The sequence below is a fragment of the Hippoglossus stenolepis genome, chromosome 3, assembly GCF_022539355.2.
Source record: "Hippoglossus stenolepis isolate QCI-W04-F060 chromosome 3, HSTE1.2, whole genome shotgun sequence".
NCBI classification, from domain to species: Eukaryota; Metazoa; Chordata; class Actinopteri; order Pleuronectiformes; family Pleuronectidae; genus Hippoglossus; species Hippoglossus stenolepis.
This window is the reverse complement of record NC_061485.1, coordinates 23246896-23315804: the sequence shown is the minus strand read 5'-3', so window position 1 is coordinate 23315804 and position 68909 is coordinate 23246896. Positions and strand designations below refer to the sequence as shown.

At 43.1% G+C, this 68909-nt stretch overlaps 7 protein-coding genes across 9 annotated transcripts; 4 read left to right on the top strand and 3 right to left on the bottom strand.

The window, feature by feature from the left end:
• The first annotated feature begins 2030 nt into the window (after nt 1-2030).
• Nucleotides 2031-4535, top strand: LOC118105423 (protein LSM14 homolog B). Its single transcript, XM_035153167.2, has 8 exons — nt 2031-2244; nt 2354-2517; nt 2646-2775; nt 2880-3062; nt 3178-3255; nt 3449-3589; nt 3703-3826; nt 3917-4535. Exons 1-8 carry the CDS (start codon nt 2118-2120, stop codon nt 4071-4073), a joined length of 1104 nt encoding a protein of 367 aa, XP_035009058.1. The 5' UTR covers nt 2031-2117; the 3' UTR covers nt 4074-4535.
• A 128-nt stretch (nt 4536-4663) lies between these two features.
• On the bottom strand, nt 4664-12043 carry cdh27 (cadherin 27). Its single transcript, XM_047339329.1, has 17 exons — nt 11904-12043; nt 11254-11376; nt 10615-10764; nt 9881-10022; nt 9637-9800; nt 9069-9200; nt 7755-7937; nt 7234-7547; nt 7004-7146; nt 6677-6901; nt 5979-6200; nt 5762-5898; nt 5583-5681; nt 5332-5415; nt 5202-5249; nt 5042-5128; nt 4664-4923 (listed from the first exon to the last, which is right to left on the bottom strand). The coding sequence occupies exons 1-17, from the start codon at nt 11922-11924 to the stop codon at nt 4699-4701; spliced, it is 2499 nt and encodes an 832-aa protein (XP_047195285.1). The 5' UTR covers nt 11925-12043; the 3' UTR covers nt 4664-4698.
• A 140-nt stretch (nt 12044-12183) lies between these two features.
• si:ch211-253b8.5 (dysbindin) lies at nt 12184-25915 on the bottom strand. Its single transcript, XM_035153168.2, has 4 exons — nt 25630-25915; nt 13235-13387; nt 13019-13162; nt 12184-12932 (listed from the first exon to the last, which is right to left on the bottom strand). Exons 1-4 carry the CDS (start codon nt 25670-25672, stop codon nt 12697-12699), a joined length of 576 nt encoding a protein of 191 aa, XP_035009059.2. The 5' UTR covers nt 25673-25915; the 3' UTR covers nt 12184-12696.
• A 2127-nt stretch (nt 25916-28042) lies between these two features.
• Nucleotides 28043-34058, top strand: LOC118103457. The gene is made up of 4 exons (XM_035150437.1): nt 28043-28152; nt 28423-28599; nt 30301-31452; nt 32614-34058. The coding sequence occupies exons 3-4, from the start codon at nt 30433-30435 to the stop codon at nt 32980-32982; spliced, it is 1389 nt and encodes a 462-aa protein (XP_035006328.1). The 5' UTR covers nt 28043-28152; nt 28423-28599; nt 30301-30432; the 3' UTR covers nt 32983-34058.
• Nucleotides 34059-34819: 761 nt separating this feature from the next.
• On the bottom strand, nt 34820-48052 carry LOC118104485 (bone morphogenetic protein 7). 2 transcript variants are annotated; one of them, XM_047339249.1, is made up of 8 exons: nt 48039-48052; nt 44173-44558; nt 39800-39989; nt 36777-36935; nt 36289-36485; nt 36095-36168; nt 35878-35988; nt 34820-35797 (listed from the first exon to the last, which is right to left on the bottom strand). In XM_047339249.1, exons 1-8 carry the CDS (start codon nt 48050-48052, stop codon nt 35648-35650), a joined length of 1281 nt encoding a protein of 426 aa, XP_047195205.1. In that variant the 3' UTR covers nt 34820-35647. The 2 variants fall into 2 exon arrangements, with proteins under 2 accessions (XP_047195205.1, XP_047195204.1); XM_047339248.1 differs by lacking the exon at nt 48039-48052 and having other exon boundaries at nt 44173-44696.
• rae1 (ribonucleic acid export 1) lies at nt 47242-53207 on the top strand. 2 transcript variants are annotated; one of them, XM_035151392.2, is made up of 13 exons: nt 47243-47402; nt 48044-48150; nt 48270-48374; nt 48805-48897; nt 48989-49075; nt 49160-49246; nt 50467-50538; nt 50631-50738; nt 50905-51011; nt 51212-51287; nt 51743-51937; nt 52054-52139; nt 52589-53207. In XM_035151392.2, coding segments are annotated over exons 2-13 (1107 nt in total). In that variant the 5' UTR covers nt 47243-47402; nt 48044-48060; the 3' UTR covers nt 52590-53207. The 2 variants fall into 2 exon arrangements, with proteins under 2 accessions (XP_035007282.1, XP_035007283.1); XM_035151391.1 differs by lacking the exon at nt 52589-53207 and having other exon boundaries at nt 47242-47402; nt 52054-52143.
• Nucleotides 53208-54799: 1592 nt separating this feature from the next.
• LOC118104487 (RNA-binding protein 38) lies at nt 54800-66449 on the top strand. The gene is made up of 4 exons (XM_035151393.1): nt 54800-55300; nt 57914-58037; nt 58471-58525; nt 64662-66449. Exons 1-4 carry the CDS (start codon nt 55088-55090, stop codon nt 65002-65004), a joined length of 735 nt encoding a protein of 244 aa, XP_035007284.1. The 5' UTR covers nt 54800-55087; the 3' UTR covers nt 65005-66449.
• Nucleotides 66450-68909: the final 2460 nt, after the last annotated feature.

Genomic DNA, 68909 nt, shown 5'->3' with positions numbered 1-68909 from the left:
TAGCTGTCTGCTAGATATGTGCCTGATTTTTTTCTTTCATCAAAATGTCAATGAGCAGGCCATCTCACAATGTAAAAGAAAGTTATAAAAGAAATCCTTGATCCAACACTTTGTCCGGATCTAAGCCAAAATGAAATTGATTCTTTCTGGACCTATGTCCAATCCTTGCACCTAGTTTTCTTGAAATCCATTGAATAGATTTGTCGTAATCCTGCTAACAATGAAACTAGAATGGCACTCAATAAAGCACATACCTCCATCAAGGCCCAAGTCTGCTTAAATTCAATCAACCCGCACCAAATTACGCACCTTTGTAGATATCAGTTCCCTACATATGCCTGATTTTTTTGCATCAACGCCCATGAATTTTTCTCTGCACAACATAGATAATGTAAAAACCCCACCCTATCCCGTAATGTGATGAAAACACTCCTGGATCCACCACTTTGCCTGGAAGAGTTACAATTAATGTCTTTTAATTTATTCTCTTGAAATTTTCAGTTCCTCTTATACAATCCTGTTGCCAAACCCACCAAACAAGCCAACCAACAGGTATTAAATCATAGCTTTGCTTGGCAGAGGTACCAAAACAATATCGGCACCTTCCTAAAATAATGGCCTAAAGTCATCAAATGATTTTCTTTGCCTAATTCATCTCCTCATGATGCTGGCCACCTCTGGTAAAATCGCCTACATCCTCAGTTGAACAGATCATGCGATTCTGTAGTATAATGGCCTGTCAAGAGTGTGACTTAGGCAATTTTACAAGCTTTTCAAGATGGCAGCTGCATCAAGAAGAACAAAAATCTACCTAGCTGCTGAAGTTATTTCCATGATTCAGGGCTCTTTACTTTTGTGTTTTTATTTAATGAAAATCTCACTTGAACATAATATTAGTAATCATAACATCATTTGACTGGTATTATAGTATGCCTGTTGTGCAGTGTCTAGAGGCAGCTTGTGCTGCGTCTTCTGCCTCCATTTATCCGTTCGATACAATATGTTGGATTCATGTTAATGTGTATTTAAAGACATTTAAATTTGTGGAAAAAAAATTGGTTGTAAAAAATTGTTTTTATTCAAAATATATAAGAAATTGTCTAATCAACCAAAAATTTCGCGGACCCCCTGTTGGAGACCTCTGCCATATATTCAATATTTGGTAATTTTTTTTTGTGTTTTCTGAAAAACCTGAAAAAATGACTTGGGCCATTAGTTTAAGAGGGTGACGATATGTAACTGGCTCTCTGTCGGCTTTATTTTTCTTGGACACACAACTGCAACTCCAAGTACTGCAGCAAATAGAAAACTTTTTAACTGTTAATGCACTGGCACTTTTTATTTCATGTACTTCGACAATAAAGAAAATAGGCATAGCAGTAATAAACAGAGCACTTTTGTTGCAGCTAAGAGTCTTTCTGTTCTTGGGGTGAAGTGTTTAAGTCCACAAAACACTTTTGGAGTTTCAGGGGAAAACAGCGGTTTTTTTTACGTTTGAAGAATTGGTGGCCATTTACTTTAATTGTATTGGAGTTGGCTGCAAGGCTGTTTACCACTGCAACTCCAAAAGTGTTTTGTGGACTCAAACTGTTCACCTAGCCCTCCATCGGCATAGTGGTGAGTAGATAATGACCAATGATCATTTTTTGGGTGAACTATCCCTTTAACATACATTAACATTTTATTGTCCAATATCTCTTAATTTCACACAATTTATTTAAACTTTGTACACAGGTTAAATGGAAGAGGTAAAAGTGCTAAAATGCATGTCAACAAGAGCATAAAACAATACACGTTGTAACTATTTAAATCACTTGCTGTGGCTTCTGTCAGTAACCCAGTTTGATGCCACAGACTGAGAGTGTTTGTGTGCGTCGTCCAATATGCCCCAATCCACAGACTCCACAGACCCCTCTCCTGTCGGTGTGCGCCGGCGGACTGAAGAACCCCCCCTCCCCCCTCCGTTACGCACAGGTAACGGAGGGGCCGCGCACTGGAGCGTCACCAGCGCTCCTATAAAGCGCTGCAGCTGTCGGCTGATTGCGCACACTGCTGGAGAGCCGAGGTTTAATTCCTGCTGCGGTTTCTTCTCAGCCTGAGGACTTCTCTCTGCAAACATGAGCACCGGAGCAGGAACCCCGTACATCGGCAGCAAAATCAGTCTGATATCCAAGGCGCAGATCCGCTACGAAGGAATTCTGTCCTCCGTCGACACAGACCGGTCCACAGTCGCTTTGGCCAAAGGTAGGTTCAGAGTCTGATTAGTGCGATGTGGGACACACGTGTTTTCCCTTTCACTCTCTCTTTTACTGCTGAATATCAACCAAATTCCTCACTCTTGTCTTTATAACAGTGAAATCCTACGGGACAGAGGACAGACACACTAACCGACCAGTGCCACCAAAAGACGAAATTTATGAATACATCATTTTCAGGGGAAGTGATATCAAGGATATCACTGTGTCCGAGCCACCGAAATCACACCATGGACTGCCCCGTGACCCTGCCATTGTGCAGGTGCCTGGCTCAGAGATTGGTCTGACTTCTTGTGCACTTTTATGCAGATGTATTTGGCACAGATAAAAGTAATAATCGTCACAACTGATGAAAGCAGTTCCTTATGTCTTTAATTTCTGTGATTTCAGTCATCCATTGGCGGCTCCTCTGCAGCGTATCACCCGCGATGGAGTCCATACAGGGACATGATGCCCACCTACAACCAGCTGGCAGCTAGTTCTCTACTCAACCAGCAGTACAATGCAGCACTAGGCCTAGGTACTAATAATTTGTAGGACACTTCGGTGGCAGATGAGACATTTTGTTGTTTCTCACGTCTGCAGTTGATCAAGCCACAGCCATGTTTGTTCCTTTGCCCTCAGTACCAGGACTCCATGGCATCCCTGTCAGAAGAGCCCCCATGGTCGAGCAGGCCGTCCAGACCGTGCCACTGGTCAGTGCTGCCCAGAAAAGAGGAAAAGCTTCAACCCAGCCTCTGAGCAGACAGCCTGTTCGCCCAACCCAACTCTCCGGTTCCCAGCTTCAGAAGGAGAATGTACCCACCAGTAAGCAAACTTAATAGTGGAACTTTACATCCACCAAATTTAGTGTCTTGAATTCCTTTTTTTAATCCAACTAAAATAAGAATCTCCTTAAAGCATGTTATGTATTCTTGTTTAGAGCGGGCACCATCCCAGCCAACTGCAGCCAAGATTCAAAGCCAACCTACAGAGAACCAGAAGCCAAGGCAAAAACAAGGTATAGAAATGAGGAATGCACAAAACATTTAATTTCTCACTAGCTATTTTTATTGAAAGTTTTTTTTAAACCCAGATACTGACAGAAGTGCAGTAGATTACAGAAGTAAATATCCAAAACCTGATAAACTCTAGACTAACTGATTTTATACCAGATTTACAACGGTGTTTGTATGTGTCTGAACCTTTTTCAGGCAGTCGCAGGTCCAGGAATCGAAGCAGAGGCCAACTTATTGTTAAAAACTCCAAGGCTACAACTCTGCAGTTTGACTCTGACTTTGATTTTGAAACTGCAAACGCTCAGTTTAAAGATGATCTTACAAAGGAGATTGTAGGTATGTTGTTTGAGGTTACCAGTCACCTCACTTTCAGTGGGCACAGTATAAAACGCTTCTAGGTGTATACATTTATTAATTTTTTTTTTTTTCCTTTTGTGAAATTACTGCAGTTGAGAAGGTGGAGACTGAAGAGGCCCCAGAAACTCCGGCTATGGAGGCGGAAACTACTGCTGATAAATACTACGACAAAACCAAATGCTTCTTTGACAACATCTCCTCAGACCTGAAGCCCAGGTGATTATGTAACTTTGGACAGCTGTCTCCTACCTCAGGAGTTTACCATGCTCCTGCAGTACTTGCTTTTAAAATGTGGTGCATCCTCAGGAGAACAACATGGGCAGAGGAGAAGAAGTTGAACATGGAAACATTTGGAGTGCCCGGCCGCTTCCTGAGAGGCAGGGGATTTAGAGGCCGAGGGAACCGGGGCCAGAGTGCCACTGAGCAGCGACCCCTCCCAAAAGTTGGCAGTGGGAGAGTGTAAAGGCTTTTCTTTGTCTTTTTCTTCCAAATTTCTGTAAATAATATTGTAGTTTTCTACTAATCAAAAAGTACCTCCCTATTTTCCCCCTTTTTTGAAGCACTAGTAGCAATTTTTTTTTCTCGTTATCCCCAATGTACTTTGAACCCTTGTATGAAATGGAAGAGTAATTTATTTTTAATCCAGCAGCTGTGCACTAAAAGCAAATGTATTCATTGGTAGTTGGTTTGGAAGCATGCAACGTGCACTTTATTTGAACAGGCCAGCAGACATGCATTTAATTCCTTTTTTTTACTAAATGTATTGAATGTCTCTGACCTGACTCCAAATGTAACTCCAGACTGTTCTGAGGACTGAAAGCTGGATGGACAGACAGCTGTGCTTCATTTTTCTTCTTTTTTTTTTCTTGTAAAAATAAACTGTGGAGAAATTAACAGTTGCTATTAAATAACAAACTTAACAGACTGGCTTTTCATCTGATACTGCTAATTCTCAATCCGAAGAGAAACTACTGATCAAACTCAACCCAAAACCTTTATAACAAACATCCCTTCACCTCTAAACTGCATTATAGTTGATAAAATGTATGGTTGGTTCCCCTGTTCACCTAATGGAAGTAGCTAACTGATTAAAAAGCACATTCTCTGTTAAGTATATCTTGTGGTTTGCAAATGGAGGCAAGTTTGTTAAACTTGGGGTCTAAGTTTTGCAGCGTTTTCTCGAATGACTCATCGTCAGGAATGCTGATTTTGTCCAGCTCTTCCTGATCGTCGTCGTCATTGCCCTCTTCTGCGTACAGGTGAGACAGAGCGTCTGGCCGGTTGCCCTCTGTCTCCTGGAGAGTGGTGAGCTTCTGCAGTTGAGGGAAACATAAAAAATCTGAGTTCTTTACCACGACAGGCTCATACATGCATTCCAGCAGACAAGTCACAGCACTTGGGCTATAAAAATTGAGCATGTAGGTTACCAACCTGATGAAGCAGGTTGAGAATTGTCTCATCCAGGGGAAAGCTTGGTTTTCTTATGGAGAGGGAATTCATTGTGCCCATCTCCTTAGGCTGTACACAAGGTTAAATAAGTTCAACAGCTGCCTCAAAGTGATAAGCACACACCAACAAACAGTCACTCTACCTGGTGGGAGCTGCGGTGGCCTTTGGTTGTACCATAGTTCCCGATCATCTGATGATCGGAAGGAATGAAACAGAGGTGAGCAAAAAGTACATTTTGAAATGTTGACTTTTGATTTGTATCCTTTACTTACTTGGTTACCGTCCATGTGGGGGTGGGACTGGTATACTCTTGTGTAATCCACTTTTGGAATCTGTCCATTCACGTAGCTTTGTTTCTTTGACGGGAGCAAATGTGATTAACAGCTGAGTTACAGAACAATAAATCCATGATAACTAAATAGTTTCATTGTTGTATGTAACAATTTATGTTTTGGGATATTTTTTGATATCAAACCTATTTCCCAGTGAAAAAAAATTCTCCAAATAAACTCTTAGCACCCACTTCTGGTGCAACATTCGTACGATGCATCCCATCATTCAGCGTTTGCCAGTTAGATTGAGCTTGGTGTTTCTTGAACACTGCCAGGACGTTGTCATAAACCTTAAAAAGAAGAAAGTGTTGCTAATATATTTTAAATGAAAACGTCACTGGTTTGTTTCTAAAAGTTTTCAAGCAGTGACCTTGCAATCTGTGCCGGGCTTCTCAGTGTTTGATTTGAGGAGGGTATTTCCAGCTGATTCCATCTCAAGAACGGTGAACTCTTTCTTGTGAGAGCAGATGATTGCCATCAGCATCACAACTGTCAGTGGGATGGAGACTTCCAGTTAGAAGAATCATAACGATAAGAAACAGTAGATGTTACAGTGTGTACGGATACTTATAAAAGGCACTTCTTACAGAGAAGTGCAAGCAGAGAGGCAAACACTATGCCTATAGCACCAAAGGCGGCTTTTGCCGCAGTTTTTCGCTGGGTTCGGCAGTTGGCCGACAGAGAGCAGTCGCACACGGTCACGCTGAGGTTGTAGACGCCAAATTCGCCCTGCATGTCAGTGATCTTCAGATCGATCGTGTGTTGTCCGGCATACAAACCAGGCTCCTTCACCAGACCAGCAGTGTAACCTGTACAAAATAAACACAAAACGTGATGGCTCTATCATCTAGCCCAGTGGTTCTCAACCTTTTTTCAGTGATGTTCCCCCTGTGAAATATTTTTTCAGTCAAGTACCCCCTAACCAGCGCAAAGCATTTTTGGTTGAAAAAAGATGTAATACACAGTGCTGTGCCATCAGTGTCTGATTTATTAAACACTTATATTTTATTGAATATTTATTAAATAACAATTTTTAAAGGATTTTTGAATGGATGCTCACGTACCCCCTGGAGTACCTTCACGTACCCCCAGGGGTACACGTACCCCCATTTGAGAACCACTGATCTAGCCATTCATTCCCTATCCCACTCATCCTTTGAGGGTCACAGGGGGAGCTGGAGCCAATCCCAGCTGACATTGGGCTAGATGCACGGTACATCCTGGACAGGCTGGTTTTTTAAAAATGTTTTCTGTGATATTTAACTACAAGGAAATGTTTCTCTACCATATGAGGGCCTGAGTTTCCATTTCCCTTTGACATCCCCCAGCAGTTCAAATGTGAAAGGCCCCCCGAAGGGATCTCCATCCAGGTCAGAGGCTGTGATGTTGGCGGTGGTGGACATGTTAGACATACACACATCGAAGTGTTGCACTTCTGGCTGTGGCGCGTTGTCGTTCTGGTCAATCACATAGATTTGCAGTGTACATGTGCCTGTAAGAGGTGGCTCTCCTGTTCAAGAGTGAAAAACAGATGGTGAATAAAACAATTCCTCAGTAAAAATATGAAATACTTGCTTTGTGTATCTGCAGGCTGCTACACATTGAGTCTTACCGTTATCCACTGCATGCAGTATGACAGTGTAGACACCATTAACAACAAAAGGAGATTCTCTGTCCGGACGTTTGACTGTTGTGATGTTGCCTGTGTGGGGATCCACTGTCACCCAGTCAGCAGGATCATGTCCCACCTTGTACCTGCGGACAGATACATATGATGAAGTGGTCACTGAGGAAGAGGTCCAGCATAAAAGCTCAAATATCTCAAAATAAAATCCCACTTACACAAATGTATTTGTGTGACTGGAGTCCTTATCAACAGCAGTGACGTTCCCTAACCAGGTCCCGGTGGGGGCGTTCTCCTTCACCACAGTCTTTTTCACACTCTCCCTGAACTTTGGGGGGTCATTGACATCCTCCACTTCGATGGTGACGTTTACTGTGTGAGGTTGAGCTGCACTAGCATGGTCCCCTTTACTGGATTCAACTGTCCAGGGACCGGAGGACGTCCTCTCCTTCACTTTGCAGAAGAAATACGGTATCTCGTTTTCCACAGAGATGGACAGTTCCCTCTGAGCTCCCTTCTCGAAGTCTAAAGGCTGAAACCAACAGCAGGTATGGTAAATAATTCATTATATATGCGCCATGCAGCAAATATTTTCTCATCCAATTAAATCATAGAATTAAAAAAACATTAACTTCAAATGGAGCCGATGTATCATGACAAACATGAAGGTAGTAATTGCATGTCAGATGTAGGGATGGGTGTCATTATAATGTCAAACATGCAACCTAACAACACGCACTTTGACAACAGTCAGGATTCCATCATTGGTGACTGGATCTGTTTCAATCTTGAAGTGCCCTCCCTCATCACCATGTATGGTAAACCTGGCTCTCCATGCTGGGCTGTTCCGAGTGTCCTGGTCTGTCACATGCAGCCGCAGAGGAGAAGACCCCTTTGTCTCCTCCTTCACTTTATCTGGGCCCTGTAGTTTGAATCCGAGAGAATAAAATGTCAAACGAAGAAATCTGTCAGTTCCTTAATGTTTTGCATGTTCTGCATGCAAGATGTACATGAGTTGATAATACCGCTGTTTAGTGGCTCAAAGAGCTCGCTGAATAAATGTGTAAAATGACCTGGATAAACATTTAGAAAGTCTATGTTAAATCTATTGCATGTTGTATCATAATATATTTCCCTGCAAATGAGTCTCAGGATGTGAACATTTTAATCCTTCAGAACATGAATTTTTGTTGCTGGATATTCATTTGGTTTAAACAAGAAACAATTTTTTGGGAGATGCACTTTTAGAGTGATGGAAAAAAACATTCTCCAATATTATTTATTACAATTTGATTTACCATTAGCATAGTAGTATTTTCACCATATGTTTATTTTTTTAAACCACTACAGACAAATATAAAATAGAATCCCTTACAAGCCTACATTTTACATTGATTATAAAAAATGGGCCCCTTATGCCCATTCAGAGAATTTGAAATTGTAAAGTGCTTGTTAGTGTGTCTAAGGCCTTATTTGTTTTAGTTTAGATTGTGCTCAGTGGTTGTAACGTTGTGTAACAACAAATCATTTTCTGTGTGTCAAGTATTTAAAGTGGCATTTGACAACGGAATTTGATTCAACTTGTCATCATGCAGTAATCACTGATTGCACAAGTAATAACACCATCTGTTTCAGGCTCACTTTCATTGGGCTATTCTGTTTTTTATCTCCTTGGGAAAAGTTATACTGTTGTTGAGCAACTAAGTCAGGGGGAGGATAGTAACTTTGGGTTTTGTTTTTTCCTCGATAGGTAACTTTACCCAGGTAGTAGAAATTACAGATAGTAGAACAACTCTGGGAACTACCCGACAAACGTCAAATAATATATTGATGTAATGTGTTGAGAAAACTACAGCAAATATTCACATTTGAGAACCTTTGGACTTTTTCCCAAAATGTGATTATATATAAGTAAATAATCAACATTGTTGCCAATAGGTTTTATCAGCGGATCATTCCAGCTCTTGAAGCACTGGTTGGTTTGTACATCAGGGGCCAAAACAAACGTTTTTTTCCCAGCAGCCTCCTCTGAGGTTGATGTGCCTACGCTTACCGTTTGTCCGCTGATGGTTGGGAGGTGGTCGTTGCTGTCCTGGACATGAATGACAACAGTGGCTGAACTGGACAAGCTGACGACTTCACCGTGATCTTTGACCTCAATCACTATACTGATCTTTTTAGAGGCCTTAATATAGAAAGAAAGAAATAATAAAGAGACAGATTAGATCAATAGTGTCATTGACAGATCTGGTCACTGTACCTTCCCTGCAAGGTTACTTGATCATCTGGCACAAAATGCACTGCTGTAAATTAGTTTTAACTTATTACAGGAATAAATATATAAAATATGGAGTAATTCTTTGCTAAAAAGCCATTGTTGGGGAATAAACCTAGTTTTTAAACAAAATGGCTTTTAAAATAATCTTCAGCTGATTTTAGTTTTCGTAGGCTAAATTCAGAAAGTTTGTTTCAAAATACTCAGATACTTGGACAGAGCTCAACGCAAGTATGTTGTACATATTAGCATTGAAACATGTCATACAATGTATGCAACTGTCACTTGATTTTCAGTATATTTTTTACATGTCATATGAGTGACATGTTTAAAAAGAGACTCTTGCCTCATGGTCCAGACATCCTTTGAATGTAATGCTTCCAGTTTTCTCAATGAAGAATTCAGAGTCCGCAGGTTTTGGAGACACAGATTTGATTTCATAGTGGAAGGTGGAGTTAGGTGTTCCACTCTTGTCTTTGTCAGAGGCCACCATAGTCATGCCAAGGTAGCCTGAGGGAAATAACAAAGAAATGAATAAAGTACTTCACATAGTAAAATAGAAAAAGAGCCATATTTACTTGATTATTTACCTTGTGCTAGATCCTCAGGAACACTGATATCAAACTGATCTTTGTCAAACCTTGGTGGGTTGTCATTGATGTCCAGTATGGAAATCTCAACTCCTAATCTAGTGTCAATTGTTGAATCTGCCCTTCTGGCCTGAAATTTCAACTGTGGATTGAAAGACATGACTCAAAGTTCGTCACAGTGTAAAGAAATAAATACGATTCACTTGTTGAGTGTTGTGGTGATATGAAATGCGGTAAAACAAAGATGTTTCACAAATGATGGTGCTTTCGATAGAAAAAACAGAAGAATTATTAAACTTTTTGAAAGTTTGGAACAGCAACAATAGTGTACACATATAATATGCACTGGAGCAATCCTGTCAAACATGAACATTTTTAACTTGTGTTATAATTTGATTATTTGTTTTTACTGTTTTTCATTGTTGTCCTACCTGCTGCTAACATGTCTTCTGTCTCTTCTTGTTTGTTCGGTATTCATTGTGCTTGTATCATTCTGGTTTTGTACTTATGGTGTTATTTAGATTTTATCATCCAAATGATTCAAAAACATGTTGCAGAGGGACTGCAGTTTAAAATGAGCCAGCTGTTACAGAAATGTTGATTTATGTGTGTCCTTACAAATATATATATTCGAGACGTTTATTGTGCAATCTCATAAAGTCGACGCCAGTACCTGAGGTGAAGTTGTTAGCTGGAAAACCTACAAGCTGTTGTTAGTATATGTTAAGTCTGACCTCAAGTTGGGGACGGGCCTCGTAGTCCACGGCTTTGTGGACCCATATGGTGCCGGACGTTGAATTAATGGAGAGGACTCCCTTTGGCTCCTTATCCACTCCATGTCCATTCAGATTAAAGTAGATTACATAGTCCCGGTCGATATCTATCTATAACACAACACAACTCAGCTTCAAAGAATCGAAGACTTGGATTCATCAGTGAGAAAGTTTGATGTATATAACTCATGATCTACTTTTGGATATAATTCAATCAAGCAATCAATCAAATTCTATTTGCATACACCTTATTTACAAATTACAATCTTTACAAGGTGTGAAATCCTCTGTCCTTAACCCTCGAATAGGGAGAGGAAATACTTATGTTAACAGAAACCACAGGGAAAGTCACAAGTGAGGGGTCCCTCTCCCAGTACAGACAGAAGTGCAATGCATGTCAGAATAGAAGCCATAAAGTGTGATTGCAGAAGTCAAAATAGAGCTAATTATCGATCATCTATATTTATGGTAATCAATAGGTTAATCAAATCATGAGATCTGGTGTTTGAGTTTAAAAATGAATACACATCCTTTTCCAGTAAAACAGTTTGTGTGTTGAAACGTATGCATCAAGTCTGAGCAAACTTGTGATTTTGTCACCTTGCCCAGCTCGTACGGGAAAGGTCCTTTATGCTCCTCCTCAATACTGTAGGAGTCAATTATCCAATTCCTCCTGTGACGTCTCAGCAGCTCTGAACATGTTGAACTTGACAAATAATAAACCTGAAAGCCAAACAGCCAAACAACACCTGAAACGTCTCGTCCTAACATGGGAAGTATGTATAATTGATTAAGGCAATAGGCAGGGGCTCATAATTTATGACATTTATTCGCTGCGGAATGAAATTGACTTATTGTCCTCATAGTAGGTGAACCAGTTACCATGAAGTGTATACACAGGCATTATCGAGGTGTACTTTGTACACTACATACATAATATTTCTAAACAGTTGTTTGTGCACTAAAGAGGTAATTTTGACACCAATTAGTTTACGAACTCATTTAAAACTGTGTGGAGAAAAGTCTATGGCCTGCACAGAAATATCAACAGCACAAAAATACATGTCAGTAAACTTTTATACTGGTTGTGCTGGAAAATTAGGCACAAATTTGACAGATTCTAGATAATGAATGAATAATAATACATTGTAACCTTTGAGGTATATATACTGTATAATGACATATAAAAAGCTAAAGTGATTAAATCTATGTTAATTACAAAAAGACTGAAAGTCAAGGTTGCTACATACCAGGAGGAGGAAGCAGAGCATGATGCTTGTTCAGTACATCCAGCTCCAGAGTGTGAAGACTGACTCCGACACCCGAGTTAAGAAGGATGAGTCCCTGCCCCGTGTGCGTGTGCGTGTGCGTGTGCGTGTGCGTGTGCGTGTGTCTGTGTGTGGGCGTGTGTATTATTTATGTAATACATTTTATTCGGGCAGCTTCACCTAAAACAACATTTGCTTTATGACGAGAGCACTTCTTTAGAATTTAACTGCAGCTTGAAATTACCTGGAACAGTTTAGTCAGTTTGTGGGAACACAGAAGTAAGATTCCTTTATTGTTAAAACAAAGACACCATGTTAGAGATTTTTCTTAGACGACAGCTAGAAAACTGAAAAACTGCTACAATATTAAAGCACTTTTTTTCCACCTCATTTTTCATCCAATGATAATATTATTATTCTGTGTTAATTCTGTACAAAATTCAAATCCTGTGATGTAAGTAACAGAGGAGCAGGTCTTGTCCTTCAAACATGCCATTACAGGAATAGAAACCGGTCAGAATAATAGGAAATCTCCATATTTACAGTTCATGGTCTCCACCTCCAAATCACACACAGCACCCAACCAACAACTCATCAATCAAAAGAAAGGTTGTGAGCAGAGATAAGCGACAGTTTGTGGAAGACAGTCGTAACTGAGAGGCTTCTTTGAATGTCTTGCACCACAGTAAACTCTTTACCCGGACCAGAGGTGACAGCTGCCATCCTGCAGGAGGAGATCCATTGCCGAAGGGAGGGGTGCGTAGGATGACGAACTTTACATCCTTTCTTTCTCTGGAGGTGGGAACCTCCTTCTCACTGTGCTGGTGTGTATTTCTTCATCTTCGGACCCGACCACAGGGGTATCTGCACCATTGGCATTGGTGGTCTGGCTTTCGGAGGAGGAGTTTGAAGATGTGGAGGACATGCGGGACTTGGCGTCAAGGCCCTCAAGGACGTGTCGGAAGAGTCCATTACTGTTGACTTCCTCGTTGTTGTTGTTGTTTCGTTGGACTGTGAGTGAGATGACAAACATTGTCAAGCATACAGATTTGCTGTTACATTGCTTATCATCTCTGTTCTACTTCTGGTGTCCATACCTGGCAGTGGGGACGTCAGCCCTTCGTCTTCTCCTCCAGAACTGAAGAAGACATCCAAAGCCTCCTGGTCAGAGTTGTCAATCAGCTCCATCTGGTCCAGCAAGTCCACATTCACCTCCATAGACGAGATGCTGCCAATGGGAGCTGTCAGAAGAGCGGGAGATAAGAAATAATTCTCATCTGAATTCTCACAGAAACTGCACCAGTCCAACTCACGTCTCTTGTAGTCTCTGATGCACAGGTGTGCCGAGGACAGGTAGACGTCCACATCATGCTGGAAGACCTCCTCAAAGAAACGCTGCCTCTCTTTCAGCTTGAGCTGCTGCGCCGCATCCACATCTGGGAGCCTCTGGCCTCTCTCGGTCTCCGCTAGAAAAGCACGACAGAAAGACAGGACGTCAGAAAGCTGCTCAGATTAAGGTTTACATTCGAGACATGAGTCTGGAAGCCCGAGATCAAGTCCAGCAAACACAACATGAGAAGTCTTCATAGATGTGTTTTTCCACGGTGTAAATTATTGGGTGATGTTACACATTCTATACTTTGAGACCTTTGTTGACACTCAACTGTTATTAACCAGAAGGGGGGGACATTGAGCCACAAGTGACGGTGGATTTTCTCTGTTGAGATTGACTATTCAAATAAAACAAAAAAAAACGCTTGCTGACTTCAATGCTGCTTTCCCTCTAACTTTATAATATTGTATTTTAAAATTAAATGTAGATAGCCTGTAATATATTTGAGGACTAATGTCGTCTGTATGAATATGAGAATGAAAGAACAAGGAAATGTTTTGGACAATCTGAAGTGGTAAATAGCTGTTAATATTGAGGTGATATAATAAATAGTCATTGTTGATTTTCAATCATGAATACTGACATCTGTAAATACACTTAAATATATTTCCCATATTATAACACTCATTCTTGCCAGAAGTGCCTTTTGAGTACTTCAAGCTTTATGTACTCATTTCTAGAGCATAGAGCAATGAGACATAATGAAAAGTGAATTACACATCGCACAGTTACTTTTGTTGTTTTGTCGATATGTTGTATAATAATATATGTTATTATAAAACAATGGAATTATAAAACAAAGGAATTGCTGTCACCATTTTACACTGAACTTTAGTCCTATATTATACATTACGAATTCATTTCTTTCAGACTCGTATGAGGTCACCGTGACCTTTGACCAGAGACCACTGAAATCGAATCAATTAATGTTTGCGTCTTAGTGATAACTGATCAAGATTTGAAGAAACTCCCGGAAGGCAGACTTGCGATATCCTGTTCCAGAGTCCCCCCCAGAAATGTTTGAGGCCACTATGATCCTGTCCTTTGATGTTTGACCACCCAAATCGAATCACTTAATCCATGAGTCCAAGTGAATGTTTGTACCACATTTTGAAGAAATTCCCTCTTGGCGTTCTTTAGATATCATGTTCACAAGAGTCGGACGGACAGACAACCCAAATACATACAAAGGAAGCAACTGAGTTATGATTTTTAGTGATTTTAGGAAATATACTAATATGCTTGTTTTATAGGTTGGATGAGATTGATGGCCGTCTAATGTATGCCATTAGAGCAGTGTCAGAGTTTTGAGGAGCTATTACAACCAGCAGACAGTGACTGGACTAATAGGATGAGGCTTTCAAGCCATGACTGAACTGGGAATAGAATGAAGATTATCTGGCCTGTGTTGAGACCAGCAGTCACAGTGGCTCTATCCCACAGGGTGATGGAGAACAGAGCGACGTTCAGCTCAGGATGATTACAGTACGAGGGATGGAAAGGAGGACAAAAGAGAAGAGATTCCCTTCGGCACAACCTCACTTAATGAACTGAACCTACAACTGCTGCAGTCAGAAAATCTCTGCAGTCACTGTAAATGCAAAAAATGATGTAGATGTTGGCCTAAAATGCCTCTACAGGTTGCCTCGTTCAGAGTGCTGCATCAGCACAGTCCCATCACTGAGTCGGGCACATGAGGACAGGTCGCTGCAGCTCTGCTCAGCCCTGTGCGACAGCCTGCCTCCTGGGCACAGGGATCTCACTGGCTCCAACGCTGAAGCCGACATGAAGGAGGACGCAGGGGAAGTTACGAGTTTGGTTCAAATGTTGGAGGTTGTGATTGATCTGAAAGTCACTGATTTTTACCGAAGACAGAAAGCAGGTGTCACTATGAGCCCCCTGCAGGAGGTGTGATATGGTGACGTGTGGTACCTGCTCTAAACATTTCTGTTCAAATTTTAGTAATATTGAACAAATCATGCGTCCAAATTGCACCCAATGCAACACTGCACTTCCCTGGGCCATTCAGGACACACATACCAAGTATGAAGCTGATAAGATGAATGGATCTTGAGATATGCTCTCCACATACAGACAGACAGCCGTGTGTGGTTTTGGTAGTAGGTCACAGTGATGGAGATTGAAGGTGCAGTCACAGTTCAGTCCCACTTGCAGTCTTAAAAAGCAATAGTGGTTGTCTTTCTAGTGTAGTCGTCTTCGTGGCGTTGTGTCTCTGTGGAAGAGAAGGTTGTGGGTCCATGATGAACACACAATCAGAAACACAGTCTTGGTGAAGCGAAGGGAACAGTGCTGATAAAGCAGGATGTCAGTCACAAGCAGGAGCTGCCTGTCAGACGTGTGCTTGTCTGAAAAGAGCCCCCCCCCCCCTTTAATGTGACCACTGGAGGACTTCATGTCAGACTAAACACTGGATGTGTATTGGACGAGGGAGCAGACAGCTGTTTAATAGTGTTTTTCCACTGCAACCATCTCAAGAAAAATGATGCTTTTCATTACAGGCTACAGGTTTAAACAAATTGCCGATGCTGGGTTTCTTCCCCACTCGGTTAAACACTGATTGATCGCACAATTGATTGTTTCTACTTAAAGGCTGAGGCCCGCTGAGATCTAAAGGTTAGCTACAGATGCATAACCCCACATTGATTTTGCTTCCCTATCCAGTTCCTTTTTTTCCCATAGAATCACCTTGATCGATGCGTCTTCCCTGGCTGCACGCGGACGACCCCGCTGACCTCTGCCTAGCGCAACCACTCACACGAGAAAATCCTCCGTCACAAGAAAAGCCACGACCGCAGTCTGCACTGCCGATGAGATCACATGTCCACGCTGCTGCAGTCCGACCACAACCCAGAGTCTTTAGTATCATGTCACAAGACGTCTGGAGGGTGTGAGGCCGCTCCAGGGCGAATGTGGAGAGATAACCTGCTGGCATAAACTTCACCTCATATCATTCCTTTCATTCTATCCCTATGGCTTTGCCTTGTCTCTTTCTGTCTCTCTTTCTTTTTATTCTGTCTTAAATTCAACGATGTGTGTCTGTCAAAGCTATTCACAGCCAGACATCTCCTTTTCAAATAAGAGTATTTTTACTGTTTTATTGTTTGTGTTCTGGGCGTTGTTTGCAGACCTTTTTATAAACAGTCTACGGTGCAGATGTAAGTTAGAAAGCTTTGTGTTCATCCTACCTGGGTTATAGTCAATGTTTTTCATAAAATGAAACTGAATTTGCTTTACTACAGTTCATTTGTGTGGTTTATATGTAAGTTTGAATGATTTCCCTAACTGCTGCTATTTTTGTAATCGAGATGTCTGTTAAGCATTGAAACAATCTTCAGACCCAAATTCACAACTTTTCAAAATAAAAGCTCTCTAATTCATCTCGATATAAACCAATACTAAGATGGCTATTTTGACCCCTGGTTTGACCCAGTTGCCGACCACTGCTTTTATTTATCTGAGGATGTAGAAGGAGACATGTTCAGATCAGTTTACAGACTGAAGATACACTGCCCTGCCTCCAATGTTGAATGCATGGCATGTGTCCAAATTGCACCAAATTTGGCACTGCACTTTCCTAGTACCTTTCCTAATACCTGTGGTTACACACGAATCCCATAATTGCTTATGAAAAACGTCATTCTCAAAACCTGTATAATTTCATGTGGGTATAATTAAGCTTTTTTGTTCCTGCTCGTACTTTTATATTCATTTGAAATAACTTGAACCTGATCCATAAGACTGGGTTGTTTGGTTGGTTCTTTTCAATTGATATTTTTCTCAGATCTTTCATGTTTGACCAAACTATTTGTCAAAGTTTTGCCTGTTATCTGGCATCCTTTCTTGTTTCAGAAGGTCAATTAAATATGTTTTTGAATTTGTATTGAATGCAGGTCTAACCGTCCTTTTTTCTCAAAAGGAGAGCAGACTGCTATTCAATAGGGCATTTATTCTGTGAAGTTCTTCAGGAAATTCATGTTTTTCATTACAGGCTACAGGTCCATGCAACATCTTAATAATATATACGTTAAATAGCTGCCTTATGAAATAACATATTGACATATTCAGTGGCCTTGTATACACTATCTGAGGTTGGGATATGTTTATATTGATCATATGTTGATATGTCACTTGTCAGATCACTTGAGTTTATAGTCATGATGACATTTTTCTCCACTATCTGAAGCCCATCTTGTAAGTAGGATTTTTTTCATACATCTCACTGCGCCCCTGATTATCACTCATATAACCTGAATGTTTGAAGAACACAACATTTAGCTGGGCTCTGATAGGGGATTGTTGTACTGTGAGTGGAGGGTCCATGTCAGTGATTGCACAGCTAAGATTCAAGAGCTGAGGATTAGCCTCCACTAATGACCTTAAAGAGTCCCCTCTGAACCTGCCATTAACTATGTTTAGGCCTGACGCTCGACACAGATGCACCACCTCCCTGCCATTTAGATTTATTTCAGAGTCAAGGTTGTTTGAGCGGGTGATGGTTAGTGTGGGAATGGTTAGTGTGCGAAACCAATCACATGGTTGTTGCCAAGTGGATCAGTGACATCATCTTCACGTTCTGTTCTTCAGCTAGATGAAGGTTACCCTGAGGCTGAAGAGAGGCGAGTTTCAAAGATGTGCTCAACAAAAGGAGAGTTATACATAACACAGAGCTTATTTGGCCCCTAGTTATAGCTCTTTGTTCCTTTTTGTCTTTTTTTCTGTCTCTCTCTTTCTCTTCTCTTTGTTCTGTAACCTTTGTCTTGTAATGTAAAATGTCTGCCTCTTTTCTTTTTCTGTCATTCTTTTCTTACTGTTTTTCCCATCTACTCATTTGTCTATCTCCTGTATATCTCTCTCTGGCTTGATCTGGCTTCAGTTGTTTAATTATTTTATGTCCTTTTCTTTCTTTCTTTCTTTCTTTCTTTCTTTCTTTCTTCCTTCCATCCTTTCTTCTTTTCTTTCTTCCTTCTTTCTTTCCCCCCTCCTTCCATCCATCCTTCCTCAATTCCTTCATCCCTTCCGTCCTCCTGTCTATCCGTCCCTTTATTATTCCTTCCTTCCTTCCTTCCTTCCTTCCTTCCTTCCTTCCTTCCTTCCTTCCTTCCTTCCTCCCTCCCTCCCGTCCATCTGTCCCTCCTTCCTTGCTTTCTTTCTATTTTACTATCTGTCTCCCTCCTCTCTTCCCTCCTCTGTGCTTGGGGGACTTAAGGAGGCAGAGGTCAGAGGTCAGGGCTGGGGAACAGACAGGAGATACAGACAGCGGAGCGGACAGGGCCCAATGTGTGTGTGTGTGCCACTCTGCCTCCCCACATAAAGACAAACCCAGATCCTCCTCCTGCTCAGGGGGCAGAGAGAGAAAGGGTCCATTCAGAGCTGGACAAAGGCAGAGATGTAAGAGAACAGGATTGGCCTGCACTCCTCAGACATGAAGCCGGTTACTGGAAATCTTTTTTGGGGATATAGCAGAGGGGGATATGCCGAAACTCAACCTCATTTGTTACACGTTGTTTTATAAGCCAATAGAAAACAGTAATCAAATTACCAAATAAAAAAAATGTGTGTGTACTGTGGGGAACAGCCCTCATTTCTGTAGGCATTTCATAAATTACTGTAGAAAAGGATGACGGCAGATTGATCACATCATCAACTCATGATGATGCACAGATCATTCAATGCTCGTTTTCTGGTGTAAACACCATGAGCCACCGCCTGTCATGTGCCTCCCCCCGATCATGTTTTCAAGGACGGGACCCCGACACGCTGGTTTAGAAGCAGCAACTTCACAGAGGGAGCACATTGATCTGGAGGCTAAATGTCAATGCAGTCAATGTCACCCACCGGCTGCAGTTAGCCCTTCACTGTGCTAAATGAACATGTGAGATCACAAGCACAAAGTCCCCTGTGACCGTGAGGAGGGAAGGTCAAGCTGAGAGCTGAGAAAATTGCCAGTGCAGATGATCCAGTTGTTTGTGGTTGTCGGGGCAGCACGGACCAGAGCCCCCCAGTGAACAGTAGTTAAACAGAAACCCCCGGTGGGAGCCAGCGTTTCCTCCTCTGTGTTTATAATAGAGCAGTTTGCCAGACTCTCTGGTTTGATTCCTTTGAGCCAAGCTGAGCATTTTTTTCTCAGAAGTGGTTTCCTTATACAAATGAATGAGGTCATCCCTTTTAAAGTGGTGGTAGATACGTCCATGTGTTGCCTCAATTTAGATTTATATTGAAAACAGTGGTTTAAGTAATGCAAAAAAGTTAATGCTTTTCACTGTTTTCCTACGGTCTAGTATAGAGGGTTAGGGTTACTAAATAAATATATGATACAAAACAAATTATAAAAACATAAAATGATATGACAATGAATAAATATAAGGATATACAGGCTTTATATATGAATGCAAAAATATCACAGAAATTATTTATTTACATGAATTAATGGAAATATATATATATGTGATATAAAAGTAATTATGGCTATGTAAATAAAAGAAGCAATATATACAAAAATCAAACAAAGGCTTCAATTATTTTATTTAACTAATAATTAAATGTTTAAATAAATGAATAAAAGAGGAAAAGTAAACTAACTTACTTAAATATTATTAATTACTAACTGCACATATAAATAGATTTTTTAATTAATCAAGACAAAAACAATAACAATGTGTCCAATACATTTTTACATTATTTTGCATCATTCTATCATTTATTTATCTAGGAAAAAATACATGTAGATTCATAGGAAAAGAGAAAAATTTAATATAAGATACTTGCTACATATATTCCCAATCAATTAAAAGCATTTATTTATTTAAAATGCAGTTAATTATTGTTCTATTTAATGTATCTTTAATTGTAAAATAAAAAAATATATTTCTGTATTTAAGTATTGACTGGTTGATAAATAAGTCCTTTTTGTCCCCCGTACTTCAGTACAAGTAACTTCTTGCCATCTCTTGCAAACAGTTTTGTGGTTATATTAAACAGTGGACTCAGGATCACTTTGACTATGTGACTCCTAAACGCCTGTGACAGATGTGAACCTCTGACGTAGCACTTGTTTGGGCTGAGGCCTTTCCAGCCACACACTTTGAGACAGGACAGAGAGAGAGAGAGAGAGAGAGAGAGAGAGAGAGAGAGAGAGAGAGAGAGAGAGAGGGGTTCGCTGAGAGTCAACACGAAGAGGACACACCCGCACACCTTCTTTACTTACAAATGAGGATACTGGGAGTCTCCTCCGCACCGTCCAGCACAACACTGACCTCAGCAGCAGCTGCAGCAGGCTGTTGACAATCTACAGCTGCAGGGATCAGTCCCTTTGCTAAGACTGTTGCTGTAATTAATAGTGTCTCTGGGGTCTTAAAGCGTGGTGCAGTGACAGGGTGGGCACTGATGGAGGAGTTATCCTGCTCTAACAGCATGAACACGCAACCACAGATTTAGAAAGATGATGTTTAAACCATCTATTGCACCCTGAGGATCTTGATGTAGAATTACTCCTGTTTTCCAGTGACTGCTTTTTAAAAACCAATACTTGTACCCATTTCTCATCCCTCTAAACAGAAAGAAAACATTGAAGTAAAGTGAAGCAGGCAGGTGGCCACATTTGTCTAAAGGACAAAAACATTGTTGGAGACTGTGCAGCTGCTCCGTCTCACACTTTTATTTTGGGTTTCTCTCTCTCTCTCACTGTTCTCTTTTCAAATGCTGCCATTTACTGGGCTCTAGTTGCAAGGACGGTGAATTATTAATGGCAGCTATTGATGTGTGTTTGTGTGCCTATCTGGTCTATGTTTAAGTGCCTATGTGTGTGTGTGTGTGTGTGTGTGTGTGTGTGTGTGTGTGTGTGTGTGTGTGTGTGTGTGTGTGTGTGTGTGTGTGTGTGTGTGTGTGTGTGTGTGTGTGCATGTGTGTGTGTGTGTGTGTGTTTGTGTGTTATTTGCATATTAGATCTGTCTTTTTTCTCTTCACTGGGACAAAGCAGTGTCCAGCACCACTAGCCCAGTTAGTCAGATAAACAGTGACATCAGTGTTAACCCTCTCTCTCCCTCCTTCCCTCCTGCCTGGATAACATCCCCACTAACAATGGGAGAGTTTGTAGGCGACTGTCCTGTCCCACTGGCCTCCATAAGCCCACAAGCAGACTGTCATGAGTTGTGATCAACACAATAAGCTTCAGCAGCTGACACATCCATTTACAAATCCTCTTATCTGCAGTGACTGTTAATTAATACTAGAATAAGGTTATTTACGTCAGCGGCCGATGATCTGTCAGTAAAGTAATAGGACCTTATATTAAAGTTAACAGCATTAACGAGTTTGTGGGTGGTAACAGACCAATTAGAGGACAGACCAACATTGTTAAACTCAGAAATTCCACTCATTTAAAAAAAAAAACTCATAATAATAACTGAATCATCCAGGGAAGGCGTCATGGCCGAGTCTGTCGTCCGTGACTCAGGGTCAGAGTGAGGTCTCTCTCTCAGAAGGTTTCTTTCTGCCTTAAATCCTCACATGAGCTGACTTCTCTCCTCATTGTAATCACCTCAGCATTCACACTGCTCCCAGTTCTTCCTGGAAAAGCTGCACTGTCTCTGCCAGTTTATGTGAGGAAGGTTTAAAGCTATTCTCCCGTCAGCTGGGAGAACTAAGAGTGTTTGGTTAAAGTCAACACAGTCACTCAGACACAACTCTGTTTGTGGAGACGGAGACAGGGTGGGCTGAAGATAACAGTGTTTAAAGTATTTTACAGCTTTATTTAGTCTTTCCTTTTTGCTGTAACCTCTCCAAATACTTATGGATTGGGTTTCAATATGCTTTTAAATGTCATCATATGATTAGTTTTCTCTGCTCCACTGGAGCTGAAGTAAAGTGAATGTCTTGTCTTTTTAATCTACACACTAATTCCACAAATCCTCACTTATAATCAGACAAATAAAGAGAAAGTACCAGTGTTACATTTTCTCTGTGACTGAAGGATGATGTACAAATTCACTTATCTCACCTTTATATTATATATCCCCTCCTAAAGCCTTAAACTTGCATTATCTTCATCTACATTTGCATTTTGTCCTTTTGAAGGCTGCAGTCATGTTGTAAATGTTTCTATACAGTCTATGCTCCAACCCTGCAACATTAGCATTTATTTGGAGTTGAGATTTTTGCAGCCTGCCTTTAAGTAGGGTCATGTTAACTGTATTCAGAAGAAGAGTTCAAGAACACCATCAGAAAAGTAAAGGGCATACAAGTTCATTTTGTGTTGGATGATAAGTTAATATATTGTAATTTTATACTATGTATGAGGAAAATGTAGCTATTCCCAAAGGCCTCTTTTGCCTCTGTCATTATGTCTTTGCATCTCCTGATCTATGTTTAGGTTTTTTGCCTTTTGGATGCTGACACTAATAATAACATTACCACCGTGCTGTTGTTGCCTGGTGTTCTCATGACTAACCACTTGATGATAACGATGTTCGCCATCTAGTCTGTAACTTTGTCTGAGAGGTATCATACAGTTCATTTTTTGAGTTTGATGTATTGAGTTTTCACTTATTGGTTCACAAAATGTCGGAGGTAATAGTTGCAGGTTAGTTTTTAGGTTTATATCCTCTATCTGCCTGTTCGAGAGGCTGGAACCAGCAAATGTTTGACTTTAAAAAGTGATGTAACCAGTTAATCAATTAGTAAATAGCTCAAATGTAGGGGAGCGTAGTGAGAGTGAAAATCGCAAAAGTAAAGTATGTGGCCATGAAACAAAATAATGATATGAAAGTTGATGTGACAGTCTGAGCGTCCAATTATTTATTGAAAGATTTTCCGGCTCTATTCGTCTTTGATCATCAGGTGATCCTGATCCTCCAGCTTCCAGCTCCAAATTATTAAAAGACTAAACAGGTGAATTTGTGTTTTTGTGGTCTACAGGTTTGAGTGTTTACATGATGCTAACTGTAGTGGTGCTGTCTTCCTCTGCTCAGTGTTTGCCTAGAGGCGCCAACACTTTCTATACACAGAGGATTCAGCTCAACAGTGAGGAGATGAATTTGTTAGAGAACTAATGAGAGGAGCTGGTCTGTGTTCCCAGGGGCTGCTCTGCTTTTCAGCCATCCAGGCAGCGCTGCTTAGTATAATCACACACAGACCCATAGGTATAATTAACTTAAAGTGCTCACATGCAACAAGATATTGTTTGGAAGAGAATAATCTATGTATTTGCACCACATGCGTTTCCTTCACATTTAGAATGATTCTGTCAATATTCCTCTTATTTCTTGACAGAGAAACACAGTATTAACATATCATGTCCTTTAACAACGAAACTGCTGGAAATGAGCATGATGTTAATAGCCAATGTTAGAGAACGGAGAGCCGCCATCAGTACTTAAACCCCACTAAACCCTACTAAATGTGTTTTTCTGGTAGTGTATTTGTAATTTTGTTGTAATTTTGTCCTCTTGTTTATTGTTCCTATACTGTTTGATTTGTAATTACTGCTTTTACACGATGCAGTCTTCTTATTGCTTTTATTCATTAATTGTTTTTATTAGTACATTTTTGGAAATAACACAGAGTATCCTGTCTCTGCTTTGTCTGTCCAAGCACTTTGTAAACCCTGTTTTTAAATGTACTATTGAAATAATATGATGTAAAAAATGTATTATTGTCAAGTGAAACCATATTGAAACTGAATTTCAACTTTAAAAAAATTCATTATTCAATCTGACAGAGTTCATATTCTCTGACTTTAGTTTGGGACAGGTGGATTTTGCTTAGCTTGCTCAGGCCAATCAGAAGCGTGGGATGTTTTACGCACTAAGTGGTTTCTAGGACCAGAGTACAAGGCTGCATGTACAGAAAATATGTCAGAACATAATGTCTAAATTAAATGATGTTTACCTGCGTCTTCAGAGAAGCATAATTCCACGTGAAGTACACTTACAGCAAACTGCACAGTTGTGAAGGCCTCCTCCTATACCTTCTTGACATCACCATACACCAAATTAGCATGCTGATGTTGCCATTTAGTTCAAGGCACTGCTGTGGCTTCCTACAGCTTTCATCAGACTCTTGAATTATTTTCCCACGAGAAGGTCTATATGCTCTCGAAGCATTTAGACCGCAGTAAAATTCTAATGAGTATGATCCATCAATGATCCAGTGACCTGACAGCAGATACATACTGTGTATCCCTCAGACTCATGGTGTGATTAATCAAAGATACAGCGCAGACAGTTCATGAGTAACATGCTTTCTGCAGCTGGCCAGTCCCTCACGCCACAGCACACGCATGTGCACTCTGGCGGGCACATTCCCACAATGATAATAAAACAGGAGAGCATGGTCTGCGAGGGACTGGAGGCCGGGTGGGCCAAGCAACAGGTGGGAGGCGCCTTCCCTGGGGGTTGTTTTTAGCCTCGTGAGATCACGAACTGATCTCATCGCAGCTAATTCAATTCCAGGTCCTATCTGGGTTGGTGTGTCTGCATGGGGCAAGCTGCAGACCCTGCTGCAGTCAGACCCCTGGTGAGCTCTGCAGCCACAATCCTATTAGAACTAGAGATCCTCAGTGTGCGTGTGTGTGTGCGCGTGTGTGTGTGTGTGCGCATGTCTTTCTATAGTTATGAGGGCCAATTTTGGTTCAATACCATCATTGTGAGGACATTTTGGCTGGTCAACACACATTTAAAGGGCTGTTTGATGGTTTAGACTTGGTTAGAGTAATGGTTAGGGTAAGGCTTAGGGTTGGGTTTGGGTTAGGGTCAGGGTTAGGCATTTAGTTGTGATGGTTAAGGTTAGGGTAAGGGGCTGGGGAATGCATTATGTCAATGAGTGTCCTCACAACTATAGACACAAGTGCGTGTGTGTGTGTGTGTGTGTGTGTGTGTGTGTGTGTGTGTGTGTGTGTGTGTGTGTGTGTGTGTGTGTGTGTGTGTGTGTGTGTGTGTGTGTGTGTGTGCCTGTGTTTGTGAGTGTGTGACCTACTCACTTGGAATTAGTGAACATTACTCAGGGTGATGATTCAACATTCCTGTCTGAATTTTGGCTGGCACTGCACTGGGACCGGTCACTTCCACATTTATACAACGGCAGCAATTTTAAAGCTCTAGCTCCATGTATGTCTGTGTGTGTGTGTGTTCTACTTCTGACAGCCGAATATGGAGTTCCCCTCTAATGTCATGCCCCACATCTGAAAATGGAAACTCTGTAAATGGAGCAAACTTGTGGTCACGTCTCAAAACATCCGCCCCGAAGTGAAACATGCATGTCTGCCTAAGATTCAGAAGTTTGAAGGAATGGATTACTCACATGGCAGGCGTTTTTTGTGCAGGTTGGAGGATGTGGAGCTCATGTTGCTGGAGAATCGTGGGAATGAAACCAATCAGTTTGTGGTGTCCAGTCAGTCAGCCCTGTGAGAGTTCAGCTGCAGCTCACCTCCCACCTCCTCTGCTCACTCTGAGTCTGAGCGGCTCCAAAGTGACTGATGCTGCCCTGTTTCTCTGCTGCTCTCCTTTCCCAGCTTTGCCTCTTTCCCCCTCAGTGGACTCTCTGAGCCACTTGGATGAGGCAAGAACAAGTTCGTGGCTCTGTGGAGCCGACCGGCTGACCAATGACAGGGAGGAGGGGAGGAGCTGGACAAGAGCGAGGAAGGGATTGAGGAGAGGGAAGGAGGGATTTTGTGTAACAGAATGGAAAATACCGAGGAGAGACAGACACATGCCTTTGTTATTTTTGTCTTCTTATTCCCCCCCCCCCACACACACACACCCTCCCACTCCTCACCTCCTCCTCCTCAGTCTCCTCTTTCCTGTCTCCACTCTTTTATTTTCAGATTCAAACCCTCTCTCTTCAGTTTCACCTTCAGGCTCAAGGACGTCAGGGATAAACATTGTATTATCACGATGTCAAAGGGATTCTGGTTCATTATTGATTATTAGCACTGATGTTTCTGAACAATGTAAAAGCTTTTTTCCAGTTTTCTTTTCTTAAAGAACAGATTGTTCCCTTCAGAATTTTTTCATATTTTCAAGTTGCATGCAAATTCCTTGAACCTGCCTCCAACAACATGACAATACCAAATGCAGTGTTGACTCAGATTCAATGACATATATACGACACATATCCAACTTAGCAATTGTCCAAATCTTGAACATTTTCCTGCTGCCCAGAAAATTGGTAATTGTTTTTAGCTTAAAAAATAAATTTTTAATTAATAATTTAAACAGCACAGTATGATCATAGGAGTGGATTTAAAGATGTTTTTTAACTGTTGCATGTAATTACATATATATTTAAGGAATCATATTCATCAGAGGCCTTTCTAAGTGACGAGACAAAGTGGATGATTGAATTTTAGTGCCAGGAAATTGTGAGACCACAAATCAGAGGGTCTGTGTTTCCTGGACTCCATCTAGTGGAGAGGAACTGTCAGTTCCACTTCCTCTCAGCTGAAATTGGTGGTTACACAATATTTGCATGCAAAAGCTTCACAAAACACCATTACATCATTGCCTTTTTGCCTTTCTGCAAAACACTGCATCAGCACTTGAGGGAGGCTTTTAAAGAGTGTCGTGCTTCAGGCGCAGGCAGGATCAGGTGCTGTTGTGAGTATGCACAAACAGCAATAAATTGTGCATCACACACAATAGTTTTGATCAACAGAAAATGCGGTTTGAAAAAGAAAATTCTGTTTGAGAAAACACATTAACAACGGACATTTGCTTATGTCTACTGACGAGCATGGAAACCTTCACTGGTGAAACTCACACTTGGTATCTGTGCCAAACTGGTGAAACTGCAGAAACAGGCTGTGAGACAGCAGTTAGGAAGTGGTGGGTGTGATTGGCGATTTCTAAATAAAAAAACGCACTCTTTGTAAATGTCAGCGGTTGTGGTGGTTCAGCCTAAAAGTGCGAACGAGGCAAACACTGTGATGCAGAGTCTTACAACACTGTTAACTCTCTCCAGTGTGTGTATGTGTGCGTGCATGCTGGTGTGTGCATGTGTGTGTTCAGAAAGTGTAGAGAGAAAACAGAGTGGGCAGCGGAAGCATGATGTGACTCAAAGTGAGAAATCCTCTTCACCTCAAACGAAATTATGCGTGGGATTTCTCATGACAGGGGAGGGGAGGGGAGGGGGGCTCACCTGCTGAGGCCCTGCAGGATGAGTAGCTGGGACCAGGGCTGCTGTGCCAGAGCCAACGTTCTCGTTCTTTCTTGTGAGATGAAAGAGACAGACGAGCAGGAAGTAAGTGAGGAAAAACATGTAGAAAGCAAGCACGGACATGACTGATGGAATATTGTTTGTGTTATCTGCAGAGCTATGAAAGGCCTCCTCTCTTTGGTGCTTAATGTTGACCTTTGAGCTCTTTGGTCTGGAGCAATTACCGACTGTGCGAAAGCAATCATTGTGGTGGGTGTTGCACTCATTCAGGATGAGACATCGCCGACATCTGCCCCTGAGGTGAGAATAAGCCGGAGGTATTAACAAAGTGAGGGATCGTGCACGGCCCGGAGGTGTCAGATGTGGCCACAAGATTTCCTTCTCTGCCAATCCCTTTCTTTTATTTTTACGTGAGTGTGTCCAGGCTCTAGTCGAAAGCAGCAAACGGCTTCCCGCCCTCACTCCACCAGGCAGAACGCCAGAGCCATCAGGCAGTCATACGCCTACCATCAGCTGAGGAGTTGCACAGCAGTCTCATTTCTAATTATACACACAACAACAGAGAGCTGCACGGAGGGGAAAGGGAGAGAGTGTTTGGAATATGGAAAGAGACGAGGGTGATTACGAATGGAAGAGAGGCTGAGAGTGCTACTCAGCAGCAAATGCAGGGTGAGCAAGTTCAGATGTGAGGGATGGAGAGAGAGGGAGAGAGAGAGAAAGAAAGAGAGGGAGGGACATGAAATCTGTCTGAGAAAGGTTAACAGGACTGACTGAGCGGAGTGGGAGTGTGAAATGTAAAAGTGAGTAGGAGGTAAGAGAGAGAGAGAGAGAGAGGGGAGGATAAGAGACAAGAAGAGAAAAGGTGTCTGATAGACTGTTGAGCTTGTCTGGATGGTTCCTTTCATTCTGCTGTGCTTTTTTTTGCCTTTTCACCTGCAGCCCAGGAGGACGACACAAGGCAAACAGACAGGTGTGTGTGTGTGTGTGTGTGTGTGTGTGCGTGCATGCGTGTGTGTGTCTGAGAACCGCCTGTGTTCATTTCGTGGACATGGCTGGATGTGCAGTGTGAAGATGGACGTGCAGAGAAAAAGGATGGATGGATGGAGGAGCATGTAGGTAAGTCTCCTATACATAGAGATACTCTGAACATGTTTCTCTCCTTCACTCCACGTAAAGAGCATGTTATGACATATATGCGTTGTTGGAACTCTGGATGCATGTTTGATGAACTCTTCGCTCTCTGCAGGATTCAACAGCAGAAGGTTAAACGCGGCTGTGTTGCACATCAGGCTGACTATAACGCAATGTTGTCACTATTGATATGCAAAAACAGAGCTAATTATTATCCCAGTGGCTTTAAGCACAGTGAACACCACTGTGCGCGCATTTCATTTCCATAGATTAACAACCTGTTGTGAACTCAAGACCTCATGAGGTTAACATGACAGTGCATGGGCCTGTGTGGGTCCCCATCTGATCGTGACCTAACCTCGTCGTTGTGAGTAAGTACAGCCGACACCTCGATGCCATTTGAATGAATTTACATTACCGCTGTGGGAATTTATCTGACAAACACTAATCTATTTATGTTTCATTGTATAATGCTGAGTGCTCACACGGGGATATCAGTGTGAGGGTGGTGTCTGATCTCTCTCTCTCTCTCTATCTCTCACACACACACACACACACACACACACACACACACACACACACACACACACACACACACACACACACACACACACACATGTTTGTACTTCTGTCTTAGTGAGGACCCTCATTGACATAATACATTCCTTAGCCCCTTACCCTAACCTTAGCCATCCGAGCTAAATTCCTAACCCTAACCCTAACCCTAACCTAACCCTAATCCTAACCTAAACCTAATCCCTTAGCCTAAAACCAAGTCTTAACCCTCAAACAGCCCATTGAAAAAGTGAGGACTCACTTTCCAAAAATGTCCTCACTCTGTAGGGTCTATGCTTAAAATGGTCCTCGCAAAAAGATAAGTCCAGGAACACACACACACAGTCTATAATAGAGAAACGGCTCATATCAGAGACATGCCTTTCAGAGTCACAGAGCTCCATTCAGCGGCTCTCGGCTATGACGATGACATAATTCAGGGCATTGAGATGAGCTTTGCATTGTCAGGCTGTAAAAGTCCCACTCTGTTCTTTACCTCCCTGCAGCCTTTTGCGTATATATGCCTGCAGGGCCATGAGTAGGTAAGGAACTGTGTGTGTGCTTATATTTAGGTCGCCTGAGTGAACTGACTCACTGTGTACTCGTGTAAGGAGGATGATGGTGTTTCAGTAGCTCTAGGTGCTGGAGATCACTTCAGTACCACAAGAAAGATGTCTTTTTATCCTCCTGCAACTTCGAGTGGAACATTTCACATGAAAACTTGATTGGAATATTAACCTCAAAAGAAGTGACCTAATACTGACATGATCTAACCTCTATAACTTCACACCCACCCTCACCCTTTTTACTGCCTGGTCCTCACTTAGATGCAAATTCCTTCACTTTGTTACCATAGTAACTTGTTTTTTTTCTACAAAGGCGTTCAGAGATGTCCATCAATCTGAACCCCATCATATGGCAATTGGTGGTTGGACAGCCTGAATTTGAAGCTGAAGGCAAAGTTGTTGTTGAGATGTTGAGGGGATATTTACAGGCAGCGTTTCACCAGGTGGCACTTCCAGATGGGAGGTGGGGGGAGAAAGCCAGAGGCTAAATAGAGGGGTCTTTGGCTTGACACTTTGCAAAGATATAAAGTTGTTTGTAAAAATGTTTGTTTCTTCCGCTTTTCAGATCGTGACGACCTTGGGCCGAACTTTCTGCCACGCTTGCCAAGAGACTGATGGTGTCACGTGATCACCACACCTCCTCAACATCTGCAGGAGGTCATGCAGCACCAGTGTGAGTGACGGGCAGCGTGAGCCAATGAGCTTCACACCAAACCCAGACAGGGACAGCCTCCCGCTGAAGAAGAGGGACCAAAGACTGAGCTCACTGTCACATCAGCAGCAGGAGTGTGAGGCAGCAACATTCAAGGCCCCTTATCCTTACAAGAGCCGCAATGAGTGTAAGACAAAACACACGAGCCCCTTCCAGCCGTTGCCGAGACGGGTCCCTGCTCTCTACCAGCCCTGGATGCAGATCCACACATCATCCACCACCAGGTCCAAGCCTCAGGTGCTGTCTGCCTTCAAGGAGCACCATGGCTGGGCAGAGTGGAGAGAGTTCAACCCCCTGCACCCTGGATGGGACTTTCCCTACCACCATCAGCACCAATTACCTGGCACACCTGCAGTCCATCCACACCACCCCTCTAGATTCAGCCCCATCTCCCTGGTGTCTGAGGGTTTCCGACACCGCGAAGGGTACAACTGGGAGCAGCTCAAGACATTAAGGGACAAGAGTTTCAATGCAGAGAGGCAAAGCAATAGCAGGAATAAAGGACCATATGTGAGGAGAAGAGACAGGAAAGTGGAGTATTTTTCCAGGTTTGAAAGAGCAAGTCCTCCATCGTTGAGCACCTGCCGACCTCACCCTGCTCACGAGGACCAACATGATTTGTTGTACACACCAACAAACATTGTCCCACAACTGGTTTCTGAACATTCCCTCAGAAGAGTTTCCTGCAGCGATAACTCAAACAGCACATATACCTCCATGAAAGAGGACACATCCACTCTGCCCTCTTCCGAACACGCGTCTCCTTCTCCTGACCGTTTCCCCTGGCTGCTCCCTCACTTTGTGGCCGGCTCTCTGATCGAGCTCAGAGACGGGCGGCTGAGACGGGTGGAGCACCTGCAGACGGAGGACTTCCTGCTGGGATCGCTGGCCTGCCCGGACCTGCGCCTGAGCTGCTGCACGGTGCAGAGCATCTCTCCTTCAGCCTACAACTCCTCCTCCTCCCTGTCGCGCCTCCTCATCCTGCTTCACGACCAACAGACGCAGGTGAAGGAAAATCACAGTGTAGAATTCAACATTCATAACAGAACCTTCACATAGTCGTAGTTAATATTTCTCCTGAAGCTGTGTATCTACCAAATGTTGCATTCAGGTGAGAATAAATGTAAACTCAAATGTCGATATATAGTCACACTCCACAAGAATGCACTGATAACTTGCTGACAGTATGAGGTGTTTCTATGATTTCCTGTATTTGGTTGGAAAACATGAGAAATCAGTGTGTACAGCTGCTTAATGAGAACAAAAAAACATATGTTGCATGGAATGAGTCTGTACTCACAGTACAGACAGTACACATGAATCCACTCTATGTGCTCAAGGACTCTGGTGACAGATGAATAAATTTACGTCACAGAATGTTTCGGACGTGCTAACATGGAAACCATGAATTGGCCGTTAAGCTGTAATCCTAAACCAGTTTTTTTATGTTGTAATATTTCAAAAAATCTGCCACCAACACTTATTTTTCCCTGAGGTTGTTTTTTAAACAAATATAAATAATATATATGATATTTCAATTACATAACATTGACACAAATGTGCTTTCATTTGTTAAAACTAATCCATTCATCTATCTATCCATCCATCCATCCATTCGTCTATCTATCCATCCATCCATCCATTCATCTATCTATCCATCATTCGTCTATCTATCCATCCATCCATCCATTCATCTATCTATCCATCCATCCATCCATTAAATCTATCCTCATCCATCATCCATTGATTCATTCATCATCTCCATCATCCATCACATTCATCCAGAGTCAAGTCAGCTGTCATTCATCCACATAGACAGTATGGTTGAAAGAAATGGTATTTCATCTATCCATCTATTTATCCATCCATCCATTAATCCATCCATTTATCCATCCCATTTTATACTAACCTCTCTAATAGTCAAGGAGCTGGAGTGTGCACCTGACAGGAACGAATTGGTCAGTCTAGCACAGGCCAGTTAATAAAAATGTGTCATAAGGTTTTCAAACAGTCAGAATCAAATACTTCCATGTTTCTTGCTCTGTAGTTGCTTTTTGAATTCAACACAGGTAGATTCTACAATCTGGAACACCACCAACCTCCAGGGAACAAGTATGTGCGCTGCATTTCTCTGTCTCATACTGGATATGTCTTTCCCTTTATCAGGAGCTGGTGGATGTCTATGTGGAGTACCCGTTCTTTGTGCGTGGGCAGGGCTGGTCCTCCTGCAGCCCTCAGAGAACTGCCTGTCTCTGTGGCCTCCAGTGCCGCCAGCTGAGCGTGGGGGACGTCTGCCTGGCCCTCACTCCCGTCTCAGCTCCGTCTCAGCCATCACTGTCAGCCACACTGGAGCCAAAAACCTCACGCCTGAAGTCAGAGAGAGGGTGTGAGCCCCCCAAGGTGTCCCACCCACATGTTGTACCAGGGCCACAGTGGCCATCAGGGGAGAAGAAGAAGGAGGAGGTAAAGACAGTGCGGAGGAGACGTTATTCGGCCCCCGAGCTGAGAGGTCCAGGGACTAATTGCATGAAGTGAAAGGGCCACTGGTTTATGAGCAGGGATTAAGTCAGTCTCTGTTAAGCTCTGCTATCTTTAGCTGTATTTGCTGTCTTTCTACCTCCTGAATCATATTTCTGTGCATGACTGTCATCTTAAAAATGTGTATATCTATAAGGAGTAAATCTAAAGAAGATCGTTATCGCTCAGGATCCCCTAGAGGTTATATTAGCACATATTTGTGGAGGTCACACTGATTATGTGAGTTGAATCAAGGTTAAATATTCCACTGTCTGTGAGCCTAATCAAACGCTCATTCATGTGAGAAAGCACTTTTTGAGAGGACATGTGAAATATGTGTCGCCGCAGGGAGCTGCTGCAGTGACAGTGAGGTTGAGAAGGATCTATCTAAGAAGATAGTTTCAGTTTTCATTCTGAGTGTTCATGTTCTCCCCAGCAATCCAGACAGAATCAGCCCGCGTTCCTTGAAAGGCACATAAAAAACACTCCCTCAGGTCGTTCTCTGCTGGTGATATATTCTGAAGCTATCTCCTGCCTAATGTTATGTAAGACTTCTTCATTTCTCACAAATGATCGAGTTTGGGGAAGTTGAGCATCGACAATCAACACCTTTGTGATTGAATCAGTACGATTTTCATTCTTACGCTTCTACCTCTATTTTCTATTCACAGTGACAGATGTAATTGTGTGTTTTTAACAGTGTGGGCTGTGATGTAATGTGCTCTGCTGGAAGCGTTCAGCTTCTCAGTGAATGTCACTGTGGATGCCTTTGTTTGCCAAGTTGTTGCACACATTATGTAAAGTATGTGCTTTGCTTTTTGTACTGACGCCTATTTTACGAGTGGAGACGCTTGTGCTATTCTGAGTATATTAAAGCCCACAATCAGTGTACAGCACCATGTGTGGGCGCTGTGATGTCACTTCCCTGTGAGTACTCACGGGTCCCAGTGAATGAGGAGGAACTGAAATGTGGACCATGTAGACTCAACTATTACTTCAGTTATGGCAGGCAGGTTGCTGTAAACATGACCACAGATCAGGTCTTTAACTTGTGGAGCAGTTTTCTCACTGTTAAATAAATATGTTGTGTAAAATTTGGTGTACATTTTTTTATTAGTAGTACGATAAGAGATGAAACGCTAAATCACAAGGTGACAATACACCACAAGGTCCATTAAGGAGCTGATCTGCTGCTTTCAACCATATCACATGATCTTCTTCAGCGTGGAGCAAATCCATCCATCCATCCATCATCTATAAGGTTTATCATTTGAGGCAGTGGTGTCAATGTGGTTATATTACAGGAAGTGTAGTAATTAAGGTCCAAAAAGTGATACCATTCTGTCAGTGAGTTACTTACGGATGAAATTATAGCAACAATAATGATTCCACTTTTCCTGGGGAGCCCTCTGGTTCCATGGGGGTCCCCACTTTGGTAACCCCTGATTTAAGGGTTGTGGGGGAGCTGGAGCTAATCCCGGCTAACACTGGGTGAAAGGTGGGGTACATCCTGTACTCACATTCACACCCATGGTCAATTTAGAGTCTCCAATTGACCGAACCCCTCTGCATGTCTTTGGACTGTAAGAGTTTCTGGAGAAAACCCACACAGACCCAGGGAGAACCTACAAACTCCCCACAGAAAGACCCCGGCCGTACCATGCCACATTATGGAATTATAGATTTTAAAATTTCTCCCATCTGCAGAGGATGATTGTGTAACGAGATATGAGACAAGCTTCAGTGTAGAAAATATACCTCAGTGAGTTTAATGCAACAGTCAAAGGGGCTTTGAATTCCACTGCAAAGAGCATTATTGATCCAAATAAGGTAAAAAGCACACATCTGATTCTTGTTCCAATTTATTCAACTACTTTAATCTGACAAAGTAAAATTACAGCCTCTTGTTCGATCACCTGCAGTTTGCATCTGTTGGCCTCCAGAAGGCAGCTGTGGTCGGGGGTGATGGTGCACACCCTGGTGTCCGCCTCATGAAGATGAATCACAGACATCTTGCAGACAGTACGCCCTTCACAGGCCTGCGGTGAAATATGTCTACACCAGAAAACTATGGGCCCAACAGTCAGGGCCTTTCAATCATCAGCACACTGTTATTAACAGTCTCAGCTGTCATTCTTCACAGAGCTCCTGCACATCAGCAGCACACACACAGGCGGCCAGATGTCTTACACCTGACCGGTACAACTGGTTGAAGTTTTTTTTTCTGATCAGGAAAAAAGCTCATTTGACTGCTCCAAAAGACAAGGAGCAGTGGGTTGTATGAGCGGCATAATGCACATTTTTACCCAGGCAATATTTAATATTCCCATGTCTAATATCCAGATAATTTAAAAGCAGACATGTATGGTGTATTGTGTTTCTCTCCAAACAGGAAAAACTGGTTGAAAGGATTTTAGTAATCAGTGATTTTGTGCTTCTAGAGTGACTCCACATGGCTCAGTTCAGTTTTTGTAGTCACACTAAAAGGAAATCCTTTGTTCAGCCATTCTCTGTTGGGATGTGGTAGTGGTTAATACTGAATGGGCGAAATTTACCCAGAATAAAGTTCATTCTGTGGCAAGGATTCCCGAGTCAATCTTCTTCCGTCTGCTTTCTCCACCTCTGTCTTTTTTATAAGTATCCCTCCAGGTTTATAAAACTCATAGGGAGGGTCGGCAAGTGGTCAGTGGCAGCCACACGCTCTGACCACCATGTTGCGGTACTTTTTCAGGATGACGTTGGAGCTGTCGTCAAAGTAGAGCACTGAGATGCCATGGAGCTGCGTTGGGGCGCAGCAGGGCTTAGGCACCGTCTCCGGGTTGATAAAGTGCACCTGAGGTTAGTAGAAGAAGCATAAATCACACTGCACAGACAGCTGAGGTTTATATGACTGTCACCACTTTCGGGACTTACCAGAGTTTGCACGATAGCGTGATTGGTGGCATTCATGTAGGAGTTGAGAGGGAAAGCACATTCCCCTTCACAGTAGTATGCTGCATAGCCCTCTGGTGCTATGATCCAGTCCTGAACAGAGAAAAACAACAGGGTCAGGGTTTTCCGTAATGTGTTCACTTTTGATATAAATAAAATAAAATAATTTGAAATAAAATAAAATAAAAATAAATTATACCTGCCATCCCAGATCTCTGAAACTAACATAGAGCTCATGTTTTTTACATCCTTCTTTAGAAAAGCCAAGATTATCTGAAAGGGAAAAGGGCAAATATGAGTCAACACAAGTGTATTCAAAGAATGTGAAAAGGATTTTATACCTATGGGTCGTTACATGTCATTATGACGGGGAGAATTTAAGGGTCCACCCACCTGTTGCAGCTTCAACTGCCTTCAGCGCGTCCTGAACTGTCCTCTGAGGTTTGGAGCGGTTAGACTGGCGACCCTTATGGCCGTGGGTGGAGCGGATGCTGCGGAAGCGCACCTCACTAGCTTTAAAGAAGGCAACCATGAAGGGCTGCTTGTCCTGGGGCCCGGTGCCCGTCACCAGCCCTGCCAGCCGGGGGTTCCTCCTGTGGCCTACAGGGGGAGACAACACTTGCTTAGAGTCGGCCTCAACCAGCCACTGGCAACAACACACGTCTGACATTCTACTAAACAATCATTTGTTCATCCTAATATCACCACAGCGACCACAGTCGTAATTCAAATTCGAAATAGATTCAGTCAATATGTGGTGTCTCTTTTTAACCACAGGATTCGAAGAGCATTCATCATAACCATTAGTCATTTCTTGAGACAAAAACTACAGTCTTAAGTCTGTTGTTGGCTCTATGGATCTTATCCCATCATTGTATGGCAGCGACTGACCATGGCTGTCCTCCAAGACCAGGTGCAGGCCCAGGTTCTGCTCAGGTTTGACCAGCCAAAGGTTACTGGTGGGGGTCAGGTCAAACACCAGCCAGCCCTCCTCTGCAGCCCAGACGTCTCGCTGGTCCAGCAGCAACAGCTCCACTTCACTGAGGAGAGTAACATACATCTGTGGTCAAAGCAGATCTATACATTTCAAGATCTTTGATGGAATGTTTCCATATACAGGTACATTTACGCCCTCATATTTATTATCAGCATTGCTATTATCATATTTAGTAGTATTAACTGGTGCTGACTTGACTATTAGTAACAGTATCACCTCTATAATTATCATTATTGCTACAACAACATATCTGACGTGGTGTTAAAATGCAACTGTGTCTAATCTCTCTCTTCTTTCTTCCCTGTCGTCTCCCTCCCTGTTTCCCTTATCCGTCTCCATTTTTGTCCTCTCACCCCAACAGGGTGAGGAAGATGGCCGCCCACTCTGACTGTGGTGTCTTTTTTTTTCTCCCCTGTTGCCAAATGTTTGCTCATAGTGGTGAACTATATGAAGTGTACTGAGATTATGTATTTTTGATTTGGTGCTATATTAATATCATTGATTCATACTGAATTCTTGGCATAAACTCAAAACTCATTGAATCATTCATTAAGATTCAATTCAGTTTCCTTAGAAGTGGGACTTCACCAGCCCTATGTGCAAGCAAGAAGAGTGATGAGGTTTGTATGTTATAGCTAAAAATCTTTTACATTACTAATAATTGTTATGGTGTAATTTTTTTTATTCTATTATTCTGTCATTACTCTATATTATTGTTATTGTTGTTATTACAGTTATTGATTGTTGACTTCAGACAGCCAGTGCAAATGAATCAATCTCATATTAAACAGGATCGCATTAAGTTTACAGTAACTGGTCTACTTCATCTAAAACTGTTCAGCTGTATTTAGTGTGTGAGGGGTTACAGTTCCTTTATTGTTCATCGCATGTGGGTATAAACAAAAAAAGTAAACAAATATAAACAAAAATGTGTAAAAGAAAAATAATGGAAAAACCCTCGGAAACACAAGAGAAAACGTCCTTGTTTCTACTTTGTTTTCTTTCTTTCACATTAACTGGGACAAATACAGGAAGACGATTCAAAAACAGGAACAAACCTCTTTAAAATTTAATCAGATTGAATTTTGAGTCAGCCTCAAAAATATATAGTGATCTGCACAGAGCTAACAGTCTGAATCATGTACTCCCCCCCGCGGCAATCAGCCATTATCAAAGGAGCGTTTTCTTAACTTCCAAGAGGAGAGATCCTCCACTGATGTGTCGTCTTAAGGGCAGAGATTTCACAGACAATTGCTTTGTTTACAGATGGAGTCTGAGACCCGCAGGCAGACGTCTGTCTTTAAGTCCTGCTGCCTGCTCGTCTATACGTGTGGCCTTTGTGTCTATGAATGACAATGGTGTTGCCCTTTACACCATCATCACCCCACTGTCACAGATGGAATCTACTGCTTGCACATGACTCACCCCTCCCCGACAGGCCGAGGCAGGCGGAATAATGGGGTTCAGAGATTCTATCATGTGGGTGGATGGTAGTGCTTTGATTTATGAGAAAGATCTGTCATGTTTTTATCCAATTTCACATTTGGGTTTGAAACAAGCAGAGTAAGGAGAGTAAAGCTGACAGACAGAAAGACAGGCAGGCAGGCAGGCAGGCAGACAGCGATGGAAAACAAGGAGGAATAACCACCTGTGTGACAGAGTAAAGAGTAAAATGACGTCCTGAGGCGCGAGTGTGTTATTTGTGGTGGGAGCAGCGTGTTATAAACGCAGGTCTCCTGGGGACTGTCCTGTTCTGACTGTGTGAGAGTGAACTTGCTCCGGAGAGAACCACTGTGTTTCTGTAATTGAAAGTAATGTCTGTGTAAACAGCTCCAGTGCTGACACTAACATCAGCAGAAATAACCTGTGGGAGGAAATATATGCAGGCACAACTGATAAAGACGGAGCTGTGTGCACGTACTACACCAAACTACCAGCTTCACAGAATAACACACAGGCATAATGTGTTTTTAAAACTCAACCACTCACACTCTCATAAAAAAAAAAAAAAAGTTTTATTAAACATTTAAATTACAGACCTTTTATTACATTTTACGTTGGTTTTAAAGCTCAGGAATCTGCCACCACCTTAATATAATTAGGATGAAAAGATTCTCTTGGTTTACAAAGACCGGATATTACATTTAAATACATGTATGAGGCCACAGCTTTGCGAGCAGCACTTTCAGGCTGTACATAGGCACAGACCATGCTCCAAGCAAAATGCTAACATCAGCATGCTGCCGTGAGTAGTAGGTATATCATGTTCTGCCTTTGAATTTAGCATGTTAGCATGTCTCTTTTTTAACTACTTCCTACTAAAGGCCAAGTCCTAAGACAGTGTGTTTTGGCCAGAAGAAATATGGACGCTGTTCCTGGAATGGCATGTCGGTGGTCATTTTTCGAATGTAAGTTTGTGAGGTTTTGAGCAACACAAACACCATTTTATTCATATTTTGTGAAACAAAAACTAACCAAATAGAAACAAACGTTGTAAAGGTGCTCGGACAGAGAATACCTCCACCAGTGTAGGATTTCTCGCTATAATAAAGACTGTGAAAAATAATTCCTGGATCCACTCATATATCCATATCCACTCCAAACTTTAATGGGTTCTTTCTTCAGTCATGACCCATCCCTTCACAAAACCTTTGAAATAGGATCAATGGTTTTAAAGTAACTCCTTTGAAAGACAGAAAGACAGACATACATACATACGACAATGAAAACATACTATACACATTGTTAGATACCGACAGAGATAAATTATAAAAAGATGGTCATTGGACACTTAATGTAAAAAATTACAAAAATGAGGTGACACATGATACAAAATCAGCAAATTGAGAGTTCATATCAGCATCGAAATAGTCAGATGACTGGAAGCTGAAAATAAAGCACCCATACCTTTTTGAAGGCTCCTGCAGGACCTGGTAGATGCTGACTATGAACGTGTCATTCTCATAGCGTTCCTGGACGAAATCCTTGTGAATCCTGAACTCTGCTGCTGTGACAGCCTCCCCCTCTGGAATACGGGAGAGGTCAAAACGAAATTCCCTCCGGTGCTGCTGGTAGTGAAGATCCTGATCCTGGTCAACTGCCGGGGGGAAGAAAGAGGAGAGCATATACAGTGTGTTCAGCAGGTCTGGAGAACAGGTGGTTTCCTGGCAGGGAGACAGAGCTCAGTGGCTGTGAATCAACATTTGATTGCAGCTTATGTTTGATCAAACTCTGCCACCAGCCTCCACACAACTGTGATACCACTGTGATTAATGGGTGATTGTTTTCTCCCCAGCTTACACACACACAGTGAAACAATATTTCTGAGGCTCACGGGGGAAAGTTTGTACATGTGGAAAAACCAAACCGCTGAGTACAATCAGATGGTAAACCAGTCAGCCTCTGCAATATCCGTCAAATCTGTCGCTCATTCAAAGGATCCTCTGATGTGTGTCGCTCTGCCCACATCTCGGAAGCACCGAGATAGGAAAAATCCGGCTTCCACGGGTGAGGCCATTGATCTAAACATCACTTAAGTTCGACTCTGCCATACATGCCAATGTGGGGGAGAAAAAAAACACACTCAGGGCTCAGTTTGGCTCCCTGTTTAAACTGCACACATGTGCTGACCACAAGAAAAGGCCTGTTAAGGAACTGCCCGGAAAACCACAGCAGCCAGCGTGCTTTTACAAACACACTCACGTAAAGTATAGAGCGCCACACAAATTCACGTGTGACTTAACTACCAGCGTCTGTACCACCCACACCTCCCTGATCATTTTGCCATGTATTACCGTAGAGTGATTTCATTCTGATTGCAGAGGGTGAAGTGAAGCTGCAGTGGCGGGTGGCACGGTGGTGTTTCCGCCCCGCCCTGAGCCAGCTGAAGCTCTCTCTCTCTCTCTCTCTATATACCACTCAGAGTTTCCAGAAGAACGGTGGTCAGGGAGAGACCCCAAAGCTCCCTGAAGCTTTCCAGTGTTGTGTTTTTACAGCGTTAGTCAATGTGTTTGTCCTTGGAAAGAGCAGTGGAGGTCTCGGGTGAAGGTGTGCAGAGCAGAGCAGCGATTAGCCACTTTAAACACATCCTGCCCAGTGGCATACACCATGACATCATCATGACATCACCCCGTGTTACTGCCGATGTACCACTATTGTTTCAGTGTACAGAGACCCACAGTACCCCAACGCTAGGAACATAGCATTTTTTCACCAAATGGCCCTCACACACACGCACACACACACTCAAGAGTCTTCTAAAAACACTTCTAATGACACACACACACACACACACACACACACACACACACACACACACACACACACACACACACACACACACACACACACACACACACACACACACACACACACACACACACACACACACACACACACACAGGCCGTTCATCGTTATGAGCAGCGCATTCTGAACCCTGCGAGTCATTTGTTTGACCGCAATTAAATGCTGCAGGGGAACGAGGGGTGTTTTTATGAAAGCAATAATTGCTTGTAAGGACTTGGTGTGTTTACGTTAGAGACCATTAGCTGCCGAGATCAGACCTCAGATATGCAAACTTCCTTCTGGGAGGCATTTCAACACTTCAGATTTCTTCTGACACTGCTGGGCCACACAGCCACGGAGATATCGTTAACCTATACTGCAATTTTATAGTAAGTGGGAGGTTGTTTTTTTCTTTTACAAATCAGCGTGGGTGGTTTTTAAGAAGCATCACAATCACTACACTGAGACCAAACTTTAAAACATGAGGGTAATTTGATCTTCTTGAACAGTAATTGGTTTAAGTGTTATGAATGGCATTCTTGTCACTTATTAGTATAGTGAGAGTATAATTATTTTCTGCTCTTTCATATTCATGACTTTCTGCATGTGTTGGCAAGTTTTTAAACATACCTTAAAACCTGAAGCTGGTTTGTTACAGACTAGAAGAAAAACCCAAAATATATCACCTATTCATTAATCTGCTGCAGAATGTCAGAAGGCTAAAAGTGTCACATGAAGGGTGGCCGTGCAATTACAACCGGAGCTTAAGATTACAAAGTAAGTGATTATTTCTGCACATGGATGTACAAATAATGAGAAAGTTAATGAGATTGTTCTGGTGGGGGCAATAGAAATTCTTCATATGATCTCCTTGTGCTACCTACAGATCAGCTTAGCAGGACAAACACGTTTCTTCCTACACGTTCTCAAAAAAACACAATAGCTCCTCTGTTCTTCAAAGAAGGTTATTCCTCCAACATTTTGAGAGCATTGTGAACTCGCTCTTTTTTTCTCTTTTTAATGAAAGCCAGCGACTTTTCTGGCCATTAAGCCGTTTTCCCATGCTCTGCAGGTGTGCTGCGATCAAGTCAAAAGGAGCCCATAGTCGACGCACGTGTACTCGTCTCCGGGCAAAGACTTTCAGCAGCTGCAAACAAGGAGTGAGCAGAGCAGAGAGCTGCAGAGGACTCGCAGCAAAGTCAGGCCTCAGTAGTGCGTTCAATATGTTTCATAAACACATGGGGAATAGCAGCTGCCTTGTGTAATGCTGCTTGATGACAATGAGACCAATTCTACTGTGATTCTGGAGGTACAACCTGTGGTTTGGCACTCAAACACAAGTAAACATACGCAGCCGTGCACTTGTATGAGTAGTCACATTACAATGTCTCAAATACTGTTTAACAAATGATAGAAGGGCTGAGTTCCTTTTTTTTAAATTTTACTTTCCCTCTATGATGTAATTTACTGATAATTGAATGACCAATGTGTAACTGTGTACACTGGCCGAAGAGATCGGACGGCTCTACAGCAGCTCCTCTCACTCACACTGGAAGCTGTGGTCTTTTGAAAGGAAATAAACCAGTTCAGTCTTGAAGTGATCACCCAGGGACCACCAGGATAGAGCCACTCACAGCACAATGTGGGAGCCGTGCTAACAACCTCTGCCGATCATCAGGAGGCCGTGGTGGCGGTGGTGGGCTTTAGAGAGACAAATAATATAAAGTCATTGTGTCCTTTTCCCCCTCCTTCCTCTTCATAATCAAAGTCTACAGATGTGCAACCACATGAATCTGTTATTGGTTTTCAGGAACAATGTTTCCAGATCTCATTAGCCAAAGACTGTAAGTTAGAAGTTCATGACTGAGGACATAAAATTTATGTTTTGCATTTCAAATTTGAGAGTTTCCAAATGTTCGGCATTAAGCACACTGTTGTGGCCCGATTGAAGAAATAAATCTAAATGGCTCCTCATCTAAGGTTTAACCTCAATCAAAATGGCAAACAAACAGATGGTTAATGGTTTTTCTGAACAAACTTCATCTCCTCACTTTGCGGCCCTCATCCAAGCCCTGAGGCCAGAGAGGGCCGCAAAGAAGGACCGGTTGGGTTTGGACGTAACCACAACTGGATAAGAGCCACGGCACCATGTCATCTGCCTGTTTCACCATAGTGATATCAGAGCTGCTGTTGGATCTCCAGGGCAAACAAAGGCAGGAGTTGCCTTTTTATTAATTCAATAACGTCTGAGTGTGCGTAAATCTCCCACCTGTGACCCCCATCGTAATTTACACCCTGCAAACAAACATGCAAACTGACGCAGATCCGGGAATGCATGCACACCTGCAATAACACTATTACTGCAGCAATAACATATGTTTAGATGCAGCTTGTATCTTGATCTCGCTCAACTTGTCTCTGGCTCCCCGGGGGTTCAGAAATGCCTGTTCAATTCCTAGTCATGCGAAACAAAGCCAGGCTAAAGCCTCTCCCTAGAGCTTTGAAGGGATTCTGGGGGAATCGGATACAGGCATGTTGTCATAACATTTACAGCTCGGAATGCATAATGCTCCATTTCAAGTGAGGAAAGTGACCTAAAAGCCACAGAAGTCGGTGACACAGAGACTTTCACAATGACACACACACTTAATCAATGCATTCTGTTGTAGGTCAGTGGTTACGGGAAGGGACAAGTTCTTTAGAAACCTGTAAACTCCTATATTAAGAACATAACGCACCAATGCTATTTTTTGCCATCATATAACTTTAGTAACTAAAGTTTACATATTGTTATGAACCACTCCCCTACGTATTATAGTATGGCCACTGTGATGTAAGAGGAGCAGATATTGATTTTGACACATAATACAGGGCAAGACTGGTAAATTGGTCATTTGGGCTATTGATTGAAACATAAATATTATATTGCTACTAAACCACAACCCACTTGTGCGCTAGTTATCTCATGCAAGTTAGACAATTTGAAAGAACTCACCCAGGTTGACAAAGCTCATCACCATATCTGCGTCATCCAGGAAGCGGCTGTCCTGTGGGGTCACCACGGGGGAGGCCTGGGTCGGCACAACGGGCTTATAGTAAGAATACCCGTGCGGCCCCGCGTCTGTGGAGATGGTGTTGTAGAGGTCCAGCATGAACATGGGCGCAGCGTTGTGTTTGGTGTGGATGTGCGGTCGCGGGCGGTGCGGCAGCCCCAGGATGGAGAGGATCTCCCGCTGCATCTCCCTGCGCTCCTGGCTCCGCAGCCGCCGCTGGATGAAGCTGGAGTGCACATCGCTGTCCATGGAGAAGTTGGAGAAGGCGACCTGCGTGGCCATCACGCAGTAACCCCAAGACAGAATGGTAGTCACCGTCGCCAAGGCGCTTGTCAACATTTTGGACCCAAAGTTTTACGCACGGCTCTAACAAAGTCGAAAGCTGAGTGTGGAGAAGCGGTTCTATCGGAAAATAGTCCTCCTTCATGTGAGGAAATCAAACGCACTATCCTCTATGAACTCCTGGTATCACTCCCTCGTCATCTGCTGTTACGCACGGTCTGATTTTGCTCTGCGCTCCTCTGGGTGGCAATTTGGGAATGGATTTTATTGAGGCTGTGTCAGGGGAGGGGCAGGAGGGGTTCAAAGTGGGATAAACCAAAGAGTGGGACAGGGAGTGAGGCAATGGGCGAGAAGGGATCAGTGTCCTTTCATGAAGTGCGCTTCTTGGTAATACGATGGGTGTGGACCCTTCAAACCCAAAGTGTCCCATCAGTGCGTCCTTTGTTTGGACATGATCGTTTGGCCATTGATGAAAGTGGGCTCCAATTAATATCTGATTAGCACATTTATTCCCTGGGACCCTTTCTTTTTCTTTGCAGGTCTGGCAGCATCTCTTTGTTGTGACCAAACCCTCGTTCTCTAATACTAGCTTTGAATGCCATTTGTACTTATTTTCAAACCCCATGATATTTTAATTATCATATATTTGGACAGTTTAGGACCTTTAAATATTGGATTTGTGCCTCAACACAAGGAGACACTTCAGCACTAAATGAGAAGTAAAGAGGGGAAATCCCATAATCCCTTCTTCAGCGCAGACACCTTTGAACTCAAACAATAAACCCAGGCCCACCCTAATTGTGGAGGGGTCTGCAGTGATCTGCAGCAGCAGTAGCCCAGGTACATGATGGGACATGCCAATGGCCCCTATGAATTACTACAACAATGTGTAAAGCACTCCACTGGGACTGCTTTAATAGAGAGTTAATGGGGTGGAGGGCGGGTGATGAATGACAAAGGAATAAAGGGCAGATTATACATGTGCTTGACTTGTGGTTGTAGGGCAGCGGTGACTGGATCAGCCGTTAAAACCTTAAAGGAGGAGGTTTATGTGTCATAGCCACTGACCAAACTATGAGAAATGGCCTTTTCCTAACGTGCTCCTCTTTATCGCAAACCTCTATTTTCAACTTCTCTCTTTGCACAAAGGGGATCACTGATGCAATCCATAAACAAATCCATTCAAACTAAAATTAGCCAATAAAAACCATAAGCACCACAAAAAACTTGTTTCCCCCAGCAAAGGTCACTTAACATGAGTCATTCCTTCGAACCTTTAAACGCAAGATTCCTCTACAAACATTTGTAGACCTTAGTACTTCTTAAGTGGTAACAATTGAAGATTGTTAAAGTCTGATTCATACAAGGACTTTTCAGCAGGGTTGATGCCAGCTAATATTTCTCCATGTTCTATTAATGTGCCAAATGTATACTGACTCTAGTCCAATACAGATCCTTCATTAACAGTCATACTATTATTATACACACAACAGATGAATGGGATGTAATGGGGATGGTTTGTTTAGTCCACATAGCATAGTATATAATCTGTTATAGAAAACTTTTAAAGGGTTGAGATTGCTCCTCCAGTCACAACCACAGATCTTAACACTCCTTATACTCAACTGGTCTAATATACCTTGGAGATTCTCAGTTGTCCATGTCAAGGTATTTCTGGAGTTGTACAAGTCCACATAGGCAGCTGGACTTGCCTGTGTTTCTTGAAGACGTTTCAACTCTAAGTCAAGAGGCTTCTTCCGCTCTGACATACTAGTGAGATGATTCATGTATTAAACCTCTGTGAGTCTACAGTTAGAAGATGTCTCAACCTGATTCTTTTATTTTGTATTTAATATCCCCTTCATTCAGATTATGTGTCCATACATGCAAACTCTACATTTAAATAGACAATAAAATGACTGCAGGCATGGTTACAGTTGGAAAGTAAATAAAAACATTGCCCTTTACTCTTCAACATTTATACGAGGAATGTTAATACTTATAGGCCACAAAGTAGTAGCTTATCGTGTAGTTCGATAATATCCACCAACTGCAACTCCATGTTCTATCTTTAACTACCATAATAATATTAATACAATTTATTTATATGGCACCTTTTAAAACACATTTACAAGGAACTTTATATGTTAAAACTGAATAGCTGAGGGCAAGCAATAGGAACAAATTAAAAAACAACTACAGAATTTGACACAAATATAAGAATAAAAATGCTACAGATGAGAAATGAGCACGATCTAAATAAAGAGGATCCTGGGCCAATGATATGAGTTAACTAATCAGTCATTAAATGGTGAACCGTTCAATACGGTGAATTTAGTGATACATTATGTAGAATAATTCGAAAATTGGATGAGTGATGTGTCTTTAAATGAGATTTAAACGAGGACACATTGTTTGTCAGAGAGATCCCCCCTGGGAGATTGTTCCAAAGAGTGTTGTGGGATAATAATAACAAATCTAACCCTCTAAATGTTATGTGCACTCCACTTTAAGGGGCTAGCAGGAGACTAATTCGTCTGCACATGAAGGGGATGGGGGTTTTGTTCAGATGGAATCATGACCACCTTCATTTCTCTCTCTCTGTGTAGACCAGCTGGGATTATCTGTCCATAAATGACAAAGTATCCACACAGGACCGTGGATAGAGCAGCTTCACGCCGCGGAGCGTCTCTCCTCTGGGCAGTGAAGACACTTCTGGTCTAACACTGCCTCCATGCGTCCACCTCACATGGACCCTCTCACCGGGGCCGCTGCTACGTCATCAACCTGCGACACACAGGGAGAACCAGCGCCACATTTTTTGGTTGCGCCAATTTATTTTGGCATTTGCAGCATTACCGCTTGAGCCACAATCAAAACAAGTCTGGTGGTATGTATGCTCGTGTAGTCGTGAGGCTGTGTTTCAGGTGTGTCTAAGTGTGCTGTTAGCAGGGAAGTTACCGGCTACGGTTGATGTTATTAGACACTGACGAAGCTAATGTTAGCTAGCGGCAATTCATCCCCATTATCTGACCCACATAAATGTCTAAATCAGTAGCACATGAGCTAAGAGGTACTTTTAATATCTTCCCATCTTAACCGTCCTCATGTACCTAGCACGCTAGCTAACCACTGGTGTTTACGAGCTAGCCGCGCTAACTGGTGGAGCTAGCGGTAACGTTAGCTGCTGCGCTGCATCTTGTCAAGTGTCAGGTTGTTTGGTTCGCGTTACACGAGTTTACTTGACCTGATATCTAACGTGCCCCTTTTGGGTGAGGTTTATTAACGAGGAGCCATGATTAAAGATCTAGTCGCAAATATCATATAGTCTAGATTATTGGTAAAACATCATCTACTACCAGCTACACTCACCGTTTGTTTCATGTTTCATTCTGAGTTTTTATCAGCTGCTGTAAATTACCTGTGAACTCGGCTGTCAATCATGTCGATGCATCTGAAAACGACAGCGGATGTGATCTGCTGTTATTGACCCACGCTGTTCCTCTCCGCCTTTTCTCTGCTCCACATCAGGGACAACATCAAGCACGATGAGTTTATTTGGGACGAGCTCCGGGTTTGGAACAGCAGTGACAGGTGTCTTTGGGAACGCAACAACAGAAAGCCATAATCCCATGAAGGTGAGACAGAGGAGCAGGAGACAAGTATTTCACATGGGTTAGGTTTGTCTTAATAAATAGCTTGCAGATCTGACGTGATGCTACTCTTCTGTTGTGTGTGTCCCTGTCTGGTCCTACAGGATGTAGAAGTGACTTCACCCCCAGATGACAGTATCAGTTGTCTGGCTTTCAGTCCGCCCACCATGCCAGGGAATTTCCTCATTGGAGGATCCTGGGCCAATGATGTAAGTTAATTATGCAGTCATAAAAGTGGTTGAATATGAAAAACAGTTGAATACAGTGTATTTACTCAAATGCATGTGTAACTAGGGGGGGGCACCCAGACCTATGTCAAGGCTAATGCCCTATCTTGCCATGTAAAGAAATATATTCCTAGATCCGACCATTCTTATGAATCCACTCTAAAATTGAATGGGTTCTTAACCTTGTTCCCTCCACAAAATTTTAAGGAACTTTGTTCAGTGGTTAACAAACAAATGCAGATGACATGATAACCTCCTTGGATGAGGTCATTATTTTAATACTGTACATGAATCATGTTGAGAAGTTTGAGGATTCCTTCACAAAGCCCATCTTTCATTAATGGCAAGAAAAGTTTGTAGTATCCTCATAATCTTTCACAGCTTAACTCTGTTGCTGTCATCTGATTCTCAGGTCAGGTGCTGGGAGGTGCAAGACAACGGCCAGACAGTTCCCAAAGCCCAACAGATGCACACAGGTCCAGTGCTGGATGCATGCTGGAGCGATGTAAGTCTCATCATGCAGAGCAGTTTCAGTTAGTAGATGCTGTTTGCCGGTGTCATGTAACAATGTATGATGTGCTGTTCCCTTTAACCAGGATGGTAGTAAAGTGTTCACTGCTTCCTGTGACAAGACAGCCAAGATGTGGGATCTCAACAGCAATCAAGCCATGCAGATAGCACAGGTTGGATGAGAGCTCATAAATCAACTATATGGTTCTAAGAATGATGTAGAATCAGCTAAAACCTTTCACTGTTTCTCCTCACAGCATGATGGTCCAATCAAATCAATCCACTGGATAAAAGCCCCCAACTACAGCTGTATCATGACTGGCAGCTGGGACAAAACACTGAAGGTACAACTTTTTACATCGGCACATTTTATGCCTTAGTCTTCTCTGTTTTTAATAATCAGAATCAAAAGCGACTAACAAAGGTGTTTCGATTTTACCAGCAGTGTTTCCTTTAGCATTAGATTTTATTTGAGGTAGTAGCTTCTAATCAGTATGCTCTCATGCACACCTGAATACTGTGGTTTGCCTCAGGTTTTCTCCCAGTGCTGCCGATGGCCAGTCTAGCCATTACAGACGGGTGAACGTGTTTGTGAGAGACAGAAGCCGCTTTCAGACATGATTGGCTACAGAGTTTATCCAAAGCCTTCACAACAGCATCAAATCCTCTGCATTATTTAGACGAGAGGTGGAGCTGCCGGTTGCAGCAGGCAGAGACAGGAAGTGACATATTAACTCCGCTGCGGTGATCACATGATTTTAATTACAGCACCCCGACAATGTCTTCAGCTCTTATCACCACAAACTCTCTTGACAACTTCATCTGTGTCTTCTACGTGTGTGTCACTGCTTTTTCGTTTGCGCTCACACATGCACCTCCTCCGGAGTCCAGTGCATGGGTGAAAGCAGCTAGAGAGAGTGCTGCACACAGGTCTACAATGAAGCAGAAGCAAGAAACACTTCAATTAGAGATCTTTTATGTGGGCTTGAGTAACCACGCAAATGTCAGAGTCAGCTGCCCTGAAGATGTCCACTTGGAAAGATTCAAGAGCTTTTTGTGATAAGGGCCAACACCAGTGTAAATGTGCTGTAAAAGGAAACATGACTTCTGCAGCGGAATATACACGCCATGTCCTGCCTCCTGCTCGAGAAGGCCCTCCTCACCTAAAGGTTCTGGACATTTTCCTGTTGTGAATCGGCTGACCATTTCCTGCTGCGTTCTTCATATGTGGAAGCAAACACTGGAAAATATCTGGACCCAAGTTTATGTCTGAAAACGGCTTATGAGAAATGTAAATAATATCTCTGATCATCATGAAACTGTGGTGGGACAATTTAGATCCATCGTGGGCATATTTGGTTTTTAATTTACCAAGACAAACTACCCTTTTTTCTTCTTTTACTAATTTAGGTCAGTTTAGGAGATTGTCTGCATTCAGTCAGTCTGTAATGACCACAGTGACCTTTTATTAACCATACAGAGCCAATTCATCAGTGAGCAGCTATCAAGCTTTGAAGCACCTAATGTGGCACTGAGAAAAATGCTTTGCTGTTTTCCTCCTCAGTTCTGGGACACCCGCTCTCCCAATCCCATGATGTCTTTGCAGATGCCAGAGAGAAGCTACTGTGCAGATGTTGTAAGTGTTGTTTGAGTGGTGTGATATATATATTTTCATACGTAGTGATTGCATGAATTTTTAAGCTCATTTCTAATCTTCCTGACATGCAGGTTTACCCCATGGCGGTGGTTGCCACAGCTGAGAGAGGCCTGATAGTGTACCAGCTGGAGAACCAGCCCTCGGAATTTCGCAGAATAGACTCTCCTCTTAAACATCAGGTGAGTTAATGAAGTGCCATTAACGATGATCTTTTCATGGTTTCTCTCTATACACCACTAACCTGGTACTTTTTTTTGACATAGAGTATAAAGAGAATTTAAATAGACAATTTGTCACGCATTGTGGTCTTTTGATCTGATGTACTTCTCCGCCATGTCCTTGTAGCACCGCTGTGTTGCCATATTCAAGGACAAGCAGAACAAGCCCACAGGCTTTGCCCTGGGAAGCATTGAGGGTCGAGTGGCCATCCACTACATCAACCCTCCAAACCCGTGAGTGTGCAAAATTATCAGTTTCTCACAACTGAGTTTTTGGAGTCTTGTTCATCAGTATCTACAAGTGTTGCTTTAATTCAGTGAGGTCCAAACATTACTTATAAACATCTTGTTTACATAATTTAAAAAGACACTGCTCTGACTGTTGAAGGCCTGAGGCAAAAGATGATATGAATGTGTTTGCTGATGTCTTTCAGAGCCAAAGACAACTTCACTTTCAAGTGCCACAGGTCCAATGGAACCAACACAACCACTCCGCAGGACATCTACGCTGTAAGTTGTCAGAGTTTCTGAGGCAGTGTTGAAAGAAATGTATAATTTGTGCTTAATATTTATTAGCTTGGCATAAAAAAAAAAACCAGACCGAAGAAAAAGTCATTAGTTGTGATACAGTGTGTTATAAATGTTTTATTTCACTGGAGACATTCTCCTCATGGGAGGACACATTTGCTAGGAATAATAACATAAACAATGGATGCCTGGCAACTGGATAAAGTAGACTAGTAACCGTAAAATGAATTGACTAATTTTCCCCTGTGCAATTCCTGTTATGATGTGTCATATCTGCAGTGAAGAAATCCTTGATGTGTTCTATTTTGTACAGTGCTCACCATCACAATCACTAGTTCTCATCAGTTTACATTTTTAACATGCTTATTAAAATATATTACATACTATACTAAATTAAATTATCATACTAAATACTACATAACATATTCTCCCTATAGGTAAATGCTATCTCCTTCCATCCTGTTCATGGCACACTGTCTACTGTGGGCTCAGACGGCCGCTTCAGCTTCTGGGACAAAGATGCCCGCACCAAGTTGAAGACGTCCGAGCAGCTAGACCAGGCCATTACAGCTTGCTGCTTCAACCATAATGGCAACATCTTTGCGTATGCTTCCAGTTACGACTGGTCGAAGGTAAGGGGTATTCAGTTGTGAATACGTGTTTTGCAAGTTGCAGTTGGCCTTTTGACTCTGAGCGCCAAAGTTTTCTTGTTCTGTTATGTCTCTGACTGTCATTCTGAATCCCTCAGGGCCATGAGTACTACAACCCCCAGAAAAAGAATTACATCTTTCTGAGAAATGCTGCAGAGGAACTGAAGCCTCGGAACAAGAAATGGTGAGAGAAGGGCAGTCACTGTCCGTCAACCTGGATACCCTGGTCGCCGGGCGGTGCTGCCCCGCTTCCTCTGCTCTAGTGACTCACTCAGTCTTTTAAGGCCCTTCGCATGCATGGATGTGGGCTGTGAGGATATAGACATGATTCACATTTCCTCTGCTGGCTTTTTTACAGTTTTACCTTGTCAGTAGTTTAGACCCTGCACTGTGTTTTAATGATATAAATTCAAATTGTTTATTAAGTTATAAGTGCTAACAATGACTCGATTCAGGGATCACTCATCTGTAGGAAAGCAATAATTTACAATGAATTACACATTTGTAAGCATTTGTTTAGTCTGCTGATTTTGTGCTGTTTACTCTGTGGAAAAGGGGACACAAGTAGAAAACCCTTAGAGAAATACACAAAAAAAAGATACTGTGTGACTGACTGCTCCCTCCTGTCTTTAGATTCGTCGTGCCATGTCGCATCTCTCGTGAAGAAATGCAGAAGACCTGCTGCTTTAGTGTGTGTGTGTATACGCTCGAGACAGACTCCTTCCTTTCGGCAAACACCTGGACCAATGCTGTGGTGCTGCGTGTACTGTGCATGGACCAATCAGAGGGGCCTATCCAACCTGCCGTTGATGACAGCTACGTGACAATTGGCCATAGAGTTTTATCATAGAAGGGGGGGGGGGCTCTATTAGTTATTCATCTTGATCTTCGTTACTTTTTTTACGTGTTCGGCTCTTCAATATTATTTTTTTTACAGTTTTCCAAAGACTTTTCATTCTCCTGATTTGATGTTTCTCCGAGGACTAGCTCCATTACATAAAACTGGGATGTAAAATAAATAACAAAGTGCATACTCTTAGATGTGAACATGTTTATTCCAACTTGAGGGAGTAAGCAGGTTAAAAATAACCTATTGTGTTTTCTGTATTACTGTTTGTTGGGGATTTACGGAAATGTAATGTGCATGCGAAAAACATGACCACTATCCTACATATTTTAGCTGTAAACCTCTTCATCTGGAATAACACAAAACCAAAATGATAAACTTTGAACAGCATCTGTGTCACAATGACCGTTCTGTCTGCTTGTTTTAATCCAAGTCAACCAGCAGGGTGAGCATTTTCCCCACGGGAGTGTTGCCTCTAGAAAATAGGAGAGAAGCTGGGTTGTCAGAGGTAAGCAGGACAAATTAGATCAAAGCAGGACAGTGGGGTTCTTCACTCAGGTTAATTCCTTTTTGTGGGGGAGCTGTAAATGGGGGGGTTTATCAAGAGGATATGAATGAGGGCGCATGGGCAGCTACAAAGGCCCATGTGTGAAAAGTGAACCAGTTCATAGAGGAGAAGGTGTGAATTAAATGCCTTTTTATTGAGGTCATTAGAGTGTCACCTCGCTGTTAGCCTGACCCTTGGTACTTAGCAGCAGAACTGCAAGGCACCGAGGGCGGGAAGATACGCTGCTGCCACAATTCACCGGCTCCTCTCAACTTTCATGGGGTGACACTGGTACCACTCCTCTAGACTGCCGTCTCCTCTACTGTTACATTAGGCCCCATCAAGTTTCCTTAACTGAGCCGAAAGGCCTTGAGTTTGACTAAATTCCTGTTTAAAAATCAGAAGTAGCTGGCTTCTGTAACCATCAGGAGATTGATAGTTATTTTGACAGCCAAGCTATTACAAACTGTAGGATTGACCTGTTGTTGCAGACCCCTGGATCTGCCTCCGAGGTTATTAATGTTTGTGAGCAGTCTAACATAACCATGACAGTGGAAACCTAACGCTCCGCATACAGGCTGCATCTGCTCCAGATGTTTTTGGAAAATGTGCAATCATTTGCTTTATGATGGGGGTGTAAAAAGGTAGCCTGTTGTGGAGGGCCAATAGAAATCTGTCAAATTGAATTTAAGCCAGTTTCATTAAGCAACAAAGACCACGTAAACTCACCTTTGAATCAAAGTCAAGTCAATGTCGGTATTGTTTGGATTAAAAAGCTGTTTCCCTGTTGTAAATGTATAAGTACACATATAGGTGACACTACATATAAGTACTCAACATATTAAGTCCTGAAGTGAATATTAAGTACACAACTTAGTATGTAGCCAAAATCATTGAAAAATGAAGTTTAAAAACAACATATCAGTCATAGAAGTTTTACACTAATCTACTGTGGTGTATTGTACAGTAGCACAACTATCTATATGTATAATGGGATAAATCATGAGGTCATATTAGGAAGAATGTAGACGATAGAGTACAGCAAACCTAAGAGGAGTGTGTTGTGTATTTAGTCGACAGTTTGTACAGTTTCACTCGCACTGTAGGGGAATGCTAAAACTGAACTCCTCTCTGCACATGCTGCTCATGTGCTGTGTCACGGTGACGCAGTGAAATGAGAGGAAACGAAACAAAGTGCCGTTGATCAGATCGCGTAAAGGTGAATGAGAGGCAGCGACAGGACTCCTCCATCGGGCAGACACCGCACCATGTGGCCGGGTCCCACATTCTCTTTGTGTTCTAAAAGGACAAAAGCAGGTGCAGCCACAGCGCCGGGGGGGAGGCGGGCCAATGAGAGGAGCCGCTGCCCAAGTTGGCACTCAGCGAGGGCGGTGATTAGTCAATAGTTAGGCACGGGCGTGGTCTTGTGCTGGCCATATAAAAGTGTCGCCGCACATTTCCCTGACTTTGTCAGAGGAGCTGCTCGTCAGTGCGCGCCCCGGCGGAGTGATCGCTCTATATGTCATCAGGTTGTTTCTAACTTCCTGCGAAGGTCACAGAGGAACAGTGCGCGTGTGTGTCTGTGTATGTGTATGTGTGTGTGTGTGTTCGCACTGATGCCGGGACGCTGCTGTTAATTAAACCTGTGACGGTCGCTCAGTGTGTGTGTGTGTGTGTGTGAGTGTGTGAGTGAGTGAGTGAGTGAGCCTCCCGGTCCGTCTCTCTCCGGCTCGACCCAATGCTTCTGCACCAGTTGATGAACGGAGCCCTGGAAGTCATGCATCCCACCGCGCTGCAGAAAGACACCACCTTCACCAAGATCTTCGTCGGCGGGCTGCCGTACCACACCAACGATTCCTCCCTCAGGAAATACTTCGAGACCTTCGGGGACATCGACGAGGCGGTGGTGATAACGGACAGACAGACCGGTAAATCCAGAGGATACGGCTTTGTAAGTGCGCGCACAGACACACACACACGCACAGACACACACGCACACACGGACAACTTCTAAACCAGCTAGTTGTTAGCTTTATTCTCACCATAAAGCCAAGTTCCTCCGTTGAATCACCCTACAACGATTATCTCTCCATGACAACTGTATGCACCTGACGTCATTATATGTTCTTCATATAATCATCGACATGCATGTTGTATGTCAGAGGTAATAGACCCCCACACACACACACACATTGAGGCTTATATGCACAGTTGCACAGCACCTCAGGTTGTTTCGCCTGGTTGCCTGTTATTTCAGCCTAATGAGGATGAGGGATCACACAAGTTGATGGGTAACTAAGAAGATTATATTTCAACATATGTCTGATGTCCTCACCCCCCTAAACCTCCCGATGAACCCCCTTAACCCAGTCACCCCTGAGTAACCCAGTGTAGGCCTCTGGAAGTATGTGTGAGCTTGTGTTATAAGTGATGTAGTAGAGCCCAATCATATAATATCTGTATGTGGTCCAATAGGCAGTGATATTACTTGTTTTAGTATTCAATGCACTAGAGCCCACATAGCTGATACTATCGGCCAATATTTGCCTTTCATGGACATACTGGTATCGGAATATGTTATCCGACATGAAAATTCTTATTTTACAGAATAAACAATGCTGAAAATATTTGTTATCATTTTATATAAAAGTGCATGTTCCTTACTTTAAAGATCTATATATTTGAGTTTTCTTGTAAATTATAGTTATTAATGATAAAGCTTATGGTTAAACTGTAAAATATCCTTATATATGAAGGCCATCATACCGCTATCTAACCCGTCCCTAATATGGGTTTTACCATCAGTCTCCAAAAATCGACAGTGGCCAGGCTCTATAATGGAGAACAAAGTTCTTTGGTAATTTAGAAATGGAAAGCATGAATGGATTAATTTCAAACAATGAGAAGAGGCTGTGCACCACATTTCCACTTGTGGTGCCCTGTTGACAGGTGAACCGAAGCTGTGCGTGCGTGTGTGTGTGTGTGTCAGTGGGGAAGTTGACCATGAACACCCTGCCCTCCATTGAAACAGGATTTAGATCAAGTCTTCACTGCTGAGAGAGAATGTCCAAGATGTTCACATGGGCTCTCTCCTGTTTTTACAAATTGATGTTAAACTTCTCTCTGATCTTTTCTGTTTGAGGCTGCGGACAGGCCAAGCCATCACAGTGTCGTAAACTTAAAAAAAATACACCAGGTTGTTTATGCTCTGCGGTCAGCCATCTGATTTCAGCTCTTAGTGAAGAGTGGGGAATAAGTTTAATGGTACATTACTCACAACTTGATCTTTGGCCACTGCTGCTGTCCAACATCCAAGGACCCCTTCCAGTGTATAATTTAAATCTGTACTAATAAGTGACTTATCTCGTTCCCGGCAGATAAAGACCACCATTCTCTCTTTGACACAAAGAACAGAAGCGGCGCAAGAAATGCAAATATTTACCAGACACATCTGCACTAATGTGCTATCAGGCCAAAGAAGGAATGGAAAAGTTAAAATGTGTGCATGTTTACTTCTAGTGGCAGAATTGTAAGACAATTGCTCTCGGTGTTTACACACCAGCTCTCTAATCCAGAGGAAAAGCTGTCCTGGGAGTGCAGTTGCTATCAAACGGCTGCGTATTGAAGCTGGTGATTCAGGTTAGACAGGCTCTGTGCGATGTGGGTGCTGCTGAGGAGAAAACACAAACCTGTAGTAGTGAAACGATCAGCACTTTGTGTGTTCAGCACAGTTTTTTGTTTTTTTTCTCCCCTTTTTCTCTCGACCTGCTAATTCTGTTTCTGAGTGTTCCAGTTGGATGGGTAGCTGGAGGGAGGGGGTGCATCCCAAAGCTGAGCACACCTTTTTTCTAAACACACTTCAGAGTTGGATTAGTAGAACCCCCCCCCCCACAGCATCGGCTCTTCGCAGTGTAAACACCGCCTCGCTCCTTCCTGTGTTCACAACACAGACCATGGAGTGGGCTTTGTTCTGGATACTTCCACTATGAAGAAGCGTACTGGTTTTAAATAAAACGAAAAACCGTCCTCTTAAACAATGCAAGCTGTGGCCTACATTCGTCGCTCGGGCCACACTCGGAGGTTATTGAACCCTCTGAGTTGGCAGAACGTGGCACTCAAAGCAGAAGGGCTCGTCTAATGCCAGGAGGGAGAGAGGAGGGGTAGACTAATGCCAATCTCCTTAATATTTTGTCCCTAATTGGATAAGCTCCTTGTTGCTCTCCCCAGATCCATATTTCAGCAGCTCTGCCCGTGGCTGAGTGGCAGTCAAGTGGCCGGCTACTGCTGCTGCGGACATTTTGCAAAGCTGATCATTGTGCTTTGTTTGTTGTTTACCCTCTTCACCACAGAAACCGAATCATAACAGTGGGAAGCCTGGGGGGGGGGGATTTTATAAGACCAACTGTCTGGTTTTTATGTGTGGTGTTCTTGTTTTGTTAAATATGTGACATGGCATCAGCCGGCAACGCCACGCTTCTCCTCGTCGTTTGGTAACCTGAGACGATGATTTGTTTTATTTCCTTTTCTTCTGAGACCGTGTTGAAAAGTCTGACTCTGTTGCCAGGTGACGATGACGGACAGAGGAGCGGCCGATAGAGCCTGTAAGGATCCCAACCCCATCATCGATGGCAGGAAGGCCAACGTCAACCTGGCGTACCTGGGCGCCAAGCCTCGCAGCATACAGACGGGTGAGATATATGCTTCAAGATTCAGTCGAGTCATCAACAAAGTCAGTAAAATCATGCTGCTTCCATCTTAATCAATGTCACATAACTGATGTCTCAGCCTGCGCCAGGTAATAAATCACCTCCTGAAGCCTTACTTAAAGTTCTACTGGTTTTGTCTCATCCCCCAAGACGATGTTTACTACCATTTAGTGTGTGTGTGACAGTGTTGGCTCACAATCCATTCTGCCCATATACTGCAAATTTTATATTAACATACTAAGTAACACTACACACATGCCTTTATTGTTGTTTATTGCACATTTGAAACCGTTGTTCCATTATGTGTGGATTTGAAACCGACTCTGTCTGCGTCTCTCTGCCCTCTGTGTATTGTTCTCTGGTCCTCCTCTGTAAATGCAAATGTGTGTCTGACAGCCGGCCTCCTATCTTCCAGGCATATCCATCGGAGTGCAGCCCATTCACCCAGCACTCATCCAGAGGCAGTATGGGTAAGTGAGCGGGAGTGGGCGCTTGTTGTGTTCTCTTGTGTTACGCTCTGTGGGACACCACTAGCCGGCTATTTATTTGACAAACAGGGCCTCTGGAAAGTACATGTCAGTTTCTGTGACCGCATGCAACTCCACAAGTAGTTCATTAGAATATTTGAGTTTCGATGGTTCGCATATCTGTGATAATAGAAGAGCATTCCTGAGGTGAATGTGTGACACCCGCGTTAGACTTCTGTCAGGGGCCATTTGACTCGCGTACCTGCCTGAGTGGGCTCCGTCACAGAGGAGGCTTTCCAGAAGTGGCTTGTGTTGTAGAAACAGCCTGGATAGAGTCGAGCAGCCACGGTCTGCCGAGCAGCTAATGAGCATTTCACTGCAGTAATGACTCCTCATCCCCTGCAGCTCTCAGATATCAGCCCTCCAGCTGCAGCTCACCACCATTCATTTTTGACATGCTTAAACTCTGATCTGTGGAAGGACTGAAACACCAGGAGACGTCAAGTCAACATTATGAAGTAGTTAAGGTTTTGGCTCACAGTTCTACTTAAAAGCTACATGTCTACATTAAGATAAGTTTGTGACTGATCGCTTAGCTGGTACACAGAAAATCTAAATAACAAACTTGAACAGTTGATTATGCAAGTAATTTTTTACCAAATGTGCCAAACATCTGCCAGACTTGGCCTCTTAACTGTACAGATTCGTTTTTTTCCCCCAGCTTTTATTTTAGGAGTAGTTGTTTTGGGGATTAATTCATTCAGGCCAAACCAGTAATTCCCCCTTGAGACATTGGAAACTTTTGATGGCCATTCTTACTTTGCTACTTACTGCTTTTTATAGCGAATACTTCTTTTCACCACAATTAAGTGGGTATACGCACTGCGTGTAAACCTGCTAATATGTGACTTATTCCCCATTGCCAGTTCAGGAAGTCGCTTCTGTTGTTTCCACCTCGGTGGGTCCATGACATGACTCATCGTCAAGGGAGGCGCCCTCTCACCTTGCCATCTTGCCAAATTGGCGTGTTCAACCAGGTGTCAAGGTTCCATCGCTGCCAAGCCAATTTAAACCTGTGTCTACTGCAGAGTAATTTAACTGGGATTTAATGTAGATTTTAGCCATTCCCATTGCAAACAAACACCAGATGTTAGTCGGTGTTGGTGTATTTTTTACCAGTGGAAAGGGGAATTAATTGGGATACCTGTGATATTGTGTTTACTAAAGAAATATATTGACATTATTCGGCAGGGGCTAAGTCTTCGAGAAACTTACTCCCCTTATCTTACGATCAGTTTTGTTCACATATATGGTTAAACAACAACAATTTCAAATAGAATATATTTTATTTTAAGTTGAGATGGTGTTTATGACATGGAGGAAACCCTCCAGTTATTAAAGGCACAACTTGCATATTAATATAAGTAATCAGTAGATGCAGCCTTATAAAGTGTGTGTGATTTCTGAGCCTGTGAGTTTCAGGGAAATCCCAGAGACGGTCCACAGGGACATGGACTAAATAAGAGACATTTGGTGCTTTAGTGAACCCAAAAATAAGACTCTCAAACCAGCCATACCCCCTCTGTAAGGTCGTGCTGCATCTGAATGAGAAATCCAGGGGTCCACCAGGGACATGTCCCATCATACTCCACTGAGGACACTGATGTCGTCCATGCCCCTGCTCCCACAGTGAGTGTGGATGGTACAGAAAACCCTAGAGTTTGAAATGTGGAGCACAGTGCTGCTTTGAGGCTGCATGTGTCTGACAGGTGCTGGCTCGTATTACACCCCCTTAATCTTCCATGACCACCACCCCAGAGACTTATAAGAGGCACACAGAGCACCTGTCTGCCTTTCTCTGAGTTCCCCTCTGTATGGTGGGTGACAGACGCAGGCCTCCCTAACATGCCAAGTGTACAAGTGGCTTTTCTTTCAGCCCCGCTTCTCCCCCCAGACCCCTTGACAACATATGGTGTGAGGACATGCTCTGAAGTAGGATTTTGGACAATGCATTGCGTGTAGTGGTGGTGTGCTGGTTCAGACTCGTGTGGTGTGTGTGTGTGTGTGTGTGTGTGTGTGTGTGTGTGTGTGTGTGTGTGTGTGTGTGTGTGTGTGTGTGTGTGTGTTTGTGTGTAGCTGTGGTCAGCAGATGCTGTATACTTTGAGGGCCAGAGGGGGTCACAGAGGCCAGGAACATTGTTTTTGGTGGGGAGGGGAGGAATTGTCAGTGCACTCGCAGATTCATCTCCCTTCATGCATCACCTCCTCCACTCCACACACAGTCGAGCCGCTTTCCCACGTCAAGTCGTCCTTTTTTTATCCCCCATACAGTGTTTCTAACTGAAATCAGAGAATCACAGGAAGCTGACACCTCTGTGGGAGAGAGAAAGGGAGAGAGAGAGGGAGGTGGGGGTTTAAAGAGAAGATTGAGGGGGGGAGGGTATCTAGGGGTGTGTTCTGGGACTAATGCTTAATGAGGCTGTGTGCTCCCTTGGAAACACACCTACAGGTGTCAAACAAAACACATTTTTTTTCTCCTCCCGCTCATAAAGAATATTCTCAATCCTCTAGAACAAAGAGAGCAGGGAGGGATATCAAGTCCTCATGTAAGTGTTTGTAAGCCGTTTTTTAATTCCCCCAACCCAGGCCGGCCGCGTCTCTTTTCACACTTTGTGTTGCAGGGAGTCACGCGCTGAAGGTCAATTGTGTTATTGTGTAGAAATATTTCGCTGCTTGGTGTGGTATCGCCCAGGCTTTTCACATCTGCTCATTATGTGGCCTTCTTTAATGTTGAATACTCTGGTCTGGATTCTGTAAAGGTTAACCGGTTTCTGTCTGTCTGTGGATTTTGTCTTCTGGTGAATGCGTCTCTCCGGTGTCTGGGCCCGCCATCCTTAGAGTGGCACCATGTCAAACACACACAGACTGGCCGTCAGCACAAATCCAGCTGACCTATGATCTACTGGCTGTCATCCACATTTCCACCCCCCGTCACAGTCCCACAATCCACTTGTCATCTGGCATCTCTGTGGCCCCGGGAGCATGCCACTGTCCCCAACTTGCCTTATTCCCTATCCTTTTTTTCTTGTTAGATAAAAGCTAAATGTACAGCTAACATCTCCATCTCTTGCTGCCCACACACAAGCCAGGATACAGGAATGCTTTGTCTCTCCTTTAACTCCCTTTAGGCTCACGGTATTTACATTATTTTTGATTCCACTTTACCTCCACAAGGTCACTTGATTTTGAGCCCAGATTAGGGCAACATGCCGTTGGCGACACACTGCCAAGGCCATGAAGAAGGCCGGCTCATTATACATGATGGGGGTGAAAGCACATATGCCCCGCAGCATTAATGTATGGTTATCTTTGAAAGCTGTGTGTGCGAGAGTGAATGACTCTTTGTAAGTAGCTCAATAGCACTGCGAGGGCAAATTGTAGATTGAGCTCATGGGTGGGGGGTTGCCTTCATTTGCTTATGCTTCCCTGTTGCATACCACTGTTCAGGCTGAAGATGCTTTCAGACATAACCTGAACTGCAGTTAATCTCCTGGACGTATCCAGAGGTGCTGTATGTGAGAATGCAAATGTCAGACTCAGAGTTTTTCCTGTCAGTTCCCCAAAAACTGGATAATGTCCGAATCAGCTCATGTGAGAATTCAGCAGATAATGCGTGCGACATACGGAAAATGAAAAAGTGGTGCCATACACATAGAAGACATCAATAAAGATGGCAACTTTGATAGATAACGGCATTCGAGAGCTTGAGGCCATACGCCGGTGTCGATGTGCTGTTAATAGAAAATGTGATATGCACAGCGGAATTTATACATTGCTTCCTGCCTCTGCCTACTGTGCCACCCCTCACCTGAACGCTCTGGAGATTTCTGTGATGTTGTGACCGCATCTGAGCGGAGAATCTCTGGCAACATATGGTGAAACATCCAGACGTTCGGACCCCATTATGTGGTCATACTCTGGAGTTCATGTCTGAAAATGGCTTTAGACCCCCCACCCCCCCCACCCTTCACTCGCCAGATGTCTGTGTAAACGCAGTTGTTTATGTAATGCAGGGTATCAAAGGGGGCGACTGTTTCTTTAACTTTCTGTAAATCTAACCTGGCGATTACACTTTTCTATCCTCCCCATTTCTTCTTGATACGCATTCCTGTACTGACTTGATGACACAATAGGACTTCATGTTTTTGCTGACAATAATCACTGCTATCCTCATGCCACGGTTGCTCTGTGCCGCCAGCTGACCAGTGACCCAGCAGAGGATCAGAAGATGCCCACAGTGCAGGAGGCGGTTTGACAGAAAATGTCTGTCTGTCCCATGCCCTTCTCCCTCCCGCAGCCAGCCTCTCTTCAAGGTGCCAGTGATGGCTTGAGAGTGCAGTGCCGTGTGCTGTGATGGATTGAAGTGCATTTTTATCTTTTCCCTCTTGTGTGATATGAACTGAAGAGGTTTTGTTGATTGTGGTGTGACTCTTTCCCTATTATGGCATGGTTTGGGGTTTGCAGTGGTAACTGGTGTGTGGGTGGGTGGTTGGGGAGGAGAGAGAGAGAGAGAGAGGGGGCCAGGGACGTGTGTGTGTGTGTGTGTGTGTCTTATGATGACATCCCTATCCATGCATGCTTCCATCTTTTGCTGTGTTGCCTTCATGGCTGCCTCTTATAACTGATCTTCTAATGGACCCAATCTATCAGGGGAAGACAAAACAAATCCATACTACTAGGTTCTTGTTTCAAAATGGCATTTTTAAACTAAAACAATCTCTATCCACAGGAGCGTTTAGACTCCCTATCGGTTTTTATCCCCTTCTATAATAACGGACCTGAAAACGCATATCATGTGACCACTTGTGTACACTGGGAATAGCTCGTCTCCTACACATGTAAGCAGTTGTATCATGATGAATTAGCAAAGGCTACATCATGACTGAAAAGACCCATTCAGCAAGTGGTTGTTAGTGTCTACATCATCGTTTCCAAACGTCATTGTTTCTGCCCGTACAGATTAAAACGCAGTACCAGTGGCTCTAAAGCTCCAGAGTAATGTGTACGCCAGGTGTATTTGTAGCAGAGTTGAAAACATAGTATTATGGATGTAGCTTAAGACATAAATTGAACTGCAGTCAATGAAAGATGTTTATCAGCACTGAGAGGCAGCTGAAGAGTCCATGTGTCTTTGTCTTGGTGTGAGGGTGTGTGTGTGTGTGTGGGGGGTTTCTGACAAGAGTAGTATCGTGGGTAAAACCTCTGTCACAGTTGGATCACCCTCCTATGTGGAAGTTTTATTTCTTGCTGCCCCCCTTACTCACCCACCCACCCACCCATGACATTATCTCAAGAGAGATACTCAAAGTCCTGAGTTAAAAACAAGCTCATCGAAAGTCAATTTCCCTCTGCTTTCCTCCACGGATGGGGTGGCAAAGCACGGTACAATCCCCCAGTCCCCACAGCTTTAATCAGCTACATCGGAGAGCCCGGCCCATGAGGTGCAGCAGAGCCTGGCACCCAGCCCCGATGAGCTCCCCCGCCGACATTATACCTCCCCCAGCTATAGCATCATCACCTGTAGGTGAGATTTATCAGTCTGTAAGATTTACACACCCAGCGAGAACTAGGAGAGAGCAACTTCTGCACTACCTTCATGTACTTCCTCTGTCTGTGTGTGTGTGTGTCTATTGAGTGTGTGTGTGTGTGTGTGTGTGTTGAGTGTATTCAACGAGTGAAGAGCAGCAGCTGTTAAAACACTCTGCTGATGCCTGAGCTTGAATACCTGCCAGTAACGGCTGACTATCATCCACCCCCCTCCACTCCTCCCCACCAGTCTACCTCGGGAGGCCCTACCCAACAGGTTTTGTAGGTTTTACTAACCGACACAAACTGGAAGTTGAGTCACCTTCGCCTCCTGACCTCCTCCTGCCTCTCGTCTATTTAGTCTTTAATAACAGTGGATCTGTGTGAGAGATCTCCAAGTTCAGAACACCTACAGAGAGTTTATATTCCCAACACGCTTGCCCTCAGGGCGCAATGTAAACAATAGAAGCCAGGCCTTGGGATTTCTGTGCTCTGCTGCTGCAGTCCTGCTGTCTAACCCACCCCCCTGTTTGGTCTTTGTGTCTATGTGCAGGTTGGCCCAGCAATATGTCTACCCACAAGCCTTTATGCAGCCCAGCCTGGTGCTGCCCACTCAGGTTTCCAGCTCCGTCAGCAGCAGCCCCTACCTGGACTACAGCTCGGCGTACGCCCAGTACGCCCAGGCCGCCTTTGAGCAGCAGTACCCGTACGCCGCCTCCCCAGCAGGCTTCATGGGCTACAGCTACACCACCAGCCCCACGGCCTCCGCCGGCCCCGCCACCGCTGCCACGGCCCCAGCCAATGTACACCCGACCCTCCCCTCTGCTGCCGGCCCAGCCCCGGCCTTCCTGCACTACGCCCCGCAGCACCACATCCAGCCGGATCGTATGCAGTGAGCTGAAGAGGAAGCTGAGAGGAGGAGGAGGGGTGGTACAGGCGGAGGAGGAGGAGGGAGAGGAGAAGGAGGAGGAAGAGGGAGTTATGGTCGCTGACGTTTAAACGGACAATAGTGAAACACCCTACAGGGTGACCTGGCTGTTGTCAGCAGGGGCTTTCAGGAAAAAGGGTAGGACTATTGCACTATACGATCAGGATGAGCCATTTGCTCATTGGTTTAAAGGGTAAGAGGGCGGCTGGGGATCTGAGGACTGTCGAGGTTCAGGTTGGGATGCTAAACAGCATTAAGTATATGGTGGCTTCCAAGGGCTTCCAGAAGCTGACACTTCATTTTTAATTATTATTATTTTTATTGTCCTTTATTATTGTATTATTGTCATTGTCATATTTTTTTGTGTCTATGCGATTATTATAAATGTTATCACAGGTTGTGGCTCAATCAGTTCTGTGTCAGATTCATGGTACATATTGATTATTGGCGAGCTGTCTGGTAAAGGAAGTACCGCTTTCCTCCCGGCTGCGTAGTATCTCGGGTGGATATGGAGGTGCAGGGTGGTGATTGAGAAGCATCTCTTAATCGTCCTGTTCTGGTGCAACATCCACAGTGAGGTGGAGCACTGCCCCACGAACAAACCTCCAGCGTTCAGCGGCACTCAGGAGGACAGCGAGAGATTTAACTTCAAGGAATGAATTGCAAGGTTTGGAATAAAACTGTCGAAGCAACATTGTTTTGAGTGTTTGATGTCAGGACTCCCTTTTTCTTATTATTCGTTTAAATTAAAGAGGCCTTAATAAAAAGAGAACCTTTTTGAATCTCTTGATTCCTCAAGCGCTAGCCCCATCACAGAACCAAGTGTGGAAAGCCCCTTGTAACTGCTAACTGTTCTCAGCAGTCAGTTACATTAATCTTGCCAATACTTGGGTCTGGGTCATTTCAGATGGATGTAGATAATCACATGCAGTATGTGGGAGCGCTGTGTATCGATGTTGAAAGGTAGCCGACACTGAGCTCAAACACCAGTGTATTTTTCTTTTCTTTTTTCTTTTCTCACTGAGATTGAACTGTTGCTCTGAAAAGGACATTCATGTATAGCATTTTAAAATGTTTTCAGTCATCCAGTACATTTACAATATTTATATGTAGGTATTTATAAGAGATACTAAGTTAAAATAGCTTTTTGTTTTGTTTTGTTTTGTTACAATGACTGTAGTTGTGGCACTGATGTCATTTAACCTGCAGATCCACAGGTGTTGTATTCATTTTGTTCCCTCCTGTCACCATGTTGGTGGATTTGCTGGGGTGCACAGAACTACAGTAGATGCTCGTTTGTAGATCCTCGACTGGTTGCATCAGAAATTCTCTAGACTTTTTCAATAAAAATGTCTTTTACAGTCCCTTCCAAGAAGCCATACCAAAAAAATAAATAAAGAATTTGTACTTAAACATGCTTCCTGAGTTCTTATTTGACAGTTTAAATAAAGGCTCAAATCAATATAAGGACATTAGGTCCAACTGATAAGTACTCTCCTGTCATTACTTTAGTGAGGACTCAGTTGGACCACACCCATCTAGGAATGCAGCCTTTAATTTTTATCACCTGTAAAGTTTTCGGGATGGTGTAACATTGTTGAGACACTATTGTGGTGAAAAATCATCTGACAGAAACCCACACTCAGTCACCTCGTGTGTGTTCCTGCAACAGTGGGCGTCTCCAGGACAGATGACGCACACACAATTTGACTCAAAGTGAAAAACAACAAATAATCAGTCCAAATGTAGCCATGTGAGTATTTGCGTTTACAGTTCTGTGTTATTGCAATGTCACCGTACTCACTGCCAAACTGAGCCAGAGATGGTTCACTTGTGCGTGTTTACTCGTTATCAAGGCAGTGTGTGCTCTGCACTGTGGGGGCCCCAGACTTATCAAGCCACAACACCAGCACCTGCCAGGGCTGCTGGGTGTTCCCTCAGCCAACACGCTCTCTGAGAGGTCTGAAGCTGCGTTAACCAGAGCTGCATGTCACTTCTTTTTCGTTTCACTTTTCCAAACAAGCTCAGCGAGCTGTGTTTCCCAGCAGCGGCTCTGCGTTCTGCTTACATCAGCTTTGGAAGATGTGTCACTGCTAAACCCCACTTGGCCCCAGAGAATAAAACACAGGCGAGGTAGAAAGAGAGAAAAACACGTTAATTATCCTTAAGCTCGACACACGGTGTTAATGATCCACACGGTCGTGATTTACAACATGGCTTTGAGTTCATTAGACGGCTTTGTGGGGCCTTGTTTTGTTTGAGTTTTATTCAGACCTTATTTACTCATGAAACTCTGCACTTAATTACATGGACACTCTGTGCTGTTACCTGTCATTTTTGTATTCTGATCCCTCACAGCTGGCTTTTCTCAGTCCCATGTTTGTCAATGAAGACTGAGCCTAATGTTAGAAGCTCTGTGAGGCTGGACTAATCCACGACAGGGCTTTGAGTTGCTAAAGCTAACGTTAACATGACAACATGCTCACAGTGGCATTGCTATAGTGCTGTTTAGCAGGGGGTATTTGTTTTCCCCTTTTTCGCCATAGTAGTTTAGTGTGTTAGCATCAAAGCATTCGATAATTAGCAATAAACACAATTGAGGCTAATGGGGAAAGCTTTCAGCTTTGCAGGTATTTGGTCTCAAACCTATGCAAGAGTGTTAGGGTCATACTGAAGAAAAGTAAAACATTGTGAATAATGTTTGTAATATTAGAAGAATGAAGTTGTTATAGAGATTTAAGTCATAATATTATGAGGAAAGAAATGTAATCTATTGAGGAAAAACTTCATGATATTACAAGAAGAAAGAAAAATCTATTTTTGGGGGGAAGTCACTAAAAAGAAGAACCTCAGTTACACTGGTATTGATTACCAAACTTATTGTTTATTGAGGAACTACAAACCTCCTTTAAATGTCACACAGATGAAACCATTGTAACTAACATTGTAGTCGACTGTTGCCAGACATTTCCTCCTCCGCAAAAGAGTCAATTTCCTCTGTGTCCATTTGTTCTTTCTTCAGAATAAACAGTTACTTGTTACTCTTTTCAAAGTCCTAATAAGTTTTATAGTGTGGTGCTTTTGTGCAAAAAGACAACATATTTTTTTTAATGTTATTTGTGAAACTTATACTAAAATATAACTACTAAAGTTGACAGGGACATGAATGCTCCACGTTAAACAGTTAATATAATTCAAATCTGGGCCAATGTCCAAAAAGTCAAAAGTCGACCAACGTCCACCACCTCGTAAACAGCCACACCACCATTAGCATTGGCTAAAAGAAAGATCAAAGTCAAAACAGCACAGTCAGAGATATCCTGACATTTATGACGCGTTCACATTATGTGGGAGAGACATTCAAGATTCCAATGTTCTTTATCTGTGAGCATTCCCAACACGCTCAACTTACTGAAAAACTCGAATTCACAAATCTGAAACTATATAATAACCTTTATGACATCTTCTGGGATATTTTTTTCTGACGTTGAGGAGATCCCCCAAAAAACACAGAAGATATATTATGAGTGCGATGAGTAAACTGGCTTTATTTTGATTTGTTAGCTGCAGATTCAGTAACGGCCTTCTGATGAAGCTTTTTGTTTAGAGCTGTGTTTTGGCACGTGACACGGATTTACAGCAAGTAAAACCCCCAAAACAGCTTGATAGAAGCCATGCAGTGTTAGGACAGACTCTAGAAGATGCCAAAACAGACGGCACGCTGCAGTTGTGAACAGAATTGATGTTTGTGCTGTTGCTGTGTTTACTGGTTGTTAGTGAGGCAGCTCTGGTCGCCCTCTCTTCTCGTTGACACTGTTTATCTTTCACTATCTCCCTCTTGTGTTTTTCTCATCTCACTCACACACACACACA

Excerpts from the sequence above, each read along its gene's own strand:
- cdh27 (XM_047339329.1), bottom strand. The coding sequence starts at position 11,924 with ATGCTCTGCTTCCTCCTCCTG. Across the intron at positions 6,201-6,676 it reads GAAACTCAGGCCCTCATATG|GTTACACTGCTGGTCTGGTG; the intron begins GTAGAGAAACAT and ends TATTTTGTACAG. Across the intron at positions 5,899-5,978 it reads CTCTCTGCTTGCACTTCTCT|TCTCCATCCCACTGACAGTT; the intron begins GTAAGAAGTGCC and ends TCTAACTGGAAG.
- LOC118105423 (XM_035153167.2), top strand. The coding sequence starts at position 2,118 with ATGAGCACCGGAGCAGGAACCCCGTACATCGGCAGCAAAATCAGTCTG. Across the intron at positions 2,245-2,353 it reads CACAGTCGCTTTGGCCAAAG|TGAAATCCTACGGGACAGAG; the intron begins GTAGGTTCAGAG and ends TCTTTATAACAG. Across the intron at positions 3,590-3,702 it reads TCTTACAAAGGAGATTGTAG|TTGAGAAGGTGGAGACTGAA; the intron begins GTATGTTGTTTG and ends AAATTACTGCAG.
- LOC118104487 (XM_035151393.1), top strand. The coding sequence starts at position 55,088 with ATGCTTCTGCACCAGTTGATGAACGGAGCCCTGGAAGTCATGCATCCC. Across the intron at positions 55,301-57,913 it reads AATCCAGAGGATACGGCTTT|GTGACGATGACGGACAGAGG; the intron begins GTAAGTGCGCGC and ends CTCTGTTGCCAG. Across the intron at positions 58,038-58,470 it reads GCCTCGCAGCATACAGACGG|GCATATCCATCGGAGTGCAG; the intron begins GTGAGATATATG and ends CCTATCTTCCAG.
- LOC118104485 (XM_047339249.1), bottom strand. Across the intron at positions 36,936-39,799 it reads CTGCAGGAGCCTTCAAAAAG|TGAAGTGGAGCTGTTGCTGC; the intron begins GTATGGGTGCTT and ends TACTCTCCTCAG. Across the intron at positions 35,989-36,094 it reads TCAGAGATCTGGGATGGCAG|GACTGGATCATAGCACCAGA; the intron begins GTATAATTTATT and ends TTCTCTGTTCAG.
- LOC118103457 (XM_035150437.1), top strand. The coding sequence starts at position 30,433 with ATGAGCTTCACACCAAACCCAGACAGGGACAGCCTCCCGCTGAAGAAG. Across the intron at positions 31,453-32,613 it reads TTCACGACCAACAGACGCAG|GAGCTGGTGGATGTCTATGT; the intron begins GTGAAGGAAAAT and ends TCCCTTTATCAG.
- rae1 (XM_035151391.1), top strand. The coding sequence starts at position 48,061 with ATGAGTTTATTTGGGACGAGCTCCGGGTTTGGAACAGCAGTGACAGGT. Across the intron at positions 51,012-51,211 it reads TACATCAACCCTCCAAACCC|AGCCAAAGACAACTTCACTT; the intron begins GTGAGTGTGCAA and ends GATGTCTTTCAG. Across the intron at positions 51,938-52,053 it reads CCAGTTACGACTGGTCGAAG|GGCCATGAGTACTACAACCC; the intron begins GTAAGGGGTATT and ends TGAATCCCTCAG.
- si:ch211-253b8.5 (XM_035153168.2), bottom strand. The coding sequence starts at position 25,672 with ATGAGCTCCACATCCTCCAACCTGCACAAAAAACGCCTGCCAT. Across the intron at positions 13,163-13,234 it reads CATCAGAGACTACAAGAGAC|CTCCCATTGGCAGCATCTCG; the intron begins GTGAGTTGGACT and ends CTCTTCTGACAG. Across the intron at positions 12,933-13,018 it reads GCTGACGTCCCCACTGCCAG|TCCAACGAAACAACAACAAC; the intron begins GTATGGACACCA and ends TCTCACTCACAG.